General features: G+C 57.6%; 8 protein-coding genes across 9 annotated transcripts in view; 4 read left to right on the top strand and 4 right to left on the bottom strand.

The window, feature by feature from the left end:
• Positions 1-4,255: 4,255 nt before the first annotated feature.
• On the top strand, positions 4,256-8,076 carry DAZAP2 (DAZ associated protein 2). Its single transcript, XM_058861083.1, has 5 exons — positions 4,256-4,394; positions 5,482-5,594; positions 5,863-6,099; positions 7,371-7,492; positions 7,978-8,076. Coding segments are annotated over exons 1-5 (612 nt in total). The 3' UTR covers positions 7,979-8,076.
• A 767-nt stretch (positions 8,077-8,843) lies between these two features.
• Positions 8,844-12,891, bottom strand: SMAGP (small cell adhesion glycoprotein). The gene is made up of 5 exons (XM_058861251.1): positions 12,877-12,891; positions 10,236-10,377; positions 9,782-9,854; positions 9,613-9,687; positions 8,844-9,530 (listed from the first exon to the last, which is right to left on the bottom strand). Exons 3-5 carry the CDS (start codon positions 9,810-9,812, stop codon positions 9,367-9,369), a joined length of 270 nt encoding a protein of 89 aa, XP_058717234.1. The 5' UTR covers positions 9,813-9,854; positions 10,236-10,377; positions 12,877-12,891; the 3' UTR covers positions 8,844-9,366.
• A 431-nt stretch (positions 12,892-13,322) lies between these two features.
• BIN2 (bridging integrator 2) lies at positions 13,323-18,672 on the bottom strand. The gene is made up of 11 exons (XM_058861243.1): positions 18,548-18,672; positions 17,139-17,219; positions 16,989-17,043; positions 16,199-16,293; positions 16,016-16,111; positions 15,832-15,939; positions 15,652-15,737; positions 15,041-15,116; positions 14,709-14,791; positions 13,838-14,444; positions 13,323-13,512 (listed from the first exon to the last, which is right to left on the bottom strand). The coding sequence occupies exons 1-11, from the start codon at positions 18,623-18,625 to the stop codon at positions 13,417-13,419; spliced, it is 1,461 nt and encodes a 486-aa protein (XP_058717226.1). The 5' UTR covers positions 18,626-18,672; the 3' UTR covers positions 13,323-13,416.
• A 1,426-nt stretch (positions 18,673-20,098) lies between these two features.
• On the top strand, positions 20,099-22,004 carry LOC131590780 (chymotrypsin-like elastase family member 1). The gene is made up of 8 exons (XM_058861082.1): positions 20,099-20,141; positions 20,257-20,339; positions 20,434-20,534; positions 20,781-20,906; positions 20,995-21,131; positions 21,385-21,530; positions 21,612-21,761; positions 21,875-22,004. The coding sequence occupies exons 1-8, from the start codon at positions 20,099-20,101 to the stop codon at positions 21,890-21,892; spliced, it is 804 nt and encodes a 267-aa protein (XP_058717065.1). The 3' UTR covers positions 21,893-22,004.
• Positions 22,005-24,677: 2,673 nt separating this feature from the next.
• Positions 24,678-26,567, bottom strand: CELA1 (chymotrypsin like elastase 1). Its single transcript, XM_058861081.1, has 8 exons — positions 26,525-26,567; positions 26,327-26,409; positions 26,132-26,232; positions 25,760-25,885; positions 25,535-25,671; positions 25,152-25,297; positions 24,921-25,070; positions 24,678-24,807 (listed from the first exon to the last, which is right to left on the bottom strand). The coding sequence occupies exons 1-8, from the start codon at positions 26,565-26,567 to the stop codon at positions 24,790-24,792; spliced, it is 804 nt and encodes a 267-aa protein (XP_058717064.1). The 3' UTR covers positions 24,678-24,789.
• A 1,608-nt stretch (positions 26,568-28,175) lies between these two features.
• Positions 28,176-39,716, bottom strand: GALNT6 (polypeptide N-acetylgalactosaminyltransferase 6). Of its 2 annotated transcripts, none has more exons than XM_058861337.1 (11): positions 39,566-39,716; positions 34,618-35,210; positions 33,701-33,873; positions 32,393-32,542; positions 32,074-32,308; positions 30,974-31,091; positions 30,673-30,873; positions 30,112-30,243; positions 28,846-28,947; positions 28,583-28,735; positions 28,176-28,433 (listed from the first exon to the last, which is right to left on the bottom strand). In XM_058861337.1, exons 2-11 carry the CDS (start codon positions 35,103-35,105, stop codon positions 28,320-28,322), a joined length of 1,866 nt encoding a protein of 621 aa, XP_058717320.1. In that variant the 5' UTR covers positions 35,106-35,210; positions 39,566-39,716; the 3' UTR covers positions 28,176-28,319. The 2 variants fall into 2 exon arrangements, with proteins under 2 accessions (XP_058717320.1, XP_058717321.1); XM_058861338.1 differs by lacking the exon at positions 39,566-39,716 and adding an exon at positions 38,081-38,127.
• Positions 38,793-44,166, top strand: LOC131590931 (uncharacterized). Its single transcript, XM_058861339.1, has 4 exons — positions 38,793-39,000; positions 40,485-40,633; positions 41,323-41,786; positions 43,111-44,166. The coding sequence occupies exons 2-4, from the start codon at positions 40,516-40,518 to the stop codon at positions 43,267-43,269; spliced, it is 741 nt and encodes a 246-aa protein (XP_058717322.1). The 5' UTR covers positions 38,793-39,000; positions 40,485-40,515; the 3' UTR covers positions 43,270-44,166.
• Positions 44,167-46,651: 2,485 nt separating this feature from the next.
• The window catches only part of SLC4A8 (solute carrier family 4 member 8), a 19,983-nt gene continuing 1,647 nt past the window's right edge, over positions 46,652-64,987 (top strand). The window contains exons 1-23 of the mRNA XM_058861190.1: positions 46,652-46,792; positions 51,330-51,411; positions 52,126-52,260; positions 52,648-52,783; positions 53,481-53,641; positions 54,124-54,309; positions 55,044-55,132; positions 55,240-55,397; positions 55,734-55,821; positions 56,359-56,505; positions 56,666-56,757; positions 57,092-57,266; positions 57,527-57,660; positions 58,492-58,737; positions 58,828-58,933; positions 59,827-59,988; positions 60,596-60,709; positions 61,170-61,331; positions 61,863-62,114; positions 63,427-63,495; positions 63,992-64,165; positions 64,292-64,429; positions 64,969-64,987. The exon at positions 64,969-64,987 is cut by the window's right edge and continues 79 nt beyond it. Of these exons, the coding sequence (XP_058717173.1) occupies positions 46,748-46,792; positions 51,330-51,411; positions 52,126-52,260; positions 52,648-52,783; positions 53,481-53,641; positions 54,124-54,309; positions 55,044-55,132; positions 55,240-55,397; positions 55,734-55,821; positions 56,359-56,505; positions 56,666-56,757; positions 57,092-57,266; positions 57,527-57,660; positions 58,492-58,737; positions 58,828-58,933; positions 59,827-59,988; positions 60,596-60,709; positions 61,170-61,331; positions 61,863-62,114; positions 63,427-63,495; positions 63,992-64,165; positions 64,292-64,429; positions 64,969-64,987 (3,070 nt within the window). The 5' untranslated portion in view covers positions 46,652-46,747. The remainder of the gene's footprint in view (positions 46,793-51,329; positions 51,412-52,125; positions 52,261-52,647; positions 52,784-53,480; positions 53,642-54,123; positions 54,310-55,043; positions 55,133-55,239; positions 55,398-55,733; positions 55,822-56,358; positions 56,506-56,665; positions 56,758-57,091; positions 57,267-57,526; positions 57,661-58,491; positions 58,738-58,827; positions 58,934-59,826; positions 59,989-60,595; positions 60,710-61,169; positions 61,332-61,862; positions 62,115-63,426; positions 63,496-63,991; positions 64,166-64,291; positions 64,430-64,968) is intronic.

The raw sequence follows: 64,987 nt of genomic DNA, 5'->3' as shown, positions 1-64,987 counted from the left end.
CAGGGGCGCTCCCGGCCGCGACCGCTGGGGGCGCTGCGAGCGCCGCCGCAGAGAGCCCGGGACCCCCGGGACCCCCGGGACAGAGATCCCGGGACCCCCGGGACCCCCGGGACAGAGAGCCTGGGACCCCCGGGACCCCCGGGACAGAGAGCCCGGGACCCCCGGGACCAACGGGACAGAGAGCCCGGGACCCCCGGGACCCCCGGGACAGAGAGCCCGGGACCCCCGGGACAGAGAGCCCGGGACAGAGAGCCCGGGACCCCCGGGACAGAGAGCCCGGGACAGAGAGCCCGGGACCCCCGGGACCCCCGGGACCAACGGGACAGAGAGCCGGGAACCCCCGGGACCCCCGGGACAGAGAGCCCGGGACCCCCGGGACCCCCGGGACAGAGAGCCGGGAACCCCCGGGACCCCCGGGACAGAGAGCCCGGGACCCCCGGGACCCCCGGGGCAGAGAGCCCGGGACCCCCGGGACCCCCGGGACAGAGAGCCCGGGACCCCCGGGACCCCCGGGACAGAGAGCCCGGGACCCCCGGGACCCCCGGGACAGAGAGCCCGGGACCCCCGGGACCAACGGGACAGAGAGCCCGGGACCCCCGGGACCCCCGGGACCGAGAGCCCGGGACCCCCGGGACAGAGAGCCCGGGACCCCCGGGACCCCCGGGACAGAGAGCCCGGGACAGAGAGCCCGGGACCCCCGGAACCCCCAGGACAGAGACCCCGGGATCCCCGGGACCAACGGGACAGAGACCTCGGAACCCCGGGAACCCCCGGACAGAGACCCCGGGACTCCCGGGAACCCAGAGACCCTCCAGAGACCCCATTGGAACAGAGACCCCCGAACACCCCCTGCGGCCAAAGAGACCCCAGAGCCCCTCCGGAAACCCCCCCCGAGATGCCCCAAGGCCAAAAGCCCCCCCGAGCCAGAGACCCCCCACCACAACAGGACACCCCAGAACCCCCCAGAGCCTGAGACACCGGGGACACCCCCAGAACCAGAAACCAGGGACCCCCGAGCTGCAGAAGCCTCCTCAGCCCCGGGACCCCCAAATCAGAGGTTCCCAGCCCAGACCCCCTCAGAACCCAAGACCGGGAAGTGCCAGGAACCCCCAAACCCTGGATCCCCAATCCTGGACCCCCAAAGTCCCGGACCCCAAAGTGCCAGGACCCCCCCCAAACCCCAGATCCCAAATCCAAGACCCCCCTAAAATCCCAGACCGCCAATTCCAGACCCCCCAAAACTGTGACCCCCCAATCCCAGAGCCCCCCAAGCCCCCGAAGTGTCCGGATCCCCCCAAACGAGACAGGACAAAGGGATGGGGGGGAACAGGGCCAAATATTAATGACCCCACAGCCAGACCGACCCCTCCTCATTAATAATCATTAATATTCATTAATATTCTAATTAGCCCAGGTGCACCTGTTATTGGCGGCCGCGGCCCAGTTCTGCCGGGTTCATTTGCATATGCGCTGCCGTGATTATGAATATTTAATACGAATCGTTAAATAACTACAGCTAGTTAAATCCCAGGCTCGTTTGCATACATTTGCATACATTTGCATAGAGCTAATAGATTGCATGCGGGAAAAAACCCAGCTCTGGTGGGGGGGCGGATTTTAATTAACAAAGACTCAGCTGAGGGGGGCCTTGGGGGCCGGGAGGGACGGGGGGCACTGAGGGGGGGCTGGGCGGGAGGGGGGTCCCTAAATGGGTCTGGGGGTCCCTAAACGGGTCTGGGGGAGGAAAATGGGTCTGGGGGTCCCTAAACGGGTCTGGGGGAGGAGAGGGGTCCCTAAATGGGTCTGGGGGTCCCCAAATGGGTCTGAGGGGTCCCTAAGCGGGTCTGGGGAACTGGGGGGGGAGAGGGATCCCTAAATGGGTCTGGGGGTCCCTAAACGGGTCTGGGGGTCCCTAAATGGGTCTGGGGCTCCCGAAGCAGGGTCTGGGGGTCCCTAAATGGGTCTGGGGGTCCCTAAATGGGGTCTGGGGGGCCCTAAGCGGGTCTGGGGGTCCCAAAGCAGGGTCTGGGGACTGGGGGGGAGAGAAGTCTCTAAACGGGGTCTGGGGGTAGAGGGGGTCCCCAAAGAGGGTCCCAAGGCGGGGTCTGGAGGGGAGGGGGGGGTCTCTAAGTGGTTCTGGACTCCCGAAGAGGGGTCGGGGCCAGGCCTGGGGGCACGGGGGTCCCTAAGAGAGGGTCTGGGGGGTCCCTAAGGGAAGGTCTGGGGGGTCCCGAAGGGAAGGTCTCGGGGGTCCCGAAGGGAAGGTCTGGGGGGTCCCGAAGGGAAGGTCTGGGGGGTCCAGAAGGGAAGGTCTCGGGGGTCCCGAAGGGAAGGTCTCGGGGGTCCCGAAGGGAAGGTCTGGGGGGTCCCGAAGGGAAGGTCTGGGGGGGATCCCTAAGGGAAGGTCTGGGGGGATCCCTAAGGGAAGGTCTGGGGGGTCCAGAAGGGAGGGTCTGGGGGGATCCCTAAGGGAAGGTCTCGGGGGTCCAGAAGGGAGGGTCTGGGGGGTCCAGAAGGGAGGGTCTGGGGGGTCCCGAAGGGAGGGTCTGGGGGGTCCCGAAGGGAGGGTCTGGGGGGTCCCTAAGGGAAGGTCTGGGGGGTCCCGAAGGGAAGGTCTGGGGGGTCCAGAAGGGAAGGTCTGGGGGGTCCCTGAGCAGCATCTGGTCCCACTTTAAAGGTAAATATTATTTTATTTTTTTTTCCCCCATTTTTGTGCAATTTGAAGGGAAGGAAAATTTCCCGCTCATGAATTATTCATGACCACATCCCCACCACCGGGAGGGTAATTTGCATATTCATGCCGCAGCTGCTACATTATTCATGAGCGGCTCCCTCGGCTTTGGGGCTGGAGCCGGATGAAAAGAAGGCGGAAAAGGAGAGATTTGAGTCCTGAAAGTGTGGCTGAAATGAAGAGAGAAGGAGCGGGAAAATCACCCCAAAAAATGGGAATTTTGGACTTTCAGGGAGCGTTTTACAACCTAAGGGGGCTCTTTAATGATACAGAGATATATGGATTATTTATATATAGCTTTATATATGTGATATACATTATATATATTTTATGTACTATATATTGTATATTTTATCAGTACTTGTTGAATTTTCCAATATATTATACTATTATGCTATATACTGTGTATTACATAAATATTTCTTGACATATATTCATATTATACTATATATTATCTTATATATTAATGCATAATTATATGATTTTTAATAATATATTAGTATATTAATGGTTTTATTTATTAATCCTTATTAATATTTATTTCTATATTATACGTTACACTACTGTATTAATTTTTAAAATAGTTATTATTTACTATTTTCATGTATTATTGTAGTATGTATGATATATCTCTAAAGGTTTTATAGATATTTTATAAGTACTTTATAAATATTTAACTGTATTTTATATTAAATTCTTATATATTAATGTGCAAATATAGAATTAGCTATTATTTTATTACCAGTATTTTCTATTGTTCTTTATATTTGAGATTTATTTCATTTTTAAACACCATTTTCCACCCCTGCCTCCCCTGCACCTGAACCGGGGGAGTCCCTCGGTCCCACCTGGGCCAAAACCGGGGGGGCTCAGGGGAACCCCCCTCATCCAACCTCCCCTTAGCGACCCCTCCTCACCTCCAAACCCCGCTTAGGGCGACCCCAGACCCCGCTTAATGACCCCCCCCTCCCTCTGAGCCCCGCCAGCTTTCCCTGGGCACCCCGGGACCCCTCCCCCTCCAGCCGCTCCCTTGGGACCCCCAACCCCTGTTTAGGGACCCCCAATCCCTGTTTATGGACCCCCAATCCCTGTTTAGGGACCCCCAATCCCTGTTTAGGGACCCCCAACCCCTGTTTAGGGACCCCCAGCCCCTGTTTAGGGACCCCCAACCCCTGTTTAGGGACCCCCAGCCCCTGTTTAGGGACCCCCAACCCCTGTTTAGGGACCCCCAACCCCTGTTTATGGACCCCCAATCCCTGTTTAGGGACCCCCAATCCCTGTTTAGGGACCCCCAGCCCCTGTTTAGGGACCCCCAACCCCTGTTTATGGACCCCCAATCCCTGTTTAGGGACCCCCAATCCCTGTTTAGGGACCCCCAGCCCCTGTTTAGGGACCCACAGTCCTGTTTAGGAACCCCTCCCTTGGGACCCCCAATCCCTGTTTAGGGACCCCCCCCCCCTCCAGCCCCCCCTCCCCCCGTTTCCCGCGGCCCCTTTAAGAGCGCGCGGCCCCGCCCCTAGCGCGATGACGTCACGGCGTTCGGTTCCTGCCCCGCTTCCTGCCCCGTCCCTCACCCTCCCCCACGGGCCGCCCCCGCCTCCTCCTCCTCCTCCCGCTCCTCCCGCCGTGACAGCGGGAGCCGCCGCCACCATGAACGGCAAAGGCAAGGCCGGGGCGGGGCCCCTCGGTCCCTTTTACCGGGGCCCCCGCCCCCATCAGGGAGCGCCGCCCCGGCCGCGCGCGGCGCCTTTAAGGGCGCGTGAGGGCGCCGGATGGGCGGGGCCGCACGGGCCGAGGGGGGCGGGGCCACGGTTGTCATGGAGACGCGTGCTCAGCCTCGCTTTGGCCCGGGGGGCGGGGCTGAGACCGGGGTGGGGGAGATACCATGGGAGGGGGCGCCGGGGGGGGTCTGAGGACTTGGGGGGAGATACCATGGGAGGGGGCACGGGGGGGGAGTCTGAGGACTTGGGGGGAGATACCATGGGAGGGGGCACGGGGGGGGAGTCTGAGGACTTGGGGGGAGATACCATGGGAGGGAGGGGGTGACACCGTTGTGGGGACGCTGAGGCCGGGCTGGTGCCATGGAGGGGACGCGGGAGGGGCAGAGATGAGGGGGGAACGGGGGCAGTGATGATGGGGGTACAGGGGCAGTGATGATGAGGGGGGTACAGGGGCAGTGATGATGAGGGGGGTACAGGGGCAGTGATGATGAGGGGGGTACAGGGGCAGTGATGATGGGGGGTACAAGGGCAGTGATGATGGGGTACAAGGGCAGTGATGATGGGGGTACAGGGGCAGTGATGATGGGGTACAGGGGCAGTGATGAGGGGAACGGGGCCGTGATGATGGGGGGTACAAGGGCAGTGATGAGGGGAGGGGTGATCAGGGGCAGTGATGAGGGGGGGGTACAGGGGCAGTGATGATGGGGGGAACGGGGCAGAGATGATGAGGGGGGTACAGGGGCAGTGATGATGAGGGGGGTACAGGGGCAGTGATGATGAGGGGGGTACAGGGGCAGTGATGATGAGGGGGGTACAGGGGCAGTGATGATGGGGGATTGGGGCAGTGATGAGGGGGGTACAGGGGCAGTGATGAGGGGGGAACGGGGCAGTGATGAGGGGGGATTGGGGGATTGATGCCCTGAGGGGGGCACGGGAGTTGTGCCTTTTCCCGGCAGGGCAGTTTTGGGCTCAATCCCAAACCCCCAGACTCCTCGATCCTGGCTCTCCTGACTCGTTTCTCTCTCCCAGGGCCGTTTCCAGGCCAGCCCTCATTCCCCGGCCCGGCCCCCCCCGGGTACCCCCAAACTCTGCCCCTGCTGCAGCCGCCCCCCTACCTTGACCCTGCAGCTGCGTACCCCGAGGTAGGTGGGACACCTGTCCAGGGGGGCATTTACCCCTGGGACCCCTCCTGTCCATAGCCCAGGGAGAGCCCTGGAGCTCACCTGCTTCCCTTGGACAGGGACCCCTCCTTCTCATAGCCCAGGTGACCCCAAACCCCCCATTAAAGCCCAGGGATGAATTCCAGGTGATTCCCTGCTCCTGCAGGTGGCTGAGTCCCCCTGGGTGCTGGATGCACACCTGGATGTGGGATAACACCTGTCTGACTTTGCTGACTTGCTGTTTTTCCAGCTCTACCGTCTCAGCTTCGTCCCCGTGGGCGCTGCCGGCGTCCCCCCCATGTCCCCAGCGTACCCAGGTGCGTCCCTGTACCTGCCCCTGGCCCCGCCGCTGCCCGTGGGGGCTCTGGGCACCCCCGTGGCCTATTTCCCACTGGGACAGGTGTATCCACCGGGATCCACGGTGCTGCTGGAAGGGGGGTTTGACACCGGAGCCAGGCTGGGGACAGGTGGCACCAGCAGCATCCCGGTGAGTGCAGGTGGAGCCACGGAACAGGGGGATTTGGGTGGGGAGGGGCCAGAAGATCACCTGGCCCAGGCCCAGGTGAGTCCCAGCCCGCCTGGCCTTGGGCACTTCCAGGTGGGATCGGGGATTGCGGGTGGCTCTGGTTCACAGCCAGGCTGGGCGTGGCTGGTACTGCCCAAATCTGGGCTGGGGAGGGCAGGGCAAGGGGGGCCTTGGCCACTTGACCTCACCTGTCCCCACACCTGGGCCTGGCGTTTCCTGGGAGCTGGGGGAGGGTCCTGGTCCCTGCTTCCCCAGACTCTCTTGGCTCCCCTTCCCTGGAACCTGAGAGGTTCCTGCTTTCCTGGACCCCAGGTGGCAGCACAGGTGACAGGTGTCCCCTACCTGGCCCAGGTGCCGCAGGCCTCGGAGGTGGGTCAGGGCTGAGAACCCAACGTGTCCCCAGACACTGCTGTGTCCCCAGAGCCCACGGGGGCTTTGTGCCCACCCCAGGTGTGACACCAAGCTTGGCTGTCCTCTCCTGTGGCAGTGACCTTGTCTCCCTCCTGTCACGACACTGACCCTGGCTGTCCCCTGTCATGACAGTGACCTCGGCTGTCCCCATGTTGTGACAGTGACCTCGGCTGTCCCCTGTCGTGACAGTGACCTCGGCTGTCCCCATGTTGTGACAGTGACCTCGGCTGTCCCCGTGTCGTGACAGTGACCTCGGCTCTCCCCTGTCGTGACGGTGACCTCAGCTGTCCCCATGTCGTGACGGTGACCTTGGCTGTCCCCATGTCATGACAGTGACCTCGGCTGTCCCCTGTCGTGACAGTGACCTCGGCTGTCCCCTGTCGTGACAGTGACCTCGGCTGTCCCCGTGTCGTGACAGTGACCTTGGCTGTCCCCGTGTCCTGACAGTGACCTCGGCTGTCCCCATGTCGTGACAGTGACCTCGGCTCTCCCCTGTCGTGACAGTGACCTCGGCTGTCCCCATGTCGTGACAGTGACCTTGGCTGTCCTCATGTCGTGACAGTGACCTCGGCTGTCCCCATGTCGTGACAGTGACCTCAGCTGTCCCCATGTCGTGACAGTGACCTTGGCTGTCCCCATGTCATGACAGTGACCTTGGCTGTCCCCTGTCGTGACAGTGACCTCGGCTGTCCCCTGTTGTGACAGTGACCTTGGCTGTCCCCTGTTGTGACAGTGACCTCGGCTGTCCCCATGTCATGACAGTGACCTCGGCTGTCCCCATGTCGTGACAGTGACCTGTCCCCTCTGTTTGTGTCTTGCAGCCGCCGCCTGCCGGATGCCCCCCGGGTGCCCCCGCGGTGCCCGTCCCGCCCGGAGCCGCTGTCCTGCTGCCCCCGCGCAAGGGGGGCTTCCTGGGGGGGGCTGGGGGCGGCTTCAGCCTCTGGTGAGGGGGGGCCGGGTTTGGGGGGCCCCCCCGCCCATCAGCACCTCCCCCCAGGTACCTGCACCGGGCCTGGGGAGCCCCAAAGGCCGGGGAGGGTCCCCTCCCTGCAGGTGACACGAGTGGGTGACAGGGGAGGGGTTTGGTGAATTGGGGGATCCCAGGGGGTTCATTCACAAATAGGGGTGAGCTCAGCCCCGCCTCTTCCTCATTTACATGCAGATCTAATTAATTAATGGCCTAATTACACCCTGGGGAGCAGTTCCCCTTCCGACACCCTCATCCCTCTGCTGGACCCATCTGGGTCTCCCTTCTTTTTGGGAAAGGTGGATTTTGGGTAGAAAACAGACAAAATCTCCTCTCCAGAGACAAAATAAATTCCCTTCTCAGAGGCAAAAATCTCCTTCCCCACTAATGGGAAGGACCTGAGCCCTTCCCTGCCTCACTCCAGAGGTGCCCCCTCACCCTCTCCCACCTTTCTCTTCCAGAAACATCTGTTCTGTCCTGGGATTTTTTTAACCCACTCTGAGTAATCTTGGATTGTTTGCACTTCAGCTCTAATTAAAGCCATGACCGGTGCCAGGGCCCTGCTGCAGCTCCCGTGGGATTCTCCTGTTCCAGCTAGAACCAGGTTTAACAGATGCTTAATTAGCAAATGCTTGATTTTAACTCAAACCTGGTGTTTTTGCACCCAAATTCCTTAAATCCGAGAGGCTGGTTGCCATCTGTCCCGGGTGTGTGGGAACTGTCAGTGAGCACACAAATCCCTCGGATCATCGGCTCGGTTTGGGGGGTTATCAATGAGTTTATCAATGAGGTGTTTATTGGTGGCTTTATGAATGAGTTTTATGAATGGGATGTTTGTAGGTGGATTTTTATGAATGGGGTGCTCGGAAATGAGTTGTGAATGGGTTTATCGATGTGTTTATCAGTGACTCATGCCTGCATTGATAACCAAACTCCACAAGCTTTCGAGGAACGTTTCAGGGATCCTCAATCGGGTGTTTTTCTTCTTTTTGGTTGTTATTTGATGAAGAAAGAGCTCAGATTCAACTCTATTTTATCGTAATATTTCATTTTAATCTGAATCCGTGTCCAGTGTGTGTGTGTGACCATCCCTGACTGTTCCCCAGCTCGGCTCTCGGACTCTGTGCTGCACTGAACTTGTGGAGTTTTTATACTAAAAACCAAAAATAAAATAAAGATTATTTTGAAAATTTAAATGAAGTAACAAATTTCTGTTTGGCCTCTGAGAACCTCTTTGGCTGCTGCTAGCTGGGGGTTTCCTCACTTCTTTCCTTTTCCCTGCTGGGCTGGGAACTTCCTCTTTCAGGGTTATTATTTTTGGGGGGGTATTTGGGGTTTTTCCTGCCCTCAGGCACCCACATATTCCTTCCATGGTTAGCTTCATAAATTAAGGAAAAAAAAAAAAGCAACAAACCAAGCAAAATCAGCCGGTAGATCCTCAACTTTAGGCAGAACCCCAGGTCCAGGGAATTTAGGTAGATCACAAACTCCAGGAGAATCAGGCAGATCCCAGCTCCAGGATATTTAGGCAGAACCTCAATCTCAGGGACTTTAGGCAGGTTTCAAATTTAGATGGATCCTCAAATCCAGGGAATTTAGGCAGAACCCCAGTGCCAGGAAATTCGGGTAGAGCCCCAACTCCAGGGAATTCAGGCAGATTCCCAACTTAAGATCTCCCAGCTCCAAGAAATTCCCCAAATCCGGGATATTTAGGTGGATCCCCAACTCCAGAAAACTCGGGCAGATCCCCGATGCCAGGGAATTCCGGTAGCATCCTAACTCCTGAAAAAATTTATGTAGACCCCCAGCTCCAGGGAATTTCGGGACATATGCGGATCCCAGGTGCGTCCTTAGATGAAATATTCCTCCTTCTCCTTGGCCGGAGCCTCCTCCCTCGGGGCCGCGTCCGGCTCCGGCTGCTCGTAGGTGCGGTAGGAGCCCTGGTTCCGGTACAGGTAAATCCCGATCACCACCAGCACCGTCAGCAAGGTGAGGAACACCAGGGTGATCACCACTGCGGGGCAAGCACAGGGCACCAGGGCTCAGCCCGGAGCGACCGCAGCGGCCCCGGGCCGGAGCAGCAGCCGCGGCCTCACCTGCGATGACGGCGGTGTCGGCGCCCTCATGGCCAGGGGGGGTGGGAGCCTTCCTCAGGTAGGGGGTGGTCAGGTCTTCCTCGGGACAGGGGAGAGATGGAGGTCAGGGAGGGGCTGAGCCAGGTGGAAAACGTGGGAAGAGCTCGGAAAAGCGGCTCCAGGTGCTCACCTGAGCTCAGGTGGGGCTGATCCCCCTCCATCGCATCGGCTCCTTCCAGGTGAAGGTTTGGGGTCCTTCAGAGCTGCCAAAAATAGCGATAAAAGCGGTGAGTTCCCACTCAAAGCCCCATCACCTGTGCTCAGGTGGGGCTGAGATCCCTCCTTCCAGTGGCTCCTTCCAGGTGAGGCTCTGGATTCCTTCGGAACTGCCAAAAACAGGGATAAAAGTGGTGATTTCCCACAAATCTCCCCGAAAAGCTCCGCGCGAGGGGGGTGGTGCCGCACCAGTAACGCACTGGTACCACTGGAGCTGGGGTCGGAGCCGGGGCAGGGAAGAACCAGCCCCCGACTGGATTCGCTCCTAAATTTTGAGAGCTTCAAAGTGCCTGAAAGTCCTTGAAAATGCCCTAAATCCTGAGCTGGAGGTCGATGCCGCAGCCGGGACGTGGAACTGCCGGACCCACCTTGGCTGTGCCCGGTGGGGACCCCCGGGACCCTCCCGAGTGTCCCGGCCGTGGCTCCGGGGCTCGGGGCCGGTGGCTCCGGCGCTCGGGGATTCCGTGACTCAGCGCGGCCGGGAGAGAATCAGATCTCATTTGTTTGGGGCTTTTAAAAAAAGAGGAAATCGAGCGGCGGGAGCGCGGCCGCGGGGCAGGAGCGGGGCGTGGCTGGGAATCGGGAATTGGGGCCGGGGGGGAAATCCTTGGAATTGGGGCTGGGAATCGGGGCCGGGGGGGAAATCCCGGGAATTGGGGCCGGGAATCGGGGCCGGGGGGGCAATCCCGGGTATTGGGGCCGGGGGGGCAATCCCGGGTATTGGGGCCGGGGGGGAAGTCCCGGGAATTGGGGCCGGGAATCGGGGCCGGGGGGGAAATCCCGGGAATTGGGGCCGGGGGGGCAATCCCGGGTATTGGGGCCGGGAATCGGGGCCGGGGGGGCAATCCCGGGTATTGGGGCCGGGGGGGAAATCCCGGGAATTGGGGCCGGGAATCGGGGCCGGGGGGGAAATCCCGGGAATTGGGGCCGGGAATTCGGGAATTGGAACCGGGAACTGGGGAAGCGAACGTTCCCCTCCCCGCAGCGGGACAGGGAGGGGCGGGGACCCCGAGCAGGCAATGCCCGGCTCGGACTGGCAGGAGCCACTCATTAAATTCAGTTTTACTTAAAATCTGCTCTGCTTTAATCCAGTTTTAATTTAAACCCAGCTTTGCTTTAAACCTGGTTTTGCTGTAAGACCAGTTCTGCTTTAAAACTAGTCCCATATTAAACCCTGCTTTGTTTTAATAGTTTCATTTTAAGCTCTGTTTTGTTTGAAACCAAGCTCTGCATTAATCCCAACTTTGTTTTAAACCCGATTTTGCCTTAAATCCAGCTTTGCTTTAAACCCAGCTTTGCATTAAACCCGATTTTATTTCCAGCACAATTTTGCTTTAAGCCTAGTTTTAATTTAGTCCAGCTTTATGTTAAACCCAGCTTTTCTTTAAACTTGGTTTTGCTTTAAACCCAACTTCACTTTAAGTCCAGCTTTTCATTAAACACAGCTTTGAATTAAACCTGATTTTGCCTTAAGAACGGCTTTCCTTCAAACACAGTTTGCTTTAAACAGTTTTGCATTAAATGAGTTTTGCATAAATTAAAGAGTTGCTTTAATCCCAGCTTTGTTTGAAACTTGGTTTTGCTTTAAACCCAATTTTGAATTAAACAAAGTTTTTCTTTAAACAGTTTTGCTTTAAATCTAGTTTTGTTTTAACCCAGCCCTTCGTTAAACCCAGCGTTGCTGTGAAGCTCTCCCGGCTCTGGGCCTTTCCCAAAGGCAGCCATGACCTTCCCATGGAGCAGCTGCTGCTCCCGGGCAGCTTCAGAGCGAAAACTGCGTCTGATTTCCCCAAAAGAGACTGGGATTTAATAGAAAAAGAGGAAAAGGTGCTGCTGGGTGGAACGGGAGCTGGTCCGAGCCTTAGGGAGGGTTTCTTGGCAAGGATCCGGCATTAGCAGTGGGAAACATGAACCAGTTCTGTGCCCCAGCACCCAAAAAATGGAATCCTGCGACCCACAGCACCTGAGAAATTGAATCCTGGGACTCACCAAAGGTTTAAAGCGAGTTTGATCTGAGGGAAAAGTTTGATTTCCATCAAACCATGCGTGGTCATGGAAGTGGAGCTCCTTGTGCTCTCTCCTGGGGCAGGGATGCTCCCTGTGGATCCCCCTCAGTGCTCCCTCCTCGGGATCGTGGGAAGGAACTGGCGCTTCCCAACACAGAAACCCGCGGGGTTTTTGGCAGTGCCAGGCTGGGATCCAGCCCGGAAGAGGGGGGCTGGCAGCAGGAGTGAATCATTCCCAGCAAACTGCATCCCGACGGATTTCCATGTGTTTTTAAAGCAGGGTTGTGAAAAACCCTCATCTTCCTCATTCCTGCGCTCCGGCCCAGTGGCTCCAGAGCTGTTCCCAAGGGAAACTCTGCCCTGCACCGCTGCTCCCGTCCTGAAAACTCCTCCAAGGAGCGCTGGGGATGCAGCCCCCCCATCCTGATCCCCATTCCCGGTGCCTGGAGGATGGGAGGAGAATCCCCACAGGGATTTTTTAGGGGTGCTTGGCGGTGCCTTCACAGCCCCCCCATTCCCATCCCACTTCCATTCCCACTCCCAGCGGATGGAGGATGGGATCATCCCCACAGGTTTCGTTTGGGGGTGCTCAGCAGCCCCTTCCCAGCCCCCCCTCCCCGCCCCAGCGGGTGGAGGGCGGGGATTTGCTGCTCACCCTCGTTTCTTCTCAGTCACCTTGGGATGATCCCCTGGGATCAGCACTTTGCTCCCCCTGTTTCTCCCTCAGCTTTCCTGCCGGATTTCCTGGTTTCAGCCTCTCCCTAAGGCAGGATCCGGCCTTTTCCCTCCCCTTCCACCCCAAATCCAGCTGGAAAATGCCCGGCCGAGCCCCGACATTCCGGCTTCACCCCAGACCAGCCGCACACCCTGTCCCTCATTGCAGGGCTCTGGTGCCTCCGTATCCAAATCCCTGTGTCTGGTGTAGGAATCCCCTGAAACCCCCCAGGGAATGGGAATTTCGGGGGGCATCGCAGGATCCAGGTCACACTCCTGCAGCTCTTACCTGCCGGCACCATGTGCGGCTCCAGGTGAAGGCGCTGCCCAGGTGAAGGCGTTGCCCTTTTCATTCCTCACTTTTCCAGTTCGGCCGGAATGAGGATCAACCCCCAGGATTCCTCCCCCGTTAACCCCTCTCTGGCTACGGGGCCAATCCATCACCCCCGAGATTGGGAATGGGGCTTTGTGTGGGAATGGGGGAATTCTGCATCACGGGAGGGGAAAACTGAGGTAGCTTGTTTTTTTTTCGGCATGACAGTGCATTTTCCGGGAGCTGGTGGAACAGGCTCGATGCCTTTTCCCTGAGTCACGGATGTTGGAGCGGGGGGGGGGGGGGGGGGGAGAGTGACAGTCCCTAACTCCCCCCACCCCCCAACTCCTCAGCCACCCCAAATCCGCCGGTGGGGTTCCCCCCGGACCCCATCCGCAATCCCAGATGGAGATTGGGGATTTTGCCACCTTTTCCATCTTTATTTCGTACGGGATGGGGGCTGGGAAATGCATTCTGGGGAATGACTTTGGGAAAGACGCCGTATTTCCCGTGGGATCACAGGGCGCTGAGGGACTCGGGGGGATCCTGGGGGGAATCCGCAGCATCTGAAGGGTCCTGGCTCGTGTCGTGCTCCGGTGTCCCGGAACAGCCCTGGGAGAGAGGCATGGGGGTGACACCGGCACCTCGTGATCCCGTTCAGTCCCATCCAAAAGGGACCGAGCCCCCCGCCCTTTGCACCCGCCTGGGTTGGGGACCCAGAGGGGTCCGGCGTTCCCGGGCCCGGCCTCGTGGGGAGGGGCAGGTCCAGCCCCACCTGCAGCAGGGGGTGTCCCACGGGCTGGGTTTGTCCCTCGGCTCGGTCTCGTGTCCCCACATCCCACCCGGGTGCCTCCCCCCATTCAGGGATCCCCCTGTGCGTGTTCCCCTCTCCCACCCCTGGCGTCTCCCAGAACTTTCCCAGCCGAGTTTTGCGCACCTCTGCCTCGACATCCGTCACCTCCGCGCTGTCCTCGGTGTCACCGCGCTGTCCCCGGTCCCCGCCGAGCTGACACGGCTCCCGGGGACTCTCCGGTGCCACGGCCGTGGGTCCGAGCACATGGCAGGGCAGAGCTGCGCTGGGGGCCCGCGGCTCCCCGGGACCTGCCCGATCCTCAGCGCCGTCCCCGGCCGTGCCCGTGGCTTTTCCCGGCTCTGGCGACGAGGTGCCGGTGGCCTGGGCAATGGCCTCGGATAAAATCAGTGACGCCAGGGAGGTGGCGATGCCCTCGGGCCCCCCCCGCCCCCCGCTGTCACCCCCCGGCTGCGATGTCTCCTGAGCAGGGGACACAGAATCGGGCTCGGAGATGGGCTCCGGGCTCTCCTCGCTGGACACCGAGGCCGTGTCCAGGGAGCCCCCGCTGGCGGGCGAAGCCGGGGGGGGCCCGGGGGAAACAGCCCCCGGGTCTCCGTTGGTCTCGGTGGCAGCGCTGTCCCCGCCGGGGGACGCCGGTGTCACCTCCGCGTCCAGCACGGGCGCCTTGTCCGGGCAGGGGAACACGGCCGGGGGGCTCACGGGCGCGGAGATGACCAGAGAGCGGCGGTTGCTGGGGGAGGACAGAGGGGTTCAGCTTGGCGTGTCCCCAGGCATCCTTGGGGTGTCACTGTCCCAGCTCGCAGGTGATGCTTCCCCATCCAGCAGGACCCTGATTAATTCCCCAGGCCCACCAAAAAGCACCTTCAGCCCTTCTTTCGCAGATGTCCACCCACCCCAGGACTCTGGAACTGGAGCCTCCATTACATTTGTGGGGAATTGGGGGGCGGATTGTCCCCTTAACCTCGGCTGTCCCCTCATCTCCCCGAGGTGTTACCTGGGAACACCTTTGATGATGAACACCTTGCTCGAGTGCTGCTTCTCCAGTTTGCTCATCACCTCATACAGGTCCCGGTTGAGCTGGGCAGGGGGGACACAGAAACACTTCAGGGGGTCCCCAGGTGCTCCCCATCACCCGGGGGCTCAGCAGGGCCCCCAACACCTGGGGACACCCCGAACACCCTCGGGCTGCTCTGAACTAATTAAGTGAAGAGCAGGGACTCTGCAGGGGAACAGCAGCGGCATCGCCACCTGGGGACATCTGGGGACACCTGAGGGCACCTCCTGCTGCCGGGGGGAGGGGGAGGTGTTTTGGGGTGCCCTCCCCACCTTGCTCATCTCCTTGTAGAAGACATCACGGAGGTTGGAGATGTTCTGGAAGACGGTGATGTAACAGGCGATGCGGCTGCGGGGGACAGGGGAGGGATCTGGGGCTACACGCGATGTCTCACAGAGGGGACACCGGAGGGGTCTGGGGGTGCTCAGCCATGTCCCACCCACCCCACCTGCTGAGTCCCCAACTCCGTGGACCCCGCTGGAAGGGGAATGGCCCCCTCAGGGCCACCCCATGGGTGCTGTTGAGTTGCCACCTCCCACTGCCACAGGGCCCTGTGGCCGATGTCCCCCCAAACCCCCGATGTGTCCCCAGGGTGGGCTTTGAGGAGAGACCCACGCAAGTTCTCCCCTGCCATGGGGGGACCTCACCCACCCGCTGGCACTCACGCCCAGCCCGTGTCCCCCGGCCCCACAATGTCCCCCAACCCCCTGGTCCATGATGTCCCCAAGCCCTCCCAATGTCCCCCAGCCCCAGGACATCCCCAGCCTGACACCCCCCAGAGTGACCTCCAGTCCCACGATATCCCCAAATCCCTGCAGTGTCCCCCCAGCCCCTGAATGTCCCCGAGGCCCTGCGGTGTCCCCAGCCCGTGACAGCGCCGTACCTGCCATACAGGACTGGCAGCTCCTCCCTCAGGTCCCTGTTCAGGTCCTCAAACACTGCCTGGGCTTTATTGAACTCGTCCTCAGCCTGCGGGGAGGGACACGGGGGGGCCGTGGCTTTGTTCCCATGGCCGGGGGTCCCCACGTGGCCGCTGTGCCGGGGTCTCCCGGGGAGTCCCAACCTTGGCAATTTTGGCCTCGTCCTTTTTCTTGGCGCTTTGCAGAGCCTCCAGGTGATGCCGGGCACTGTCGTAGTCCACGAGCTTTCGGCCCCGCTTGGCGATGCGCTCCTGGGGGGGACAGGTGAGCCAGGACCCCCCGTGTTCCCCCCGGTCCCCAGCCCCACCCGACCGCACAGTGAAACACCTTAAAGTCCCCGAACTGAGCCAGGTAATTCTCCATCAGCCGCAGGGCTTGGTCAGCCAACTTCGCCTCGTAGTCATCCCACAGGAGGTCATTGCTCTGGGGGGGACAAGGACAGGGGTGACACCCGGGACCCTCCAACCCCCCCGGGCTTCAAGGGGACCCTTGGGGACACCCAGGGCTCACGTCAGCGATAGCTCGGAGCTCCTCGTGCCCGTCCCACTCGTGGCTGTAAATCTCCTGCAGCGTCTCGGCCACTTTGCGGGAGCTCTCGTGCATCACTGTGGGGCACAGGTACCCTCATTATCCCCTCCCATTTATCATTATTCATTTATTCACTGTTGTCTGTTGTTGTTTATTAGCCCAGGTGTGTTATTTTAAATTATTTACTGTCTCTATTATCCTGTATATAGTATATATATCCAATAGATAACATATCTATTATCTGTTTTTCTATTTAATATCCCATATATAATATATATCCCATATATATTTATTATCTATTATCCCACATTCAGTATTTTTATTATTTTATCTTTAATATATTTTTTATATATATTATTTTTATCTCTTCATTATCTCTCTATTATTTTTATCCCCTTATTATCCCATATTTATTTAAAACATAATGAGATATTATACATTATATATATATGATATATATGAGATAATATACATTACATGTCATATATGTAATATATATTATATATATCTCGTATATATCTATTATCCCACAAAGAGTATTTCTATTATCTATTTTGTCTTTATTATCCATTTGTAGCTTACAATCTACTTATTCTCAATATTTATTTTTATTTATTCTTTCTTTTGATTTAATACTGATTTTTTTATTACTAATCTATTTATTATAAGCACGATTTATTTCCTCTGCTATTCCTCATTTATTATCCTGGCTCTGCCCCGAGTCCCTCCCTGTTCCCGAGTTTCCCTGGGATGTTCCGTGTCAGTTCCGCACCTTTCACGGCTCCCACGAACCCCTTGAGGTCCTTGTAGAGTTTGTGCCCTTCGTTCTGCAAAGCACAGCGGTGAGGGGGGGTCAGGGCTGTCCCCGGGACCCCCAGGGCTGGCTCGGGGTGTCCCCAATGTCCCCACTGCCCCCCGTCACCTGCTGCAGCTGGAAGTTGTAGGCGCTCTGCTCGAACTGCTCGTCTTTGGTTTCCACCGTTTTGCCCAATTTTTGCAGAACCTGTGATGGAGAGAGAGAGGGGAAGAGCCCCTCCCACACCCCGAGGTCACCCCGAGGTCACCGGGGCCCCCCCAAAACCCCCCTGAGGGGCTGCCGAGGATCCAGCAGGGCAGGATTTATGTGGAAATACAAAATTTCACTGCATCCCCCAGTGCTTTTATTATTTTCAGGAGAATGATGAATTTTTGGGTGCTAGCCCACCTCCCACCCTAAACACTGTGGGTGCAGTTCTGTGCACCCCAAAACACCCCGAGCCCTGACTGTGCACAGGGAACACCAGGAAGAGGATGAGGAAGGTCTGAGGCTGAAGGAGAGCAGAGAGAGGCTGGGCCAGGTTGGGGAGATTTGGGATGTCCAGGCTGAGCCTCCTGGGCTGGGTTCGGACTGAGGCAGTCCAGGAAGAGATTGAGCTCCCCTGGGAAGAGGCTGGGGCCAGGCAAGAAGGAGTTTTGGGGTGCCCAGAAAGAGGGTGACCCTCTGGAAAATGACTGAAGCCAGATGGGGGGAAATTCAGGGTGTCCAGGAAGAGGCTGGGGCCAGGCAGGAGGGACTTTTGGGGTCTCCACAAAGAGCTTGGCCCCCCACAGGAAGAGGCCAGGGCTGGGAACAGGGAGCTTTAGAGTGTCCAGGAAGAGGCTGGGGCTGGGTCAGAGGGAGATTTGGGATATCCAGGAAGAGGCTGGGCCTGGCTGGGAGGGAGATTTGCTGTGTGCAGGAAGCAGCTGGAGCCTGGCCTGGATGATTGAGCCGTGGGAAGACCAAAATTAGCACCAAGCACTGGCCAGGAAACCCTGGAGTGTGAGGGTTTGAAGGGGGTCTTTGTGTTACCCCCCAAAAGAGGAGTCACGGCTGCTTTTTTGGGGAGAGGAAAGGAAAGAGCCCCCCCAAAATGCCCCAAAGCAGCTGCGAATTGCCCTGCTCGTGCTGCTTCCGCAGCCCTTCCCCCTCGCTTCCTGTGGGGCCGGTGCCGACCTCACCAACATTCCTGGGACCACTGGCCTCGCTGGGTCCTGCTGGGGACCCTCAGTGCCAGCCAGCCCAGGGACCCTGTGCCACCACCCCTTCAGCCCCCCATAACCTCTGCGAGGTGTTTTGGGTGGAAAAACCCCCACCATTGGAGAAGCCAAAGTATCTTAGGAGCTTTGAGGATGCCATCCTCAAAGGCCTTGGAGCAACAATGACACCAACACAGAAACCCCCAAATTCCCACCCCATGAGCACCCAAAGGTGCTGAGCTGTGCCGTTTGGGCCACCCCGGGAGCACTGTGGTGGAAAGAAGGACAAATCCAATCAAAGCTGGGATTTGGGAGCGGGTGGCACCTCCGTACCTTCTCCTGGGCGCGGCTGAAGCGCTTCTGGACCTGCCTGGCGAAGAGCCCGGCGCTGCCGCTCCTGCCCTCGGCCATGGCCCCGGCCCCGCCCGCGGAGCTGCCGTTGGAGGGTTTTGATGGAGGAAGTTGGAGGCGAGGCCAGGCAGCATCCGCTGCGCACCCCGGATCCCCCAGAACCCCCAGAACCTCCCCGGCACCCGGAACAGGGCCGGGCCACAGGGCTGGGGGAACATGGGGGATCCAGCGCTGGGAGGGACCCACAGGGATCATCAAGGCAGCTCCTGGGCCTGCACAGGACAATCCCAAACGTCCACTGATGACAATATCCCAATGTTCAAGACTTGTCAAAAAGGCCCCTGACCTCTCGGATCACAGAGTAACTGGAGGTGGAAGGGACTCGCAAGGATGATAAAAATCACCGGTTCTGCAAAGGACAACTGCAAAGAGTCCCAAAATCCAGGAGTGTTGTCCAAGTGCTCTCTGATGTCCAAACTCATGGAATATCATGGGTATCCTGAGTTGGAAGGGACCCACTGGAAAAAAGAATTCTGGAATATCTGAACATCAGAATTCTGGAAAGTTGGATAGGATACAAGTAGTGTGTCCAGCTCTTGGCACTGCACAGGACAATCCCAAAAATCTCATTAATCTGCAAATCCCACTGTTGTAGCCCTGAAATAAGTTGACAGCTCTTAGTGCCACAACTGGGGGATCAGTTTTGGATTGAGGTGTCCCCGTGTAGGGCGGAGCCGTTGCTGCTGTCCCTCACCCCGTGCCCTTGGTGCTGACAGAACGAGCATGGCGTTATTTGGAGATTGTGTTCCTGTCAAGTCTCATGTTTTCCTTGGAGATAAGGGCAGAACTGCAGCAGGTGCTTTTTATTGCCTTCAATTTTGTTGCCCTGGGTGACCCCATGACCCCCGTGGGCCCAAAAGCTGTTTGCCAGTGCCTGTGCCTCGAGAGCCGGGGTTCCCCCCAAAAACAGCCTCAGGGTGGAGTTCAGGGGGTAAAAAAGGGACAGAGCTTTGGCCAGAACTCCAGGCTTTGTTTCAAACCATGCTGCTGCTGCTTCATTTTGCCCCAAGCTCAGGTCCCGGGGAGGCCGAGCCCCGGCCCTGCTCCAGCGCTGCCTGTGCTGGGGGCTTGGGCAGGGGGTGAAGGTCGTGCCCTGTTTGTGCCTCGATTTCCCCATCCCAGCGCCCACGCGGCTCCGTTCAGGTGCTGGATCGAGCTCTTGGAGCCACCCCCAAATCAAGGCCACGGAGAGCTGCAGCCAAGGCCTTCTCGAGACTCGTGCCACCGCTCTGGAACTCGGGAACAGGAGGTGCCGGCGCAGCAGGGCAGCGTCTCCCTGCGATCCGGAGCCGAGGGACGCTCGGGGTGTCCCTGGGCTGCCCCGGCCTCGGCGCTGTGTGTGCTCGGGCAGAGGGGCCAAGGCCGCTGGCCGGGGCCGCAGCACCTGCTTCCCTTCCCGCGCCTCCTCCCGCGGCCCCGTTAAAGCTCCCGCGGGGCAGCGCCTCGGTCCCACCGCGGACACCGCGCTCCAGGATGATGCTGCAGCTCGTGCTCCTCGCCGCGCTCGCCCTGTGCGGTGAGTCCCGCCCGGAGCCTTCGGCCTCGGCGCCTCCTCAAACAGGCCCCGAGCCACCCCCAACCCCCCGCTGGGGACTCACTGTCCCTCTGTCCCTCTGTCCCTCTGTCCCCAGGGCGCTGCTCCGAGCTGGACGCCGAGAACATGCAGCGGGTGGTCGGAGGGACCGAGGCGCGCTCGCACGCCTGGCCCTACCAGGTGGGTCCTGCCGCCGTCCCACGGCCGCTGCCGGGGCTCCCCTGGCTCCGGGAGCCTGCGCTGAGCCCCGCGCCGTGTCTCGCCCCCTCCCCAGATCTCCCTCCAGTATTACTCCGGGGGCGGCTGGCACCACACCTGCGGGGGCTCCCTCATCCAGAGGAACTGGGTGATGACCGCCGCCCACTGCGTGAACAAGTGAGCAGGGCGGGGACCCCTCCTTCCTCTCGGCGAAGCTCCTTTCCCCCAGATGCCTTCCCAAGGAGAAATTCTGCCTGCCCCAAGCCCCAGAGCAGCCGTCCTTGGGGGGCTTTTGGGGCTCCTCTGGCAGGGGCTCCATGGGGCTTCTGTGGGAGCATCGTCTCCCTGCTCTGACCCTCCCGGCTCCACGCTCCGAATGCCCGCGATTCGGGGCTGATGGAGCTTTTCGCACCTTGCCGGCAGTAACATGAACTACCGCATTGTGGCCGGCGAGCACAACCTCAACAGGAACGAGGGCAGCGAGCAGATCTTCAGCGTCAGCAAGATCATCGTGCACCCCTACTGGAACCCCAACAACGTGGCCGGAGGGTAACGGCGGCGGGAGGGAGAGCTGGGGGGAGCCCGGCCGGGATTTGGGGGAGGGCTCCTTGTAACATCCTCGCCCTCCCCGCGGCAGCTACGACATCGCCCTGTTCCGCCTGAGCGGCTACGCCACCCTGAACAACGCCGTGCAGCTGGCCGTGCTGCCCCGGGAGGGCACCATCCTGCCCGACGGCTACCCCTGCTACATCACGGGCTGGGGCCTGACCCGCAGTGAGTGACGGGCTCCCCCCGCCCCAAAGTGCCCCGAGGCCGGGCTCCGCCGGCAGCCGCGGGAGGAGCTCTCGGAGCCCTTGGAGGCTTCGCTCGGGGCTCTCTGCGGGTGCCCAGCGCCGGGCCGGGGCCGTGCCGAGCTTTGGGGGGACGGGCGGACGGGCGGACGGACGGACGGGCGGACGGGCGGACGGGGCCAGAGGGACTCGGCGCGGGGCCGGGCTCTGCTTTGACCGGCGCCGGGTCCGTGCAGGCAACGGGCAGCTGTCCAGCGTCCTGCTCCAGGCCTACCTGCCCGTCGTGGACTACCAGACCTGCTCCAGCCCGTCCTACTGGGGCTCCACCGTCAAGAACACCATGGTGTGCGCCGGCGGGGACGGCGTGCGCTCCGGCTGCCAGGTCCGGCCGCGGCCCCCGCGCTGCCCCCGCCACCCCCGGCGCCCCCCGCAGCCCCGGCTCACGCCGCTCCTCGCTCCGCAGGGCGATTCCGGCGGTCCCCTGCACTGCGCCGTCAACGGGCAGTACCAGGTGCACGGCGTCACCAGCTTCGTGTCCAGCCAGGGCTGCAACGTCCTCCGCAAACCCACCGTGTTCACCCGCGTCTCCGCCTACATCTCCTGGATCAACAGCGTAAGGCGGCCGGGCCGGGCCGGGCCGGGCCGGGGCTCGGCCCCAGCGCTCTCGGGGCACCGCTGCACTGGCCCCGGCCCCGGCCCTTCAGCCCGGCCCTTTCTCCCTTCCAGGTGATCGCGCAGAACTGAGCGGAGCGGGACAAGCGCTCGCTGCCCCTCGCCCATGGACATCCCCTGACTCCCCCCGGCCGCGCTCCGGGCTTCTCGCACCCGGGCCGGCCCCAATAAAATCTCTCCTCCCGTCTCCGTGCCTCCGTGCTGCCTTGTCCCGCGCCCGCCGATCCTTCCTCCTCCGGCCCGACATCCTCCTCCCCTCCCAGCTCCCGCACCGGCCCTTCCCCGTGTCCTCCTCACTCCTCCTCACTCCTCGCGGAAGAGCCCTGGCGAGCAGGAGCCGGCTCCGAGCTGGAGGGGCAGCCCGAACATCTGTGGGATGCTGGAAAAGGGGCAACGCTGCAAATCCCCTTCTTGGGCAGCAAGGCACATCCTTGGCAATACAGGGGAGGGGCGGTGGGGAAGCACAGAGAGGATTTGGGGCGATCCCATCAGGACTTTCCCTGCCATTTGCTCCATTTCTCTTCCCAAACTGACCTCCTTGGCTGTGAGACATGTGGGACTCGGGGACTGCCACCTCCTTGTCCCTCAGCTGCATCCTGGGCCTGTGCCACAGCCTCCCAGCCTAGGGACAAACCACCAGCACCAACGTGCCCCAAACACCCAGGTTTACACCCAAAATAGACACTGCTGGATGGATCCAGTGCCCGCTGGGGCTTTCTCTCCCCCCTCGGTCGTGTCCTGCTGAACAAAACACCCGAGCACAGCAAGGTGGCTCTCCCAGCCCCGCGGTGGCAACGGGAGCGGGGGCTGTGCCAGACACTGCTCAAGGCCCTCGAGGGCTGTGTCCAGTTCTGCCCCTCCCAAGAAGGAAAACACGGAGGGGCTGGACCGTGTCCAGAGAAGGGAACAGAGCTGGAGCAGCTGAGGGAGCTGGGGAGGCTCAGCCTGGAGAGAAGGAGGCTCGGGGGGGACCTTCTGGCTCTGCACAACTCCCTGACAGGAGGGGACAGCCGCGGGGGTGGGGAGGGGTGCGGGGGGAGGTCGTGCTCTGCTCCCAGGGAACAGGGACAGGAGGAGAGGGAAGAGTCTCAGGCTGTGCCAGGGCAGGGTCAGGTTGGACATCAGGAGATCGTCACAATCCCCTCCCTTGACCAGCCACAATGCCAGGCCTGGTGCCCTCGTTAAGGAATCTTCCCAGTCTGACCATTCCCAAGGTTCTCTGGCCATCACACTCCCATCTCAAGAGACTTTTGCAGCAGGGACCGGAGCCCCTTAGAGTAGAGCCCCTCACAGTAGAGGCTCCAGTGATCCAACGAGCCCCCCTGGACTCCCCACACACCCCTCCTACAATCAGACCCTGTTTCCTCAGCGGTTCCAGCCCTGGTTTCCCACAGCAGTCCCAGATGTTCTGTTCCACAGAGCCATCAATTCCCAATGCAGTGACAGGTACAGCCCAAGCTGCCGCCTTTGAGGAGGAGCCCCAACAAGGGAACCCCTCAGGTTGATCCCCTCACAGTCCAAGAGTGCAAGTTTCATTCTTCCACCCAAATCTTTGGCTCCTGCCATCTCTCCCAGTGTCCCCCATGTGGCTGTGCCGCTGCTCTCCAAAGGGTCAGCAAAGGGTGATCAGTTCATGGCCTCTTGTACCCCCCTGAACTCAACCTTCATCTCTGCCACAAACTGAGCTACTGCACCAGCTGCACTCCTTGACACACCAAGCACAGAATCCCAGGACTCCTGTGGTGGGAAAAGCCCTCCCAGACCATCGAGTCCGAGCTGTGCACAATCCCCGCCTTGTCACCAGCCCAGAGCACTGAGTGCCACATCCAGTCCTTCCTTGGACACCTTCATGGAAAGGGACTCCACCATGTCCCTGGGCAGCCCCTTCCATGCCTGACCACCCTTCCCATGGGAAAATCCCTCCTTACCTGACCCTCCCCTGGCACAGCCTGAGACTCTTCCCTCTCCTCCTGTCCCTGTTCCCTGGGAGCAGAGCACGACCTCCCCCCGCACCTCTCCCCACCCCCGCGGCTGTCCCCTCCTGTCAGGGAGTTGTGCAGAGCCAGAAGGTCCCCCCCGAGCCTCCTTCTCTCCAGGCTGAGCCTCCCCAGCTCCCTCAGCTGCTCCAGCTCTGTTCCCTTCTCTGGACACGGTCCAGCCCCTCCGTGTTTTCCTTCTTGGGAGGGGCAGAACTGGACACAGCCCTCGAGGGCCTTGAGCAGTGTCTGGCACAGCCCCCGCTCCCGTTGCCACCGCGGGGCTGGGAGAGCCACCTTGCTGTGCTCGGGTGTTTTGTTCAGCAGGACACGACCGAGGGGGGAGAGAAAGCCCCAGCGGGCACTGGATCCATCCAGCAGTGTCTATTTTGGGTGTAAACCTGGGTGTTTGGGGCACGTTGGTGCTGGTGGTTTGTCCCTAGGCTGGGAGGCTGTGGCACAGGCCCAGGATGCAGCTGAGGGACAAGGAGGTGGCAGTCCCCGAGTCCCACATGTCTCACAGCCAAGGAGGTCAGTTTGGGAAGAGAAATGGAGCAAATGGCAGGGAAAGTCCTGATGGGATCGCCCCAAATCCTCTCTGTGCTTCCCCACCGCCCCTCCCCTGTATTGCCAAGGATGTGCCTTGCTGCCCAAGAAGGGGATTTGCAGCGTTGCCCCTTTTCCAGCATCCCACAGATGTTCGGGCTGCCCCGCCAGCTCGGAGCCGGCTCCTGCTCGCCAGGGCTCTTCCGCGAGGAGTGAGGAGGAGTGAGGAGGACACGGGGAAGGGCCGGTGCGGGAGCTGGGAGGGGAGGAGGATGTCGGGCCGGAGGAGGAAGGATCGGCGGGCGCGGGACAAGGCAGCACGGAGGCACGGAGACGGGAGGAGAGATTTTATTGGGGCCGGCCCGGGTGCGAGAAGCCCGGAGCGCGGCCGGGGGGAGTCAGGGGATGTCCATGGGCGAGGGGCAGCGAGCGCTTGTCCCGCTCCGCTCAGTTCTGCGCGATCACCTGGAAGGGAGAAAGGGCCGGGCTGAAGGGCCGGGGCCGGGGCCAGTGCAGCGGTGCCCCGAGAGCGCTGGGGCCGAGCCCCGGCCCGGCCCGGCCCGGCCCGGCCGCCTTACGCTGTTGATCCAGGAGATGTAGGCGGAGACGCGGGTGAACACGGTGGGTTTGCGGAGGACGTTGCAGCCCTGGCTGGACACGAAGCTGGTGACGCCGTGCACCTGGTACTGCCCGTTGACGGCGCAGTGCAGGGGACCGCCGGAATCGCCCTGCGGAGCGAGGAGCGGCGTGAGCCGGGGCTGCGGGGGGCGCCGGGGGTGGCGGGGGCAGCGCGGGGGCCGCGGCCGGACCTGGCAGCCGGAGCGCACGCCGTCCCCGCCGGCGCACACCATGGTGTTCTTGACGGTGGAGCCCCAGTAGGACGGGCTGGAGCAGGTCTGGTAGTCCACGACGGGCAGGTAGGCCTGGAGCAGGACGCTGGACAGCTGCCCGTTGCCTGCACGGACCCGGCGCCGGTCAAAGCAGAGCCCGGCCCCGCGCCGAGCCCCTCTGGCCCCGTCCGCCCGTCCGCCCGTCCGCCCGTCCCCCCAAAGCTCGGCACGGCCCCGGCCCGGCGCTGGGCACCCGCAGAGAGCCCCGAGCGAAGCCTCCAAGGGCTCCGAGAGCTCCTCCCGCGGCTGCCGGCGGAGCCCGGCCTCGGGGCACTTTGGGGCGGGGGGAGCCCGTCACTCACTGCGGGTCAGGCCCCAGCCCGTGATGTAGCAGGGGTAGCCGTCGGGCAGGATGGTGCCCTCCCGGGGCAGCACGGCCAGCTGCACGGCGTTGTTCAGGGTGGCGTAGCCGCTCAGGCGGAACAGGGCGATGTCGTAGCTGCCGCGGGGAGGGCGAGGATGTTACAAGGAGCCCTCCCCCAAATCCCGGCCGGGCTCCCCCCAGCTCTCCCTCCCGCCGCCGTTACCCTCCGGCCACGTTGTTGGGGTTCCAGTAGGGGTGCACGATGATCTTGCTGACGCTGAAGATCTGCTCGCTGCCCTCGTTCCTGTTGAGGTTGTGCTCGCCGGCCACAATGCGGTAGTTCATGTTACTGCCGGCAAGGTGCGAAAAGCTCCATCAGCCCCGAATCGCGGGCATTCGGAGCGTGGAGCCGGGAGGGTCAGAGCAGGGAGACGATGCTCCCACAGAAGCCCCATGGAGCCCCTGCCAGAGGAGCCCCAAAAGCCCCCCAAGGACGGCTGCTCTGGGGCTTGGGGCAGGCAGAATTTCTCCTTGGGAAGGCATCTGGGGGAAAGGAGCTTCGCCGAGAGGAAGGAGGGGTCCCCGCCCTGCTCACTTGTTCACGCAGTGGGCGGCGGTCATCACCCAGTTCCTCTGGATGAGGGAGCCCCCGCAGGTGTGGTGCCAGCCGCCCCCGGAGTAATACTGGAGGGAGATCTGGGGAGGGGGCGAGACACGGCGCGGGGCTCAGCGCAGGCTCCCGGAGCCAGGGGAGCCCCGGCAGCGGCCGTGGGACGGCGGCAGGACCCACCTGGTAGGGCCAGGCGTGCGAGCGCGCCTCGGTCCCTCCGACCACCCGCTGCATGTTCTCGGCGTCCAGCTCGGAGCAGCGCCCTGGGGACAGAGGGACAGAGGGACAGAGGGACAGTGAGTCCCCAGCGGGGGGTTGGGGGTGGCTCGGGGCCTGTTTGAGGAGGCGCCGAGGCCGAAGGCTCCGGGCGGGACTCACCGCACAGGGCGAGCGCGGCGAGGAGCACGAGCTGCAGCATCATCCTGGAGCGCGGTGTCCGCGGTGGGGCCGAGGCGCTGCCCCGCGGGAGCTTTAACGGGGCCGCGGGAGGAGGCGCGGGAAGGGAAGCAGGTGCTGCGGCCCCGGCCAGCGGCCTTGGCCCCTCTGCCCGAGCACACACAGCGCCGAGGCCGGGGCAGCCCAGGGACACCCCGAGCGTCCCTCGGCTCCGGATCGCAGGGAGACGCTGCCCTGCTGCGCCGGCACCTCCTGTTCCCGAGTTCCAGAGCGGTGGCACGAGTCTCGAGAAGGCCTTGGCTGCAGCTCTCCGTGGCCTTGATTTGGGGGGTGGCTCCAAGAGCTCGATCCAACACCTGAACGGAGCCGCGTGGGCGCTGGGATGGGGAAATCGAGGCACAAACAGGGCACGACCTTCACCCCCTGCCCAAGCCCCCAGCACAGGCAGCGCTGGAGCAGGGCCGGGGCTCGGCCTCCCCGGGACCTGAGCTTGGGGCAAAATGAAGCAGCAGCAGCATGGTTTGAAACAAAGCCTGGAGTTTTGGCCAAAGCTGTGTCCCTTTTTTACCCCCTGAACTCCACCCTGAGGCTGTTTTTGGGGGGAACCCCGGCTCTCGAGGCACAGGCACTGGCAAACAGCTTTTGGGCCCACGGGGGTCATGGGGTCACCCAGGGCAACAAAATTGAAGGCAATAAAAAGCACCTGCTGCAGTTCTGCCCTTATCTCCAAGGAAAACATGAGACTTGACAGGAACACAATCTCCAAATAACGCCATGCTCGTTCTGTCAGCACCAAGGGCACGGGGTGAGGGACAGCAGCAACAGCTCCGCCCTACACAGGGACACCTCAATCCAAAACTGATCCCCCAGTTGTAGCACTAAGAGCTGTCAACTCATTTTGCTCTAAATAGGGAGTTTCTAGAACAAGAAGAGGGAGGGATATCAAGTGAGAGGCGTGTGGGAATGCAGAAGGGTCAAAGACAGGATTTGTGTAAAATAAATCATCTCTTTATTTGTGGTTCTGTGTCTAGGACAGGTTGTTCCTGTCCAGGAGGATTCCACCCCCCCTCCCCCCCCCCCCCCCCCCCCCCCAGATAAATGAAATGGCAACAAAAGTGGCAGCTACAGGTGTTGGGATAGACAAAATATCCAGAACAGAATAGATGTGGTACCCAGGACCTTCTTCAGAAGAATTCTGTGGTGCCACCAAGGGAAAACTCCTCCTGCTCAGCACAAGCAGAATCGCACCAAGGAATCATCATCTTTTAATAATAACAATAAAAACAAAAAAAAAAAATCTAACTTCCTTCCCCCCTCCAAATCCAACGCGATTCCTAAGGCACAGATCCCAACTTCTCCCATTGCCCGCCAGGGGCCACCGCAAGCCACGATCGCCTCTGGACGGGAGGAGCCCCGCGGTCACCATCTTCCTCCTCGCCGGGTTTTCCCGCCCGGATTCCACATCTGGGGAGGCGCATCCACATTTTTAATGCCCGATATGAACTGAAAAGTCTCTGGCTGGAGCCGGGAGGGGGAGGACGAGCAGCGGCTTCCGAGGAGAATCCGCAGGAGCGTCCTCGCCACGACCGCGGCGTTTCGGGGTCCGTGGGGTGCCCCCGGCAGCGCCCGGCTCCCAAAGGTACGGGATTCAGTTCAAGGCAACCACGAAATGCAGCATATTTAAGGCTTTCACTTCTTAAATTAAAGCGAAGAAGGAAGTTTTTTGGATCCTGGTTTCCTGAGCGTGGCCGGGGCCGGCCGGGGGCTCGCCTCCCTTTTAGGTAAAGGACCAGAGCTGGTGCGGGTCCGTGAGGTCGCAGGGAGCCAGGGCCGGGTGCTTCCCCCGGGCCGTCAGACACATCCCCGAGGCCAAGTTCTTGATCAGCCGGTTCTGCCGAGAAACAACCCCGGAGATCAATGAGAGAGCGCGGGGTGAGCACGGCCCGCGGCCGAGGGGAAACAGCCCCGGAGGAGCAGCACCGTGACGGGCACGATGCCGCCGTGCCCGGGGTGATTCCCGGGGTGGAGGGGTCTCCTCACCTGCGCCAGGTCCCACTCCTCGCTGGGGGGCACCCGGCCGGGCTTCCCTCGGAACTGGCACTCGCCCAGCTCGGCAGCAGCCGCAGCCCCCCGCAGGCACAGCTCCTTGCCGATGTTGTGGCGCAGCTCCCGCTGGCTCGTGTACTCAAAGTACTGCGGGAAAAGCCGAGCGGGGCCATCACTGCTGCACCCCGGGAGCTGCCCCCGGGGGAAAACCGGGGCGAGCAGAGGGGGAAATGATGGGGGACCTCTGGGGAGCCCACCTGGTTTCCCCCCAGCCCATGGCAGGGGTACATGATGAGAGGTTTCCCACCGTGGTTGTTCTCCCCAACGTCCAGGCAGCTCTTGGTGCCTTCGTTTTTTATCTGGGGTGTGGAGGGAAGAGAAGTGTTTGGGAGAAAAAGAGGTGGTGGTAGGAAAAAGAGCGGGGAGAAAAATGAGGGAGAGAAAAGAGGGGGAAAAAAGGGATGGGGAGAAAAGGGCAGGGAAAGGCAATGGGAATGGGGATGAGGTGGGGACAAGAGGGGGGAAAAAGGCCGGGACGGGGAAAAAGGGGCAGGAGTGAGGAAAACGGTGGGGAGAGAGGAGGAAAGAAGGGCTCAGAGGAGCCGGGCTAGGACCCGCCTCGGGTTTGGCTCTGCAGAGCTCTGGGTTATCGCTGCGCAAACACGATCCCGGCACGCAGCGCCGGGTCCGGGTCCCGTGTCCTTTCCAGGACATGAGAAACGCCCGAGCCATCGCCTCCGGCACGTGGAGCAGAGGGGAAGCCGCCCGGGCTGAGGTTTCAGGAAATAAAGGTGAATTAAAAGCTGGATGGGAGCCAGCACCTGGCCCAGCTGACACTGGGCTGTCACCTGGCCCTGCCGGCTGCTGTCACCTCGCCCTGGCTGAGGAGGGGCAGACTCAGGATCCAACACCCAGCTTGGGAGAAAAGGCTTTTCTGACAACTCCATCCTCAGAGATGGAGCTGGAGCCCCTCATGCTGCCTGTCCTCAGTTCCTCGGGGATGCGGCCAGAGCTCCGTGTCCCGCTGTCCCCAGCTCCCCCAGGGACAGAGTCAGCCCTCCACATCCTGCCTGTCTCTGCTTCCCTGTGCATGGGTGGCTGGAGATGGAGTCCTGCATATCCCCAGATTCCTCCAGGGTGGAGCTGGAGCTCCACATCCTCCCCCCACCTCTGTTCTTCCAGCTCTCCCTGTGCCAGGATGGTGTTTGGGGCTCAAGAAGTTTTCAGGTCTTCCCCCGAGTTTAACCCAAATCCACATCCCCGTGGGTTCCCCACTCTGAAACTCACCCCAAATCAGCTCTGCTGGATTCCAGCTTAGCCAGAGCCCAAACCAGCCCTGCCAGCCAGTGACAGATGAGGTGACAGACAGACACAGTGGGCAGTGACAGACGTGGCAGCACCAACCCCCTCTCCCTCTCGGATTAATGCAGAACCCCCAAACCCAACCTTTGGGCACTTCCCCTCTTCTCTATTCCCAGCCCAGGACCGAGCCCCCTGGGTACTCCGGCCATCCTGGCACTCACTGCTCCGTAGAACGTGGGGGTCAGGTCGGGCACAAACATCTCAGGGTAGACATTCTGCAGGTACCAGGTGAAGTTCCTGCAGTGCAGCCTCTCCCGCAGCCTGCGCCGCTCTGTGATGTCACCAAATGTCTTCTATCGACAACGTCACAGGAGAGAATGAAACTCACTTCAGAAAACAGTAGAGAAAATCCCCCAAAATCCCTTTATCCCTTTCTGAGCTGGGGCTCAGAGCTGGGAGTCACCCCAGCTTTGTCATCATTCCTCATGGTGTGACCAGCACCAAGATAAGTGGGAGGTGTCACCTGGCAGGTACCCACAGACTCCACCAACAGCTTGGAGGTATTTTGGCACAAAATTTTGGTGTGAAAAAAAAGAAATATTCATAAACTCCAATGTTTTCCTACTAGGAAACATTCTGGCCAGAGGGGGAAAGAAGAAGAAAAGGCTTTTGGCTACTTCTGTCCACCTGTGCGTGGTTTCCCACCCCACCCCGCTCAGGTGGAGCTCCCAGCAGGACCAGCCCTCCCAGTAGAAGCAGCAGCCTCCCAGCATGTCCAGTACCTCTCTGGCCATCTGGGAGGCTTGCTGGTTGCGGCGGTAGAAGATCTCCTTGTAGTCGTCCATCCAGACCTCAGCCAGGCGCACCTGGTTCCGGGAGATCACCTGGGTGCCCTTGGGGAACGTGTGGGGGCTCTTGGAGCGGAACACGTGGCCCACGACGGAGCAGGGGATGATCTCGACCTGTCCCCCGCACTGCCACACCTGCGGGGAAGCCACACCTGAGGTGGGGGGTCCAGCCCCAGGGCCCCCCAGCAGGGAGCTCCCTGGAGGTGCCCTTTGAAGGTGACCCCCCCGTCCTTACCCTGAAGGACATTTCCACGTTCTCACCCCCCCAAATCTCCATCTGGTCATCGTAGGAGCCAATGTGCTCGAAGTAGGACCTGGAGATGGCGAAGAGGCCACCTGCAAAGGTCGGGGACCTGCGGGGGACAAAGAAGGGGTAAAAAACAAATAAAAGAGCAGAAATCTGAGTTTTTGAGACATCACAGCCCCAAAATCAGAATCCCCCTCCATCCAACCGTGGTGGCTTTGGTGGACGGTATGGGCCTGGCTGCTGGGAGGGGACAGAGGTGACCGTGTGACATGGAGGGGCCTCGCTGCTGGCTGGATTCAAAGTGAAAAGAAGATATTGTTACCAAAAACCTGTCACCAAAAAGAGGGGGCGGTCAGAGCTCAGTGCCCCAGTCCCTCCTCCCATTTCCCTAATCTTTTCCATCTGAGGCTGGAACAGAACCTTGCTTTTATTCAGGAAAAATAATAAACCCCAAGGATTTGCTGAGCTGCTGGAGACGAGGCACCGGCGGGAGCCAAGTGCCCGGCTGGAGGTGAAAGGGGCCTTTATTGGGACGGGAGCGTCTCCCAGGTGACCCGTGCACAAAGCCAGCCCCGCGGCCGGGGTGGGGACGGGGCCAGGCGGGGTGTCCGGTGTCTCCCAACGGGAGCACCTGGCTTATCCTCGGGCACCAGCAGAGAGGTGGGAAAACTCCTCAGGCTCTCTCCGCATGTAAAACAGAGGTGGGGGGGAAATCAGGATTTTGGCGTATCCTGATCCACAGGTGACTTGTTCTGTGCGGGGGCACTCGGGTATCCGAGAGGAAGAAGGTACAGACAGCAATTAAATCCTTAATGGGCGACTCTGCTGGTGCGAAAGGCGGATGGAGCAAATTCCAATGTCAGTTGTGGCCCCGCGCTCCCCAAGCCCCGGTGAGATTTGTCCTCCACCATCCCCACAGCTCTGACCATGCCCAGGCACAAACTCCCTGAGATCCCCCACACCTCCCTGAGAACTCTGCTGGGAAGGGGCAGCACCACCCGCCCTGAGGCACCAAAACCAAGGAAAACACCCATTTGTTGGAAAAAAGAGCAAACCCAGCTGGATAAAGAGTTCTGTGCTGGGCTCACTTGATGGGGAAGGTCTCATCCTTCCTGCGCTGCCTCTCCCGTGCGGGAACGACCTCCCAGCCGAAAGTCAGGCTCCAGTCGAAGTTGCCCCGGCTGTGCTGCTTCCCATTCTGGACGGGCTTGGAGAACTCGAAGGTGTTGAGGTCGATGGTGGCAATGTCGGGGCTCACAACGGCCGTGGGCTCCTCGGCGATGCGGGACAGGAGCGGCTCCAGCCATCCATGGAAACACTCGCCTGGGACACGGGGCAGGGTTGGAACAGGGACAGCGCCACTCACAGCACCCGGGGGCACACGGGTGGCACAGGGTGGGCACTCACAGTGGGCATCCAGGAAGGTCAGCACCTCCCCGCTCGCCACGCTGGCCCCCAGCAGCCGCGCCGTGATGAGTCCCTTGCGTTCCTGCTGCCGCACCACGCGCACGATCTGCAGCTGCTCCACGTAGCGATCCAGCTCCTCCTTCAGGTACTCTGAGGGTGGGAAGAGCATCTGGGTCCATCAGAGAGGCAGGTGCCAGTCCCTGGTGCCTCCCATCCCATCCCATCCCATCCCATCCCATCCCATCCCATCCCATCCCATCCCATCCCATCCCATCCCATCCCATCCCATCCCATCCCATCCCATCCCATCCCATCCCATCCCATCCCATCCCATCCCATTTCCCATCCCATTTCCCATCCCATTTCCCATCCCATTTCCCATCCCATTTCCCATCCCATCCGCTGCTGCTCAGACCCTGCAGTTTTTGGTTCAGGGATGCCTGAGCCTTTGCCCCAAACCAAAGTGTATTTTTGGCTAAAGAAGAAGAGTTTTATGAGGGTCTAAGCCCCCTCTGTCTTATCCCTCTCTGGAGAGGGACTGGGGGACTGACAGGGGGGAGGTCACATTCTGCACTTGAAGGGTCACCAGGACCAAGTTGTGACTGAGGGAAGGGACAGAGGACACAGGGTCACCACCAGAGGATCCCAGGATTTCTTGGCAGGTGCAGCCAAGCCAGGAGCTGGAAATGGCCAAGTGAGAGCTGGGACCCCCAGAAAATCATCCTGGGAAGGGAACCTGAGTCCAACCCACGTCCAGCCACAGTGGGAGTCGAGTTCTGGGGGCAAGGAAGCCCTGGGGCACCCTGAGGTTCCTGCTCCTCGGAAGCCCGTGGGTGGAAAGAGAGAATTTATCTGGGACAAGGGCAGAGTCCATTCCTCCCAGTGCCCTGACACTGAACCCTGCGTTAATTATCTCTGGGTACTAATTAATGAGGGTTGCAGCTGGCTGAGGGTAGAGGTTTGTGGGGCACCTGGTTTGTCCCCAGGGCTGGGTTAACAGCAGTGCTGGGGAAGGGAAAATCCCAGGGGTGCTCTGGGGTGAGTGTGAAATCCTGGGATGCTGAAAGCTTCAGTCACTTCTCCAAGTGGCTCAGAGCTGCCACTTCCAGGCTTGGAATCCCTTGCATCCTGCCAGGGCTCCCGTGTCCTTCTGATCCCACATCCTGCCATGGATTCTGCCTCCTGCTGGCCACCAAATTCCCCCATTGCTCCCTCACAGCTCCCTGTGGCTGCTGTGTCCCTCTGACCCACATCCCACCATGGTCCCTGCGTCCCTCTGACCCCTGTGTCCCCATGGCCCCCACCCACCATCCGTGCTGGCATCGTCCACCAGGATGACCTCTCGGAGCAGCCGAGCCGGGGATGAGTGCAGGACGCTGTAGACTGTCCGGAGCAGGGTGGACCAGGCCTCGTTGTGGAACACAATGACCACGCTGGTGGTGGGGAGGGGAGGGCAGCGCTTGAACTTCTGGTCAATGCACCTGGGGGACAGAATGGGGGGGATGAAGGGGGAAGCACGACTGGAGTGACCCCCTGATATCCCCTCCTCCCCAAACCCCACAGCGGGGGAGCAGCTCTGGCCCCTCTGGACTCATCCCAGCTTTGATTCCCATTGATTTTGGTTGAGTGAGTCCTGTTCCCGGCCTCCGTGTCCCCCCTTTGTCACTGCTACACCTGCTAAGCACGGATAATCGCCTGCCAGCGCGGGAGGCTGGATTCCTCCATCCCTTTCAAGGCTTTTTCCATCCCAAATTCCCCCCATGTCTCCCCCATCCCACCCCCCCTTGGGGCAGGGCTGGGGGGGCCCTGCTTTAATCCGGCAGCCCCTGGCCGAGGGCAGGTGGGGAAATCTCTGGAGTTTCCCCGAATCCCTCCCCCCAACCCCAGCGGGGTCCGAGGCTGTTCCACTTGGCTAAGAAAAGAAAAAGTCTGACCGCTGGAGCCGCTGGAATAAAGGAGGGAGAGGAGGGAAAGGCGGGGAGGTGACGGAGCCACCGAGCAGGTACAGGGAGACACAAAGAGCCTGTTGCCACCAAACCCGCCCCCAAGGGGCCAAAATTAGGGAGAAATAATAATAAATAGATTCTTTTCTTTTTCAGCTCTGTCTCCATTCAATCCCCTGCCGGTGCTGGGTGACATCCCGGCCCCAATCTGCTTTAATTTCCTCTGCAATTTAAGGGAGTGAGCGGCCAGGTTTAAGGGCTGGGTGGGTTTTGGGCTCTCACTCGGGGGGGCGGGTGTCGGGGCCCAGCGCCCGCTGCAGGGAGATGCGGTCGCTGGCGAAGGCGTTGAAGCAATGCTTCTCATAGCCCCGCTCCTTCTCCTTCGTCTCCTCGGGAGTCCAGCGATCCTTCTTGAAGGCTTTTCCGTCGGCCCCGGGGCTGGCGGGGTCCTGCGGGGGTCTCTCCATGAGCGGCCGCAGCTCGGCCGCGGTGTAGGAGCCGGGCAGGCAGGAGCGGGCGCTGGGCAGCGGCTCCGGGGGCGGCTCCGGGGCTCCGATCTGCAGCCGCGGCATCGAGTCCCGCAGGTCCCGCACCGCCCCCAGCATCAGGTCCAGCACCTGGTCCTTGCCCTGCACGATGTTCCGCAGCCACGGCTCCTCGCCCGGCTCCTTGCTCCCCACGTCCTTTTGGAGGATGAAGAGGAACAGGACGAAGACGGCGCCAGCCAAGGCCACCTTCAAGGGGCTGTAGCGGCGGCGGAACAGCCTCATTTTGGGGTTTTGGGGGGTTTTTGGAGAGTTCACCGGGCTGGGCTGGGGGATTCAGGAGTGTGGGGGCTCGGGGTGCATCACGATGTCCTACTCTGCTCCAGTGACCTGGGGGAAGGAGAAACGCCTGCAGTTAATTCCCTGGAGCTGGATGTGCCCCGAGTGCATCCCCTCGATATCAAAATAGAAATATTGTACTGAAGATATAATATATAATATATAATATATAATATGTAATATATAATATATAATATATAATATATAATATGGAATATATACTGTATTTAAAATATAATTAAAATTATATTGTACCTAAACCAGAATATATAAATACAATCAAATAATGGAATAGTTTTGTTAAGGACCTTAAAGGTCATCCAGTCCAAACCCCTGCCATGGGCAGGGAACCTCCCACTAGACCAGGTTAATAACAAATAATAACATAATAATACAATAGAAATATAATACCTTAATGTATCGACATTGTATAGTAACATGAGTAACGTATCAACATTGCAATGCAATGTTAGTAATATAATAATACTAATATAATTATGTTGTAATATATAAGTACTAACATTAGTAAGACTAATATAGCAGTATAATACTAGCAATAGATAAAGTTTGGCACTAGTGACACTTGTAAAATTCATTCCCACCCAGCCCTTCCAGCCCCTAAATGCTTCCCAAAATTAAAAGACCACAAAAAGTGTGGGTTAATAAATGCCGGAGGATGTGCCACCCCCCACCACAGCACACGGGATCCCCCAAAAGTTTCTTCTGGGCCAGATCCGGAGGCTGCAGCCTCCCCCTGCCACTGCCCGAAGTTAAAATAGAGCCAAAAATTTGTCAAAATATTTTTGGCCGCCGGGTAAAAGCCCTTTCCTGGGCATTTTCCTGCCTGCGAAGGGAAACTCGAGCAGACCATGGGGTGCTCCCGGCTCGGCTGAGTTGGAGCAGCAGGTTCTGTGTCCGGTGCCGTGTCCGGTGCCGCGGCCACCGGAGCTCGGTGCCAGCTCCCGAATTTGCCCCGGGATCCGTCGGAGGCTCTGAGCTTCCCACCACCCCCAAACTTCCCGCAGCTCCTCTTTGTGAGCCGCGGCCGCCGGAGCATGGACGAGCCCGGCGGGATCCATTCACCGCCATCTCCTCCTCCTCCACTTCGTCGTTCCCCCCCTTCCCTTGATTCCTTTTTCCCCCTTTTCATTCCCTTGGAAATGGGGCGGGGAAGGGCACCTGCCACAACTTCAAGGGCGAGGAAGTTTGTGCTGGGGAGGAGGAGGGTCCCCGTGGTCCCCGCTTTGAGCGCCGCGGGATCAAAGCTGGACCACGCTTCACTGCCAAGGGCGCCCGGCCCCATCCAGCACCAAAAAGAGCAGAATCGGGGAAAAACCATCAATCCCCTCCTGACATTCCCTGGGAATTCCTGCCCCAAGATGCCCCCGAGCACCGAGGTTTTCATTGCACGGCCTTGCTGGAGGGGGAGGGAAAAGCAACGGATTTTGGGGGAAAAAAACCCGTTTCCATCAATCCCTCAACCCTCTGAGCTTCCTTCCTGCCACGTTGTTAACGAAGCTCGTTAGGTGTCGGTGTTAATTAGCCCCAGAGGGACACTGAGGTGTGCGGGGGGGCACAGGTTGTGCACAGCAGGAGCTGCCGCTCCCGGGGGGCTCCAACCCCAAACCCCTCCCCAGTCCCTTCCCCAAAAGGGCCAAAAAGCCAAATACAAATAAAAACTTCCCCCCCCCCGAAAGACTGGACTGGATTTGGGATAAAGGTCCAGCGAGAGCTCCTGGTGCACCTGAGCTCTCCGCTACCTGCCCTGCAAACTCCCGGGGGGATTCTGCTCCATCCCATCCTGCCCATCCCGAAAATCCCGGCTTGCGACAGGGCCGGCCCTGCACCCAGGAAAAACAACATCAAAATGATCCAGTGGAGCCTAGTGGCGTCAGAGAAGGGGGAAAAGGGGTTCGGTAGGAATTCGGGGAGAATCCCCCGTGGTGTGGGAGGGAGGGATGGTGGGAAGAGGCAGAAACAGAGATGTACTCGTGGAGGAAATAAAGGAAAATAAATAAAATACAGGTGAATTGACACGGACACTGCCGAAGGCGAGGTGGCCACCGGCTCCACGTGGCAGCGATGACATCGGGAGGGGCAGGGGCTGGGAAAAGACAAGAGCGGGAAGTGGGGGGAAAGCGGGGAAAGCGGGATTGCTCCCGGTGGGATTCAGTTCCAGTGGGAGGAACTGGAAGTGCTGGGGAGTGTAAAGGGTGGGAGATCACGGGAAGCAGGATCCTGTCGCGCTGCCCCCGTCCAGGCGCTGCCCTCATCCCCAGGGATGAGCCCAGGGGGTCCTGGAGCCGCTCCCGGCGGTGCAGAACGGGAGCGCCCGGACATGGGGAGTGTGTGAGGTTCTCTGCCCTGCCGGGGACCCTGGGGACGACGGGGGCCGGGTGCTTCCACTGCCCTGGAGCCGCTGGGCTCCATTCGGACCCCCGCCCCGAGGGGGCTCTATCCCAGGACCCCCTGAACCCCCTTCCACGGAGGGGCCGCTGCACCGGGACCCCCCGAGCTCCCCACCCCCAGGAGGGCTCCTCACCGAGCCCACCCTGCTCCCCCTTCCCCCGACCGAGGGCTCCCCACCCTCACCTCCCGTCTCCCCTGTCGTGGAGGGGGGATCCACACCAGGACCTCTAGACCCCCTTCCCATGGTCGGGGCTCCTCACCGGGATCACCGGGACCCCCGGACCCCTGCTCTGAGGCAAGAACTTCACAGCGGGATCCCAGCCCCCCTTACCGCACAGGGGGGCACCGCACCACGACCCCCGGAACCACCGAACCCCCTTCCCTGGGGCGGGGGCTGCGCACCGGGACCCCGGGACCCCCTTCCCTCGGCAAGAGCTCGGCACCGGGACCCCCAGACCCCCTTACAGCTGAGGGGGGCTCAGCAGCGGGACCCCCGTCCCCTCCCCTCTCACCGGCTCCAAAGCGGCTGCGGGGCCGCAGGTGCGTCCGGCTGGGGCGGGGCCACCTGCGCTCCCGTTCCCCGCCCCCCGGTGCAGGTGCACGGGGCGGGGCCGCCGCGGTCCTAAAGCCACCTGGCCCGGCCAAAACGCCGGGTCCTAGAGGTACCTGCCAGGGGAAGCACCGCGCCCTGGAGCCGCTCGGCCGTGCCGGGGACAGCGCCTGACCCTGGTGTCACCCGCTGGGCCCGCGCCTGAGATGGAGGTGCTGTGCTGGGGACCAGTAAGGGACCGGCACTGGGGACACTGGAAACCTCAGGGACCTGTTGAGGTCCCAGGCTGTGAGCCCAGGTGTGCCGGGACCGGCGCTGGGGACACGGAGCCGCACGGGTCGGACCCCACGTGTGATGGGGACCAGTAAAGGAGCGGCACTGGGCGTGATGGGAGAAGCAGGATGGCTGCGGGAAAAGCCCCGGAGGGACGGGCCCGAGCGGGCTCCATCACCCAGCAGAGGAGTTTCCTTTGGCTCTGGCGCTGCGAGCAGGATTTAGGAGATTTGAGCTGAAGCAGAGCGAGGATTAATCAGGATTATTGAGATATTAGCTGCAATATTAACTGGCTTACAGGGGATGAGGTCCCTGGGGCACAAACACCCGTCAGCCCCAAATTAAAACTCTAATGAGCTGGAATAAGGTGTGAGGGTAAACTGAGGCACAGATTAGAGCCAACCCTCGGCCTCCACGAGCCCCCCGGGGCTTTTCCGAGTTCACTTCGGAGCCGTCGCTCTCGCCCGTTTCGTTTCCTCCTTCGGAGGTTTCGCTTTTCTCTCAAAACCCGAAGGGGAAATTCCCTCCCCCGAATTTGCTGGCGCTCGACTTTCAGGCGGCCGCCACTCTCAGCTCGTCACCGCGGCCGCCAGCACGGTCCCCAGCACGGTAAATCACTTTTGGGGGAAATAGAAGGATTTTGGGGTCCACTCCGGGCTGGGTGGTGGGGATGGGATTTTGGGTGCTCTGAACCGGCCCAGGCCCCCCCGCGCCGGGTTCTGCTCCTCGGAGCCGCTCTGCCAACCCCGAAAATGAGTTTTGTGTTCCCAAATTGCTGCTTTTAATTGCAGTTTGGGAGAGGCTTTTTTTGGGACATAAAAAAATCTCCTGCAGCTTCTTCCTGGTGGCAGCAGTCTGAGGGAAATGAGAAGGAGTCGAGACCCGAAAAACCCCAGCAGGGATGGAATAAAATCCATTACAAAATCTTTCCAGGTTGTTAGGGAGTGACGGCTCCGTGTCGCACTCCAATTAATAATTAATTGGCGTCTTTATAGACAACGCAGGCAAAACAAAACTTGAATTAGAGGTGGAGCTGGCTGCCTTGGGGAGGCGGAAAAATGTTTACTTTTGAATTTTTAAGGAGTAGAGGAACCCAAAAAGCCAAAATCAGGGTGAAGTTTCCTCTCAGTGTGGGGCGAGCACTGCAGTTCCCTGAGCTGGGAGCAAACCTTACCATTGCCTCTGAGGTTTTCCTTGCTCCAGGTGCATTTCCTTCAGGATTTCTGCTCTTCTTCCCTCCCCGGGAATCCACAGCGTCGGAGGCAGCTCCATCCAACCTTCCAGCCAAACCCCTAATCTGAGTTAGAGTTTAAATTTAACGCCGAGCTGAAACTTGCAGCGCTGAGCTGAGCAAACCTGGAGGAGCTGACAGGAAGCCAGGATGATTTGCATGAAGATCTCACCAACCCTCCACATCCCCTTTGCAGATTGTTTGCAGATTTGTGCCCAGCTTTGGGTTTATTTATTATCTTTTCTCCCGGTAATAATTGGTGCAAGATGGGAAAACTGGCAAGTTTAATCTATAATACAGCTGTTAAAGAGGGGAGAAATGTGGGGAACACAATTTTCCTCCATAATGCCAATATTTGGTTAATTGATGCTGGGTGGTGCTTCCTGGGGTATTTTTGGGAGGAGAAGAGGCTGAGCAGCTCAAAAAAAGGGAATTGTGTCCCCACCCGTGGACATCATTCCTTGGATGGGTTTGTAGTTGGGAGTTTTTTGCTCTCGTGCCCAAAGAATTCCATTATTTGGTACTGAGTTGGAAATACAACTTTTTCCAGGTAGATTTTTTTTTTACTAAATGGGATTTTCAGGTTGTTTGGAGCTCGTGGAAGCTGTGGGGGAGAGGTGGAAAAACCCAGCTTGGCTCCTCTTAGGAAGAACCTCTTCCCTTTTTTTTTTGGTCTATATTATGAGAACTGTTAATGCTTCTCTCTGTGCAGTCCCTGCAGCAGCTGGGATCTGGAGGTACCTGCAGCACCTGATCCTCCCCATCCCACAGCTCGGGATGACCCTGGCAGCTCCTCCCTGCCCGTGGATAACACCAGTCATCAGTGGATGATTATTAATGTGATAATTATTACTATTAGCAGGTGGCCGTTCCCTCTGCTGTCCCCTGGAGTGATGGAGATGGAGGAGGTGTTCCTGCAGCTCTGGGGGGAGGTGGCCAGGCTGCAGGAGCTGTGCTCGGAGCAGGGGAGGCTCCTCCAGAGGCTGAGGGCCAGGAAGGGACCAGTCCTCGGTGAGTGGGGCCTGTGGGGTCCCCAGACTGCACATTTGGGTCATTCCCACCTTTGTCCCGGTGCCCTCAGGAAGTTCCTCTGGTGAGGTGAAGGAGCTTCCAGCAGGAAGGTGCCCTGAGCCCATCGTGGCTTTTGGGTGTCGCTGCTCGGGGACACTCCCGGTCCTGGGACCATCACCTGGAGAGGGTGGGGGAGGATCTACATCCCAGAAAACACCCAGAAACCCTCTGGTTCTCCAAGGATTCCCCCTCTCCATACTCTCCTCTCCCCCCCAAACACTCACATCGCTCCCACGGGGTCTGGCACCATTTTCCCAACCATAAAATGGGAATTTTGTGGACAGGAGGGTTTGGACAAAGCTGTGCTGGGAAACTGCAGCTTCCCTGCCCTGGGGCTTCCTCCTTTCCAGCTGTGTCCTTCCAGGACTTAAACCAAAGCCTTTCCTGGGATGAACCTGGAGTTTGGGGACACAGGGATGTCCCAGTGTCCTGAGGAAGCTGATGCTCCTCCAACCCTCAGCCCTCCCTCGTTATCCTCAGTGTCCTTTCTCTGTTGGCCCAGGCTCCAGAGGAGATGGCTGAGCTCTGCCAGCCCAGGGGTTTTCCAACAGGAAAATGGAGCAATGGAAAGGGGAAAAAACCCCTTCAGATTCCCAGGAATGACCCCTCTGCCTCGCTCTCTCCCAAAGACATCCCGGTGTCGCTGCCTATCCAGTGCACGGAGGACGTGGTGCCAGGGGATGGGCAAAGGTCACCTGAGAGCTGCCAAAACCACCCAGGGGCTCTGACATCCTCCACATCCCCCCTGGAGGGCTCTGCTTGTCCCATGGAACATCCCCAGGCCACCAACAGGCTCCCCCCAGGCCCTGGGAATGGCGTCGGAACCGGAGGAGCCGCAGCTTTTGGCAGCAGCGAGGGGGAGAAGGGAGATGTGCCCACCTGGATGAGAACCTGGATCCTCCCTGTCCCCTGGGAAGGAAGAAGAGCCCCCTGCAGCCTTCGGGAGCTGGAGACACTAAATCCAGGGGCTGGGGGCTCCTTCCCAAATCTTCTGGATCTCTACAGAGCCCCAGAAGTGCTTGAGAGGGAAGATGCTCCCAGGGACGTGGTTCTCCCTGGGGAGGCTCTGGTGGAGATCCGAGGGCCTGTGAAGGTAATTTGGGAGGCTGGCAGGGAATTTGGTCCATGCTGGAGTCATGGCACCAGGGACGCTTCACCCTCCTCTCCATCAGCCCTGGACACATGGGAAGTGTGGCAGAGTGGGGTTATTTTCTTAAAAATCTCTGGGCACTCAATTTTCTGGTTCCCAGGGGAATTGGGTACAGGGAAGCTCCTGAGGTCCATCTGTCCAGCAGGACATCGCTCCCGTGATCCTCACAGAGGCTTTGGGCATCCCTTGGAGGAGTTAGGTCAGTTAGGTTAGTTAGTCAGTTCATTAATTAGTTAGGTCAGTTAGTTAGGTTAGTTAGTTAGTTAGTTCATTAATTAGTTAGGTAGGTCAGTTAGGTTAGTTAGTTCATTAATTAGTTAGTTAGGTCAGTTAGTTAGGTTAGTTCATTAATTAGTTAGGTAGGTCAGTTGGTTAGGTTAGTTAGTTCATTAATTGGTTAGTTAGGTCAGTTAGTTAGGTTAGTTAGTTCATTAATTAGTTAGTTAGGTTAATTAGTTTAGTTAGTTCATTAATTAGTTAGGTAGGTCAGTTGGTTAGGTTAGTTAGTTAGTTCATTAATTAGTTAGTTAGGTCAGTTAGGTTAGTTAGTTAGTTCATTAACTAGTTAGTTAGGTCAGTTGGTTAGAGGGAAACCTCTAAGCCTCCTTTGAATCTTCCAGTTAAGCAGCTCTGAAGTATTTCCTTCATTCTCTCACATCTCCACACCCCAGGACACATTCCCAAATTATTCCAAATGATTCCTGTCATTCTGAAAGGATTTCTGAAGACCTCCCTGAGCTCTCCTGGTGAACCTTCACTCCAATCCTGGCCTTCCCACCCAGGATCCCTGGGATTCCAAACCCCTTTTCTTTCATTCCTTTTCCTAAATGAAGCCCTTAAAAATCCTTTCATGGCTTCATGGGCTGGGTGTTCCCGGGGGTAATTCCTGATCTTGGGCTGTATTTGGGAGGGAGTTTTGAAAGGAGAAGGGGGAAGTGGGGCTGTGTCTGTCTGGGGAGGCCCCAAAGGGCCCGATGAGCACTCCAGTGACAATGGCACAGGGACAGGTGACAAAAGTGCTCCAGTTTGCTGCTCAAAGCCAATTTTCCTCCTGGTTTGACTTGTGGAAAGTGCTGGGGGAGACTCGGGAGCCACATGGAAATCCAGGGGGATTTATGGAGGATGGGCTGAGGGGCAGCTTGAGCTCCCCCAAGCTCCAGCCCAGTCCTTTTTGGGCACAAAAAGGTGGAGTCAGGTTTGGGTTGGGGGCTGGCCCAGGGCACTCCTGGGGGGTCTCTCTGTCCCAAAATCCCTCTTCTCTTGCCAGACGTGCTGGACTCCAGGCTGGGCGCTGGAGGAGGAGATGCTCAGGCCCAGCCCCACCTGTGAGGCTGCTCCAGCCTGTGACCTGTGCCGGGAGATTTTCCCCTCGGATGCAGCCGGACACGTGGAATATTTGAACCATGTCTTGGCCCATCTGGAGTAGGACGTGTCTTCCCAATGGGAAATCCATGGATTTGCACCACAGGACAGACTCTGGACATTCCCAAGCTGGACTTGATGGCCTTGGAGAGCTTTTCCAGCCCTGGGATTCTGTGGCTGATTCCGGGATCCTCCTGCTGGCTTGGACTGGGAGCAGCTGCCACGTTCCCCATCCTTCTCCATGTGGAATGAACTCCCAGATTTGGATTATCCTGGCTGTGTTTTGGGTTACTGATTTCTGTGGATATTGAAGCCAATCCTATCCTGGGGTCTGGAGCTGCAACTCCTGGGGAAAGGGAATTTCTCAAAATTTGCCTTAGAGTGGAAATGAATCTTCCATAAATAGTCAGGGATGTTTGGGAAGACACATTGGCTTTCTCTGGGAGTTTGGAAGGTTGGGTGGGAGAATCTCAAGGTTTTTGGGGCCACTAAGTATTATTTTAATTCATTAACAGTAATTTGAGAGTTTTATGGCACTTCCATCAGTGCTATCCAATGTGTTTCCCAAAGGATTTCACTGCAGCAGTGGGGAAATTGAGGCACAAATCACGGATCATCTTCAAATCCCTTTTTTCTTCTGGAAAAATCTCATCTCAGGCTTTTCAATTTTGTAAGTTTCTCCTAAAGTGGATTTGGCATCTCCTGTTTGAGAAAACTTGTGTTGAAATGGAGAGCCAGGTTCTCCTCTAATTCCAGGGATTGGGAAGAATTGGGATCTCCAGCTCCAACATTCTCCTCTTTGGCAGCACAGAAAAGTCAGGAGTGAATTTTCTTCCCCAAAGCAGAACCACATTAATGGATTTACCCATGACAAACCCGCACGTCCCCAGCGCCCCTGGAACCATTTTCCAAGACAAATCCCACAACTTCTTTCTCTGGATCCGCAGCTTTGACCTTGGATTCTCCATCCATGTGGATATTGGAGCTGCTTCCAGCCCTGGGTAGAACTGGGGCCTTTATTTCACTGAAAATGGATTTTCTCAAGGTTTTCTTGTGATTTTCTCCAGGTTTTCTCCACATCACAATGAAATTTCCCACCACCCTCTCCTTTTCGTCCTGTGGCTCCTCAAATTAATTTGGATTATTTGAAAGGGTTTTATGCTCCTCTTAGAGGAGAAACCCTCAGTTCCCAGGTGAATCCCTGGAAGCTGCAGACCCAAAGCTGGAGCAAGGACCCCGTCAGATTATTCCCATTAATGGCAGGAGCTGCCTGGAGGGAGGAATCCAGCTGGGCTCTCCTTGCCTGAGAAACTGAATTCCCAAAGCAGCAGGGCAAATGATTTTTGTCAAGAGTCAAAACCCTGCTGTGGGGCTGGTGTGACTCTGCAAAGCCCAAAATGCCATGGAAAATCCCCCTGGGAGCGCTTGGGATGAGCCACGAGAGAACTTGTGCTGATCCTCGATCCCTGGGGAGGCGCAGCAGTGGAAGCTGCACAGACCTGGCCTCTCTCGAGGACCTTTTTAGCTCTGGGGGTAATTAATCCCCCCCTCCCAGATGGTCCCCAGGGACACGGAGCTTCCTTTTGGGATCCAGCCCTTTCCAGGGCAGGAACGTGGCTCTGGCTCTGAAATAACTTTAATTGCAGGGTGCTGCTGGGGCCCGTGGGTGGGCTGTGGTTCTTTGGGCCAGGTTGGGCTCCAGGTGGGTGGGAGTCGTTTTGGGAAAGGCAGGAGCCGGGTGAGGGCAGGTTCCCGTCAGGAGAAGTTGGAAAATCGGGATTGGGTGAAGTCTGTGCCAGGAGAACTCAGGGATAAGGGTGTCCCACTCTTGTTTTCCAAGTAGGGATGGAGCTGGCGATGATGCTCCTGGGGAAACCACGGCAGAAAAAATACAGCTGGAAACGGGATTTTGGGTGGAAAATACTCATTTTTGAGGGTTTCTAATTCGGGGTCTGGGCTGTAGGAGGGGGAAGGGGTTGCCCAGGTGCTGGGGGTGTCCTGACATCAAGCTCTGTGCACTAATCTGTGTCCAAACACCCCCAAATTCCAATATCCAACTCCTCTGGGGCCACATTTTCAGAGGAGATAAAAGAAATGAGGGTGGGGGAGGGTAGGATTTCATCCCTCTAATGGGAGAGTGAGAAAAAAGGGAAATTTCCTGCCTAGGTACAGCATTTCTCACAGGAAAAACTCTCTGACTGCTGTGGTTGTCACAAATCTCCTGGGAGCTGCCATCTGAAATGAGAGACTGGAGGATAATTTCTCCCCCCATCTTCAGCAGGAGTCCATCTGTGCCACCAGTGAGGATGGGAAGTCATTAATGCCTCTGTTAATTAATAACTGACCCTTGATTTTCATCCCTCATTAAGGGAAGGGAAGTGTTCTGTGGTCCTGTTGTGCTTGGACACGGGCTTGAGGAGGCAGAGACTGCAAAATGGGATAAAAAAATGTGCATTTCCAAGCAATTCAGTGACTTCCAAGTGTCGATTTTGGAAGAGCTGTGGGTGACAGCTCAAAGCCTCCCAAATTTCTAAGCCTTTCCTGCTGGGACAAGGGGATTTTTGGGGAGCAAAGGGCTGGGGGGAAAAAGGGGGTGGGAGATGGTGGAGGAGGCCAGGAGGGAACTTGGGGGGGGGCTGAGGGGGAGGTTGTGGGGCTTGGGGGATCCTCGAGAGGATGAGAGTGAGTTGGGGGGGTCAGGATGGTGCTGGGGAGGAACAGGATGGGTCTGGAGGGGTCAGGATGGTGCTGGGGAGGAACAGGATGGGTCTGGAGGGGTCAGGATGATCCTGGGGGTCAGGATCATGTTGAAGGTGATTCTGGGGACGGGTTGTGGAGGGGAGTGGGGGGCGCTGCTGGAGGAAGCTCGAGAGAGGTTGGGGGGTCTGAGGGGATTTGGGGGTAACACTGGAGAGCATCTGAGGGGGCGGCTCGAGGGGCTCAAGTGCTGAAGCAGAGTCGGGGTTTTGTTGGGGGGGATCAGGATGATGCTGGGGGGGACCGGGGGTGGGTGGTGGGGCTGGAGAGGGGACACTGAAATGCTGGTGGGGACAGAGGCGATGCTGGGGGCCACGGGCTGAGAGGGGAATTGGGGTGATGCTGGGGGGGTCAGGACTGGGGGTGTTTCTGCAGGGCACCTGGGAGGGAGAAATTCTGGAGGGAGGGGGCACTGAAACGCTGAAGGGAATGGGGGGAAATCGGGGGATGCTGGGGTCAGCTGAGGGCAGGCGCCGGAGGGAAGGTGGGGTTGATGCTGGGGGGCAGCAGGGGGATCCTGGGGACGATTTGGAAGGCGGAGGGGGTCAGTGCGATGCTGGAGGGAATCGGGGTGGGTGGTGCCGAAGCGCGGCCGCAGGAAACCCACCGGGCATCGCCCCCCGGCCCTGCCTCCTCCCCCCGCCCTCCTCCTCCTCCTCCTCCCGCCGGCCCTGGGCGGGGTTTGGCCCCGGCGCCGGGCGATGCTGGAGCCGGTGTGAGCGGCACCGGGGCTGCAGCCGGCGGCGGCCCCCACCCCGGGGGGGTGCCCGGCCCCCGGGCCAGCCATGCCCGCCGGCAGCAACGAGCCCGATGGGATCCTCAGTTACCAGGTGGGGGGCGGCGGGGGGGACGCCCGGTCCCGCCGGTGCGGCCGGAGGATGCTCCGTGGCTGCTTCACTGCGGCATTTCCGACCGAGGGGGGGACGGGGAGGGGAGGAATCTGCGAGGGGGGGCCCAAGGGGCGAGGGAAGGGGGGTGAAGGGCATCGGCGAGGGGGGAGGTGTCCGTGAATTGGGGTGCAGGGGGAGCCGGGACGAAGGGAGGGGGAGTCCGGCCTCTGAAAAGGGGGAGAGGCGGGGGGCACAAAGGGGGAGAGAGAGGGGCTCAAGGTGGGCGCAGGAGGGAGGGGAGGAGGGGGGAAGGGCACCTGCGTGGTGCCTGCTGGGGTGTCCCCACTGGGCCCCCCCGTCTCCTCCTCTGCATCTGGATGTGCCTCTCCTCCCCCCGATCGGCCCTTTGGAGAGGGGACAAAGGCCACTGTCCCCGCAGAGCCCCACGTCACCCAGTCCCCACCACCTGTCCCTGTCACCCCATCCCTGTCACCCTGTCCCTGTCACCCCGTCCCTGTCACCCCATCCCGGCCCCGCAGTCCGGGGGGCTCTGGGGTTGCGCCCCCAGCCCGTGCCCGGTGCGGGAGGGGGGCAGGAGGCAGCTGGGTTGTCCCTCCCTTTCAGCGTCTCCTTGTCCCTGTCCCCCCCTGGCCCGCACCCTCGGGACCGGCCGGAGCTGCTCTGGGTGACCATGACAGGTGGGGAATTAATTAATGAGAGGCTGGGAATGAATTAATCTGCTCGGAAATTACAGAATAATCGGAGTTTCTGTCCCCCCTGCGCTGGTGACTGTCGTGTCCTGGTAATCTTGGCCGTGACCAGCGTGTCCCTCCCCAGCCCCATTTTGGGGGTCCTGTCCCCTCCCCCATTTCCAGCTGTCCCAGTCCCAGCTCAGATCCTGGCCCAGGAGCCAGAGGGGTCCCTGGGAGTGACAGGGTCACTCCAGGGATGGTGGCTTTGTCCAGCAGAATGGAGATGGAGAGGGGTGGGGGGGGTCTCTGCTCTGCCACCTCGGCAGCCCCCAGGTACCCCCTGTTGCCCTCATCCCATAAGAACAGTGGGTCAGTTATTAATTAATTATTAATTGCACCTTGGTCAAGGTGAGTGACATCAGTCCTCCCAGGGCTGCTGGTGGCCGCTCCTGGTGTGCCCTGGGCTGGGGACCAAGAGGGCTCAAGGCTGGTCCTGAGCCTCTGCTTCGAGCTTTGCCTCATCCTGAATTACCCCAAAATGTCCCCAGAGCAGGAGTTTTTCTTTCCTAACCTGAGTTGCAGGGAGTCAGGGAAACTGAGGCAGAACCCCCAAAAATCCCTCCGGAGGACACAGAATCTCAACAAAGTATGAATTTGGAGAGGGGATCAGGACACATTGAGCTCGTGACCTGGAGGGGGATTGAAATGGGATTTCCTCCTTTGCTCCAGCCATTCCTGATCTCATTCCTAGTAGCAACAATTCCTTTCAGTCTCCCCAAAAAACAACTTCCAGGCAGCCAAATTGATTTTTTTCCATAGAAGACTGCAAACTGAAACAACTCTGGCTGCTCTGAAACTCCAGGGTGAGCAATGCCAAGCTCTACATCCCCTTTCCAGCCCAGTTTGGATGAGCTGCTGGTTCCCAGGCTGTTGGCAGTGGAGGAGGATGGAGAGGGAAGGCTGGTACCCATGCAGGGTAATAATACATATATATAATAATATATCCAATAATCCAGGCTATTATCCTGGGATAACTCGTGCTTTGGAGCCATCCCTCCTTCCTGCTCCACCCCATCCCAAACCCATGGCTCCACAGCCACAGAGTCCTTAAATCCCCTGAATTTCCTCAGGGGAACAGCCTCTCCCAGTCCATCTGAGTGTCCTGACTGGAACCGGGACAGTTTGAAGCGGGTCTGTTTCCTTTGATGGCACCTCCGAGTGATTTTGGGGACACTGGTGTGTCCAGGGAAGGGCAATGGGATATTGGAGCATCCATGGACCCACAGCTGCCCACCTGCCCCTCCTAAAGCTCCTGGAGCTTCAATCCTGGCTAATAACCCATCAGTGGGGCTCTGAGCTTGGATCCCAGCGGGATTCTCCCTGCTCAGCCCTCGGTGTCACCTTCCCCGGCCGGGTCATTTTACAGCCGGGTCACCTTTCCGGGCAGGTGACCTTTGAGGCAGGAGGGAGCTCATTAAAGCAAACGAGTCTGGAGGATGGAGACGCCGGATTAGCTCAGCTCGGGAAGTCAGGCAGAGCTGGAGAGCGAGGAGAGGATAAATGGGGATTTTCCGGAGCCACTGTCCTGTGATAGCACCGGCTCCGGCCCCTGAGGATCCCCCAAGGGCTGGGGCTTGTGCCAAAGCGAGACCTGCCTGGAATTACCTGATTTTCTGCAGGAAATCTGGATGGAAATCAGCCCTGCTTATGATGTTTCTTTTCCTGACAGTTTGTACCTCCCTCATTCTTTGGGAATTTGGGCTGAAATCCACCCAAATGCTGATTGTCCTTCCCCTGGCAGGATGTGCTGTGTTCACCCCATTCTGCAGAGTTTTCCATACAACAGAGCTGGGTTCTCCCCTCTACTGAGTTTCCCAAGTGGGCAGAGTTTTGGGGAGTGTGGCTGTAAATAATCCCTGGTTGGCACCATGGATTCTGATTCCTTCCCTTTTTGTCTCTGGAGCTGAGGGACACAAGGTGCCACCTTGTCCTGACCCCTGATCCATCTGGAGGCTCAGTTGTTCCCCAGAACTGGGGAGTGACATGAGGATGAACGGGAATGGAATGTCCTGAATGGGAGGGGACCCACAAGGTTATGGCAGTGACAAAGTGACCCAATCTGGGAGAATCCCAGGGAGCACGGCTGGGGCTCTGCTGGGGGCTGTGCATTCCCTCAGTGGAGGGAAAACTCCCCCAAATCTTCCTGGAGTTTCCCCAGAGTGCAGGAGGGGAGGTTTGACAAAATGCTTTTTGGGAGGGAAAGAGACTGCCTGTGTTACCCACGGGAGGTTTGAATCTGCCCCTCCCAAATCCCTGCATTTACTCCCACTGCCACAGGTGTGCTCAAATTTGCCATTTTATCAAAATTCCCATTTTTAATTGTGATTTATTGAGCCCTTTCACTCCGTGTCTTTTCCAAGGTTGGAGTTTAGTCCCTTTTGGCAGCTCTGGGGGGAGCAGGGTGCTCGGAAGGGCAGGAGGGTGGTGATGGATGTCATTGGAGCGAGGACGGAAAAGCCACTGGCGCAGGAAAATCTGGCTGCTGGGCAACGTGGGCAAGCCCAGGAGTGGGAGGGGTGGGAGCCCCAGTGAACTCTGGAATTGGTGCTCAGAGACCAGCAACTCATTCCCAACAGGAATGTTTGTTCCTCTTTCTCATCAAACTCACCAGTGACCACAACCCAAAGGTTTTCCACCCGTTGGTTAAAGCAGGAATTTGGGGGAGCAGATTCTCTGTTAGTTTCTCCAGCTGAAATCATAACCCATTATTTGTTCTTCCTTTTCCAATAACCTCATGGCATCGTTACCAATACAATGGCAGCCTCTGCCCAATGGCGTTGGAAATTTTCCTTACAAATTCCAGCTGTGGTTGCTCTGAGCTGGTTCCCAGGGCATGGGGGAGCTCTTGCTCCTGGAATTTCATCCAGCAGCCCCACCAGTTCCCCCACTTCCCTCTGGATTTTGCTACTTTTCCACCTTCAGTTTCAGGAATCAAATTCTGGGTGTGATTTTTGTTGTTTGAGTCATTTTTGGTCACCGCAGTGGCACCAATGCAAGGATGAATCTCATCCACTCAATCATCCCAAACCTTCCCTTTGAGCCTTTCAATGAGGAATAATTGGGAAACTGATAGAAAATATGGGTGTTTGGGCATTGCAGTGTGTTTGTTTGCACAGATGATGGGATTTTGGTTTTCTTGGATTGCTGGGGGACGGGGGGCAAGGAAGGGGAAGGTGAGCAGTGGTGATCTTTCCTTTAGTATTTGAGACAGAAAAGAATCATGGAATGTTTGGGTTGGAAAACCATCGGGCCATCCTGCTCCACCCCTCTGCCCTGGACAGGGAGACTTCCCACTAGCAGAGGTTGCTCAGAAATCTCAATTAAAAGATGGAAAATGCTGTTTTCCATGGAAAACTTACACCAAGGGGAGCCTGAGCCTCTGCAGGACCTTGAGGGCTCTTGGAGGTCATTGGTGGCCACCCAGGGAGTCCTGCAGGAACCACCCTGAGACCAAAAGTGGCTCTTTCTCCCCAGCTTGGAAATCCCTGTGTACTTTTTTATTTTTCAAAAAGGAATCACAAAAACCAAGCAGGCAGTTGGGTATTTTTAGGTCTGAAATGCCCAAATTTGGGTTTGAAGCCCCTCTCCCCCCTAGTAACCCTTCCAGACTCCCATTGTGTACAACATGGATGGGTTTATTTGGGAAAGGGAAAAGAACCTCCCACAAGTCCTTGTTTTTTGGGCTGTGCCTGGAGGAGAAGCCGTGATCCTCATGGAATGGTGGATGGACAGGGAGGTTGGAGGGAGCTCCACAAACCCAAATTTTCCCTTCTTTTCCTCATTAGAGGCATGATGAGGAGGCCGTGATTGACCAGGGCAGGACAAGCAACGTGGTCAACATCCACTATGAGAAGGAGGAGCTGGAAGGTGAGATCCTGCTGGGATCCTGGTGGAGGGGCCACCAGGCCCTGGGAAAAAGTCCCTGCAACATCTCTTGCCTGAGCAGCAAAACCTGTCATGGTTCTTGATTAAACAAGAAATTATTGATTTATTTTTTAATGCGACGGCTTTTAAAGCCCTCGTGGAGGCCCCGGTGTGAATTGTGTCCATGGGGCTGGATAATTCCCATCTGCTTTTCCCACAGCAGCTGATCCCAGCTTGGAGAGAGCAGGAGAATCATTTGATGTGGTGCAGATTCTCTGTTTTCCTCCTGGAGTTTATCATCATGGGACTCCTTTGATCTTTCCTTGTCACCTTGTGCCATAAAAGATTTGAAAACTATAATTATTGTATTATCTCCTGCTCAATGAGCAAATCTGAGGGTTGGTGATGGTGTTGTTGTCCAGCCCAAACTAGAATTTGAGAAGGGTTTCGGTGCTTTTAGGTCACATTAAGTGACCCCCAAATCATCCCTTGGTGTGAAGCTTGAATAAAATGGGCTTGGAAAAAAGAACAAGTCTGGGAAGGTCAGGGATCCACTGAAATTCCCATTAAGGGAAGTCGCTGTGGGATTTTTGGGGTGTCCTGTGACGATCCTTGCAGGATCTTCTCACTGAAGAGCTTCCATGACTCTGTGGTTTCCTCCTGGGGTGGCTGCACTGCACGAGCCACCAGCCATTCCCAACATCCCTGTTTTCCCAGGCCACCGCACCCTGTACGTGGGCGTTCGGATGCCGCTGGTGCGCCAGAGCCACCGGCACCACCGCGCCCACAGCCAGAAACACCGGAAACGGGAGCGGGAGAAGGACGCAGTCCCCGTGGAGCAGGGATACCACTGTAAGTCCTGCTGGGGTGGCCACCACGGGACTTTCCAACCAGGTCCCTGGGGGTACTTTGTGTGGCTGTTTTACCAAGGAAAAGTGGCTTTTTTTTTAGCAAGATTCCCCTTTTCCCAAACTCTTCTCTGGTTTTGGAGTTAAGTCCATAACGGGATCCTGGGGTACAAGTGGAGGTGTGGGGAAGGAAAGCAGCCCATCCGGATGGAGTGTGGGATGGAGGCTCCACCTTCTCTGTGGCTCTGTGAGAGCCTGGAGAGAGCCATGGGAGAGGGCCCAGCCCAGAATTTATGGCTGGACTGGTCCCAGTGTGATGCCACTGGAATGTGAGCATGCCAGGATGGATCCAGGCTCAGTAACGGGATGGGGAATTTCCTCCTGTCCCCAGACACCCCATCCCAGCGGGTCCAGTTCATCCTGGGCACGGAGGAGGATGAGCAGCACGTTCCCCACGACTTGTTTACGGAGCTGGATGAGATCTGTGTGAAGGAGGGGGAAGATGCCGAGTGGAAGGAGACAGCCAGGTAAATCCCTGGGATTTGGGAATGGCAGGAAGCTGTGTCAGGAGGGATTTAGGTTGGATACTGGAAAAAGGTTCTTCCCCTACTGGAACAGTTCTCCAGGGAATGGTCACAGCCCCAAGGCTGCCAGAGCTCCAGAAGTGTTTGGACAAAGCTCTCTGGGACAGGGTGGGATTTTGGGGTGTCTGGGCAGGCTAGGGATTGGACTTGATCCTTGTGGCTCCCTTCCCACTCAGGAGATTCCATGGTTCTAGAGGTCAGGGAATGCTTGGACATTGGGATTTGGGGATTAGTGGGATTTTCAGAGTTATCCTGGGCCAGAAGTTGGACTTGATGGTCCTTGTGGGTCCTTGCAATTCCAGAGTTTCCATGATCCTGTGATCCTCATAGGGCCCTTCCATCTCTGGATATTCCATGATTCCATGATTCCAGAGGTCAGGGTCAACACTCTCAGTGGGATTTGTGGGGTGTCCTGCACAGGGCCAGAGGTTGCACTCTGTGATCCTTGTGGGTCCCTTCCAGCTGAGGCTATCCCATGATCCCTGCTGCCAGCTGTGGTGGCAGAGGAGTCCCTGTTCTCTGGGATATGGAACTTTCCCAGATGCAGGAACCTCTCTCCTCCAGCCACCCCATGGTTTTATCTGAGGGGTTGCAGGCCTTGAGCTGTTTTTTTCTGGCTGATCCCACCCCAAATCCACAGGTGGCTGAAGTTTGAGGAGGATGTGGAGGATGGGGGCGAGCGCTGGAGCAAACCCTACGTGGCCACGCTGTCCCTGCACAGCCTCTTCGAGCTGCGCAGCTGCATCATCAACGGGACGGTGCTGCTGGATGTGCGCGCCACCAGCGTCGAGGACATCGCCGGTACCGCGGGGACCTCGCTCCCGGGAAATCCCAGCCCAGGGATTGGGGTTTCCAGCTGTCCCCATGGCGTTTCCAGGATGCCAGTAGGGTTTGGGCGTGCAGCTCTTGCTGGCAATGGGTGGTCCATTAGAAAGTGATTTTTGGGTTAGAGAGCAACTGGACAAAGTTCTGCAGTAAAAGGGAGAATATTCTGTAGTAAAAGGGAGAATATTCTGCAGCAAAAAAGAGAATATTCTGCAGAAAAGGGAGAATATTCTGCAGTAAAAGGGAGAATATTCTGCACATTTTAAAGTATTTCAGGACCTGGCTCTTCAGCTCTCCCTAAGAGCTGACCCTTGTTCAATAATGACTCGTTCCAAGCCATTTCCTCACATTACATTGATTTCATTTTCCCTTCACACCCTGGGGTTCAGGGCTTTAAAGGCAGAGTGGCTCTGGCAGGGCAGGTTCATGCTCTGACCTCATGTTCCTGTCCCACCCAGACCTGATCCTGGCCCAGCAGGAGCTGTCGCCGGAGTTTGACGAGCGCACGAGGGCCAAGGTTCGGGAGGTGCTGCTGAAGAAGCACCACCACCAGAACGAGAGGAAAAGGAACAACCTCCTGCCCATTGTGCGTTCCTTCGCTGATGTCAGCAAGAAACAGGACCTGCACCTGCTTGAGAAGCCAGGTGAGGTTCTGTGAGGTTTGGAGCCAGGTGAGGTTCTGTGAGGTTTGGAGCCAGGTGAGGTTCTGCAGGGCTTGGAGCCAAGTGAGGTTCTGTGGGGTTTGGAACCAGGTGAGGTTCTGTGAGGTTTGGAGCCAGGTGAGGTTTTGTGGGGCTGGGAATCAGGTGAGGTTCTGTGGGGTTTGGAACCAGGTGAGGTTCTGTGGGGTTTGGAACCAGGTGAGGTTCTGTGGGGTTTGGAGCCAGGTGAGGGTCCTTCAGGGCTTGGAGCCGAATGAGGTTTCTGTCAGGTTTTAGCACCAGCTGGAGGTTTCTGCCAGGCTTTACCACAAGGTGAAGGTTTCTCCTTCTTTTCTTTTGGCACCAGGTGAGGGTTCCTGCCAGGTTTTAGCACCAGGTGAGGGTTTCTGGAGGAGATTGTCACCAGGTGAAGGTTTCTGTCAGATTTGGCACCAGCTGAAGGTTTCTATTAGGATTTGGCACCAAGTGAAGTTTTCTGCAGAAATTTGCATTTGGTGAAGTTTTCTCCCAGGGCTTTAGTACCAGGTGAGGTCTCCTGCCTGTCTTTAGGTGGAAGGCTCTCCAGGGATCTGACACCAGGCGAGGGTTTCTCCAGGCTTTGGCACCAGATGGGGGTTTCTGGATGACTTTGTAGCCATTAGACTTGTTCAGGCAAATAACAAATATCCCAACTCCTCCTGTGCTCCCTTTCTGAGTGTCTTTTTCTTCCCTCCCAGCCCAAACTCTCACCCCTCACCCTTCTCCCACCACTGCAGAAGCTAAAAACGGGGTGACCCCTGAGACCAGTGGCATGGACCTGAGCAAGGTGAGACCCCTGCACCTCTCCCACACCTCCAAGGGGGTGAGAGGGACCCTGGAGGCCCTGAAGGCTTTTTTTGGGGGGATTCTCTGAGAATGGCTGGTCCTGCCCAGGCGGAGCTGCACTTCATGAAGAAGATTCCCAGCGGAGCGGAGGCGTCCAACGTGCTGGTGGGAGAGCTGGATTTCCTCCACCAGCCCCTTGTGGCCTTTGTCCGCCTGACCCCAGCCGTGCTCCTGTCGGGAATGACGGAAGTTCCCATCCCAACAAGGTCTGAAGGAGAAGCACGAAGTTTTTATTTAAAAAAAACCCCAAACCCACCTGAAATTGCCCCATGATTTGGGGCCTAAGGGAACAAGTGGGTGCTGCATGTTTCTCCCATGCTGCCCCTCACCTTCCTCCCTTCCCTGCTTGGTCTTTGAAACTTACAGTCCAATTTTAATGAAATTTGCCCCAAAATGAGATTTGTGATTGGTCTTGGTGAATAATTCAGCCCATGGAGGAGGCAGGGAACCAATCTGTTCCCCTCTGTGGTCCCAGGGATTTCCCTGGGTGCTCCTGGAGTGAAGCCACATTCCCCTCTCTCAGTTTGATTTTCCTTGCCCAGGTTCCTGTTTGTTCTGCTGGGGCCGGGAGGAAAAGCCCATCAGTACCACGAGATTGGCAGGTCCATGGCCACCACCATGACGGATGAGGTGTGATGAGATAAGGGGGATCTCAGGGTCACTTTTGGGGTTCTTCACCATTCCCTCTCCCTGGTGCAGTGAGCAAGATTTGCTGTCCTGGTCCTTCATCTGCACCCCAAACCAGGCAGATTTACATCACCCCAAATTCTGGGGGCTGAAATCCCCTCTGGGTGCATCCCACACCCCATCCTTCCCTACGGGCTACACAGGGTATTGTCCCCAGTGGTGGCATCGCCCAGCCAGAAGAATTTATCCCCTTTAAGCCAATGCCTCCAGTTTGTCCATGGGGGGTAGGGCTGAAATCCCACTCGGGATTCGTCTTGCACCTCGTCCTTCCCACATCCAGGGCTGGCACCACCTCAGTGGTGGCATTGCCAGGGTGACCTTGTGGAGGAGATGATTATAAGCACCACAATGCCCAGATTTTTCCTGCTGGGGGAGCATTTCCAGCTGGGGAAGATGATCCTGCTGTAGCCAAAGGGGAGCTGCCCTGGTGAGGACACCTGGGGTGGGTTGTGCTCTCACCTGGGGGTCTCTTCTGGGCAGGTTTTCCACGATGTTGCCTACAAAGCCAAGGACCGGGCTGACCTTGTGGCTGGCATCGACGAGTTCCTGGATCAGGTCACGGTGCTGCCGCCAGGAGAGTGGGACCCATCCATCCGAATCGAACCCCCCAAAAACGTCCCCTCTCAGGTGGGTGCTGCAAGGGGGACGGGCAACACCACAACCCAAATTCTGCTGAACTTGGAATTCCCAGTTTGGCACAGCCACACCCAGGCCAGGAGCAAAATAAACTGGTGGTTGATAATATACCTGAAAAATACCTGGTTTGAGCTCAATTCCATGTTGACAGGAAAAGAGGAAGATGCCGGGAGCTCTGGATGAGAGTTCTTCCCACAGCAAGCCGGAGAAACATAGCGGTCCTGAACTGGAGCGGACTGGGAGGTGGGAGCTCTCCTGGTTTGGGGCCTTCTGTTTTTCCCCAAAAATCTGAGCAGGCATCTTCCCTTCCAGAAGCTTTTGGGGTCACCTGGCTCAGTGAGAGGGCTCCATGTTGCCACTTTGGTCCCCTGGGCTGGGCAGGTGGACACCTGGCAGTGAGGAGGTGGTGGGAAGGTGGGGACACCTGGGCAGCTGGGCCCAGCCCCAGCACCAGCACACTCGGGTTTCCTGGGTTTGGGGCAGGACCAGGTCTGGAAACACCTCCAGGTGAAGGCGTTTTCACAAAGGAAACCAAACATCCCCTCCAGGAGAACAGCCCGGTTTTCCCTCCCTGCAGGCTCTTTGGAGGTCTGGTCCTGGACGTGAAGCGCAAGGCCCCGTGGTTCTGGAGTGACTTCAGGGACGGTCTGAGCCTGCAGTGCCTGGCGTCCTTCCTGTTCCTTTACTGTGCCTGCATGTCCCCCGTCATCACCTTCGGGGGATTGCTGGGGGAGGCCACCCACGGCCACATTGTGAGCTCCTCTCTCTGTTGGAAGCACAGGGAGGGGAAACGCCCCAAACTGACCCTCCTGCACTGGGGAAGTGTCCCTGCCCATGGGGAGTGGTTGGAGCCCAAACCGGTCCCTGACAACCCAACCCGCTGGTCCCTTCTGACCCAACCCACTCCATGATCTTTGAAATCTCTTGGCTGCTGTGAACTTCCTTTGGGTTTTCTGGGGGGTTTTTATCCCTAATGATTTATTTACTCCCTGCTCCTTCTCCTCCCTGTCAGAGTGCTATGGAGTCACTGCTGGGAGCATCCATGACGGGTGTGGTTTATTCTCTCTTTGCTGGCCAACCCCTCACCATCCTCGGCAGCACTGGACCCGTCCTGGTCTTCGAGAAGATTCTCTACAAATTCTGCAAGTAAGATGTTTGTCTTCTATTTTCTGGGGAAAATATTTCTTTTCTATTTTTGGCCAGGGAGAAGATGTTTTTCTTCTCATTTTCTCAGTGAGAGTTGTCAGATTTAAGTTGTTTGCTGGGTCACAGAGGTCTTGTGCTGCTGCTGTCACACATGAAGGATGAGAACCCTTGGGCTTGGGGTCATTTTGGGATTTTGGGGTTAAAATGAAGCAGTGGAAGAGTGAGGAACCAGAGGCTTTGGATGGGTGCCCACGGAAGGTGAGACAAATTGCTCTAGTCTGGGAATGAGGGAGGGTTTGTTTTCCACTGAGTACAAAACTTTTAAACCTGTTTTTTGCTGGAAGAGGAGATAGATTTTCCCCAAATATCCATGTAGTTTTCAGTTGGAATATTTTGAGTTTTGGGGATTTTATTGAACAAGTAGGAGCTTTTCCTGGGAAATAGCTCTTTTCTATGACAGTCCTTTCATCTTGGTGACTTTGGTGTGAGATGAACCCTCCTCACTTGGAATTAAATTTCTCATTCAGCCCCAAGCTGACTGTCGGTGGCTGGGGCAAACCCAGCTTGTTTTGGTGTTGGGGTTCTGGGGGATGTGGGAGAACCTTCCACAACCTCAGTCAGCCTTCAAGTTGTTAAGATTAATTAAAATTAATTAATGCTAATTAAACACTTGGCTTCTCCACCCACACCCTGCAACCTCAAGAACATGGAAGCCTCAATTACCACTTGCAACCTCCACACGCTCCTACATTGCTCCTAATTTTCTCTGGAGAAAGGCTTGGCTCTGAGGCCTGTCCTGGCCTTTCCCCAGGAGTTTTTGTGGTTTTCCAGGGAATACACACTCTCCTATCTGTCCCTGCGGACGTGCATCGGGCTCTGGACTGCGTTCTTCTGCGTGGTGCTGGTGGCCACGGATGCCAGCTGCCTGGTGTGCTACATCACCCGCTTCACTGAGGAGGCCTTTGCCTCCCTCATCTGCATCATCTTCATCTACGAGGCCCTGGAGAAGCTGAGCCACCTGCGGGAGACCTTCCCTGTGCACATGCACAGCAAGCTTGACCTCCTCACCATCTATTAGTGGGTGTTCTCCTCCTCCCCCCTCGGCAGGTGCATCCGGGCTAGTCCCGGCACTATTCCCTCAGCCCTGTCCCGGTTTCCCTCCTCCAGCTGTAAGTGCAAGCCCCCGGCTCATCCCAGCAATGAAACCCTCCAGTTCTGGCAGAGCAATGGGATCAACGTGTCGAGAATCACCTGGGGAAACCTCACGGTGACCGTAAGTGCCCTGGGCCACCAGTTCCTCAGGAAGGCCAGGGGAGGCCAGGGGCTTTCACAGGTGCCAAAGCCACCATCTTCAGGTGACTTTGGCCTTCAAAGTGCTCTGAGAAGTCCCTGCTTAAACCTCTCTTACTTCTAACCTGCTTGCTCCTGGGAAGGAGAGTCCACCTTGCCCAACCCACCTGGTCCAGCTCACTTCATCCCCAGTCTCAGGGATAAGAACTGTCCCCCTCAGCTGTGCTGTGGTCAGGGTTAGGGAGTTCTTTGGTCAAGGTTAAGGGAATGCTTTGATTCTTGGATCGTTTGGAGGGCTGAAATTCCTGCCTGGAGGCAGTGATGAGCTCCCTCAATTGGTTCCTAATGACTCCAGACCCTGCTGTCTGTAGGGTCTCACATAAATTTCTGTGTCTGAGCAGACCCACAGGGATGGTCCCTGGAAGCAGAGCCCAGGGGTGGGATGGGAACATTTTGGGACATGTCCAGCCCCTTTTGGCCTTGTCCTCAGAACCTGACTGCAAAGGGATGATTTGTCTCTTTTTCCATCCCGTGGTTGTCCCAGCCCTTCTCCCCTCTTTATCCACGATTTCCAGCTTTTCCTTCCCCTCTGGTGTTTTCCTCAGCCACGGTGGAGTGGAGGATGTGTCGTGGGTCCGTGGTGTCCCACCACATCCCACCTCTGCTCCTTCTGTCTAATTCCAGCTCCGTGTGTCACTTGTTCAGCTGCTGCTGTCCGTTAAATATATTGACATATTTATCATATACTGATATATTTATACCGATAACTTCTATGGCAGCTGCAGGGTCATGGATCTTGCACCAAGACCCTCAAAGCACCACCCCCCCTCCCAAAATCCCAGTTTTCCTCCGTGTCCTGATGCTCTGTTTCTCCAGGAATGTCGCTCTTTGCATGGGGAGTTCCAAGGACCTGCCTGTGGACACAACGGTCCCTACACGCCCAATGTCCTCTTCTGGTGCTGCATCCTCTTCTTCTCCACCTTTGTCCTGTCGAGTTTGTTGAAGAAGTTTAAAACCAGCCGTTACTTCCCAACCAGAGTAGGTAGAAGGTGGTGGCTCCTGACAGACTCCATGCTCCTTTTCCAAAATACCAATCCTGGAGCACTGAAGGATTTGCCACCACTCAGTCAGGCTGGGAAATGCTGACCTTGGATATCCCTCCCTTGTTCCCATGAGTGCAGAGAGGTTGTAGCATTCCCCACCTGCCTCACAACCTGTTCCAGAGTGGTGATGTTGGGCTCAGGCAGGGGAAATTAGCTCTTCCAAAGTTATTTATTTCTTTTCCTCTTCTGAGCATCATTTGATGGAGATCATTCAAATGAGGAGTTGCCATGGAAAAACAGGAACGAATGATGCCTCAGTGCCTTATTCCCATTTTACCTGAAAATGTGGCACCTTTCCCCATTTTTAGTATTTTTGTTAATGTCTGAATTAAAAATTGAATTTTCCCCCTAATAAAGCTCTTTCTACTGTCCCACACCAGATGCCCAGATCTCCAACACAGCAGCAATATCCACCCAAAGGATTTGGCTGCATGTCCTCAGAGTGGTGGGATTTTAGGGATTAACCAGTCCAAATACTGTGGGTGTCCCCAGGTTTCCCCTCTCGTGTCCTGGCCCCTCTCAGCCCCGGTTTCTCACCCCAGGTCCGATCCACAGTGAGTGACTTCGCTGTGTTCCTCACCATTGTCATCATGGTGCTCATTGACCTCGGGATTGGGATTCCATCCCCCAAGCTCCACGTCCCCCACATGTTCAAGGTAATGGGGTTGGGGATTGGTGGAGAAGGCTTCTGGCACTTCAGGTGCCACCAGGTGATGTCTGGGCAGGTCAGGGCCAGGCTGAAGGAGGTGCTGGTGGTGGAACCATCTCCTCTTTGACATCCAGGAGCATCACTCCCCCCTGTAAATCAGGGGACCACCTTAAAACCAGACACTGAACAGCAGAACCATCTCCAGCAGGACAGTGCTGGGCTGGAGGAGGTGCTGGTGGTGTGAGTGTCTCTTCTGCCACGTCCGATGCATCGATTCCTTCCTGTCTTTTGGGAAGAGCCCCAAAAACGGGAGAGGGGACTCTGGGACAGAGGACACTGGCACAGCAGAGCCCCCTGGGAGAGGGTGACATGAAGCCAGGGCTGGGAAATGCTTGGACACAGGGATGGAGGGGAATGGAGGCCAGGGAAGGGTTTGGGCTGGGAGCTGATCCCGCCATGTGTTGCAGCCCACCAGGGATGACCGTGGGTGGCTCATCAACCCCATCGGGCCCAACCCGTGGTGGACAGTGTTGGCTGCGCTTATCCCGGCCCTGCTCTGCACCATCCTCATCTTCATGGACCAGCAGATCACGGCTGTCATCGTCAACAGGAAGGAGCACAGGCTCAAGGTGAGGAGCTGCAGGGGGTCACCCCATCCCCACCCCACTCGGGCTGCGGGGCTGGGACAAGCTCCTGTCCCAAATGCTTTGGGAAGGTTTGGGTAACACCAGGCTGTGTGCCAGAGTTCTGCACACAGGGAAGGAATGACAGCTTTTGGAAGCAGCAAATGAATCTTGTAGTGATGTAGAAGGGTGGGATTTTTTCAAAGGTCAGTGGCAGCTGGGGAAGGGATCTCAGTGAGCTCCAGGGGATCACTCAGAGCCACGTCCTACCTGCAAATGGTGGGAATTCCTTTATGAATGAAAAAATAATCAATTTTAAAATTATTTCTGAGAAGCAGAGATGGTGCAAACCCTCCAGGCCCACTTTTTCTGATCCTGCCAGATTTTCATGCAAGATGTGAAATCCATGTTTGATTCCAGTTCTTATTTCAAACCTCATTTAAATTTCCCAGAAGTGGACTTGTGCTTGAGCAGGGTTTGAGCCCCACCCATGACGTTGTCCTTGTCCCTGAGGAATGTTCCATTTTTGCTCCCCAGAAAGGCTGTGGGTACCACCTGGACCTGTTCATGGTGGCCGTGATGCTCGGGGTGTGCTCGGTGATGGGGCTGCCCTGGTTCGTGGCCGCCACCGTCCTGTCCATCACCCACGTGAACAGCCTCAAAGTGGAGTCCGACTGCTCCGCGCCGGGAGAGCAGCCCAAGTTCTTGGGGATCCGGGAGCAGAGAGTCACCGGCCTGATGATCTTCGTGCTCATGGGCTGCTCTGTCTTCTTCACCTCTGTGCTCAAGGTAAGAGTGAGATAGAAAACACCTGGTGACTATGGGAGTTTGGGAGGGGATGCAAAGTTAGGCCTCTCTCCCCAGGGATGTGATGCCAAAGCCAGGATGGGAACCAGCCTTGGTGACTTCCAGCCCTTCAGACCCAGTTTGGGGTGCTCAAGCCAAGCAAACAAGACAAATGCTTTGATTCCCAGGTGTCCTCCAGACCCTCTGTAGTGAGAGGGATCCTGGCTGGATCCCACCAAAGCTGCTCTATCCCTGCCCTTTCCAGCTGGATTGGAGAGAAAACAGAGCAAAGGTTCATGGCTTGAGATAAGGACAGGGACAGATCCCTCACCAATCATGATCATGGGAAAACAGGCTGGAATTAGGCATATCAATTGAATTTATTACTGGCAAAATCACAGTAGTCCTTCCTGCCTTCCCGCCGTGCAGGGAGACGGGAATGGGGGTTTTACTCAGGTCATCCCACGTTGTTCCAGCTGCTACTCAGGGAGAGGAGCCAGAGCCCTTCCCCTGCTGCACTGTCGGTCCCTCCCAAGGGAGACAGTTCTAAAGGGATTTCTCCAACCCAGGGGAGACAGCTTTCCACAAACTGCTCCATCCTGGGTCACTCTTCCAGGGGTCAGTCCTTGCTGTGGCCTTGGCCAGCTGCAGGTCCATCCTGGAGCCAGCTGGAGTTGGCTCTGCCAGACATGGAAGAAAGTTCCAGCAGCTTCTCATTCAGGCCATCCCTGCTCCCCAGACATGGCCACACAAACCCAACACACCCACCCCCATTTTGGGTTAGAATTCAGCTTTTTCAGACAAGCAGGACTTTACTGGCTGGAATTTGCTCCTCCAAGAACCTCGTAAGAGCCATTCCCAGGAACTGAACCCTCAGAGTTCCCCCCACAGGCTTCCCTGCCTGTTCTTCCCACCAAACAATCCCATCTCCAAGCTCAAAGCAGACCCATTCCCATCTCCAAGCTCAAAGCAGACCCATTCCCATCTCCAGGCTCAAAAGAGATGTTGCTTCCATGCATTCCCACAAGAGTTTTCCGAGATAATTTTTTCCCCCCACAGGAGGTCTCAGATAGATGAAATGTGGTCCGAGGGGATCAAATCCCCTCTTTGTCTCCAGCCTCTCTGAAAAAGAGGATTATTCTGATGAAATGTTACTCAAAAGCTCAGCCTGACACAGAGAACAAAATCTGTGCTGCATAAAATCTAGCATGGGAAAGCTGGGAATCTTCATGCAGTGCCTGAGAAAGGAGTGTGAAAGAGATGGAAATAATGCAGATGAAATGTAAAGCCAGTAATTATTGCATTTTGTTCCCAGTTTATCCCGATGCCAGTGCTTTACGGGGTCTTTCTCTACATGGGGGTCTCGTCACTCCGAGGAATCCAGGTACAGCTGCTCCGAGGAATTTCCTCTCTCTGAAGACCTTGGGATGAGTAAAAATGTCTCTGAGAGCAGGAAATTGAAATGTTTTGTGTCAGGGACTGATGGGTGGAGGCTCAGGAAGTTTTTAGGGCTGCTAGGAACCAGGTCAGCGCTGGAAGAGCCCAGTTCAGCACTGGGAGGACCCAGTTCAGTGCTCCCTATTTCAGGACAGCTCGGTGTTTGGTGACGGGAAATTGGGGGAATTCAATGTGCAGGAAAGGAAATCCTCACTGGGGGATTCCCTGGGCCAAGAGATGCTGAAAGACAAAACCCTGGAATAAGTTGGAATTTGGTGGGCAGAGCAGGCGGTTTTTGGATGGAGCAAAGGGAAAACAGGTGCTGCTCCCAGGAGGAACAGAATGGGATCCTGGATTTCTCCTTGTTCCTAAACTCTCCACATCTCAGCAGCTCCAGGAGCTTTGGCAGTGCCCAGGTGACACCGTCTCCCCTTTCCCTGCAGTTCTTTGACCGCCTGAAGCTGTTCTGGATGCCGGCCAAGCACCAGCCGGATTTCATCTACCTGCGCCACGTGCCCCTGCGCAAGGTGCACCTCTTCACCCTCATCCAGCTGCTCTGCCTCGTCCTGCTCTGGGTCATCAAAGCTTCCCGTGCTGCCATCATCTTCCCCATGATGGTGAGAGATGCTATTCCCGGTGTTCCCAGTATTCCCGGTGCCCGTTGGTGCTCCCGGGGCTCGCAGCCCTGCAGGGATGGGAAGCACCATCTCTGGCCTCACCCATCTTCCCTTTTCTTCCTGAAGGTTTTGGCTCTCGTTTTTGTCCGGAAAGTGATGGATTTCTGCTTCTCCAAGCGGGAGCTCAGCTTCCTGGATGACCTCATGCCAGAAAGCAAGAAGAAGAAGTTGGATGATGCCAAAAATGAAGCCAAAGAAGAGGAGGTAATGCCAGGAGCTGGGAATCTGCTCTGGGCTGTGAGCTTCCCTGTTCCTGTCACAGCTCATCCTTAAATCATGGAACTATGGGATCATGGAATGGCTTGGGTGAGAACGGACATTAAAGCCCATCCAGTGCCACCCCTGCTTGGGCAGGGACATCTCCTACTATCCCAGGGTGCTCTAAGCTCATCCAACCTGGCCTTGGACACTTCCAGGGGAACATAAGAACTGAATCAAACAGATCTCATAGCCTGGATCCCACATTCTGAACTTTTTTCCCTAAATTCTCAGAGTTTCATACTTGAACATAGACACTGTTAGAATTTTTAAATGAGCCTTATAAATAAAAATAATTACGATATTTCTGTGAGGCTTTGCTCCCAGCAGTGTCACTAACCCCAAACACACCCACAGGGGAAGGTCTTTACCTGCTGCTAAAGGTGCCAGGGGTCAGAGGAGAGGGCAGCATGCCAGGTTTTTACTGGAATTTCATTTATCCCCTCTTGGATCAAGAAGAGAGAACTTGACTCCTCTCTTTTCAGGAGTCCCAGAAAATGATGG

The sequence above is a fragment of the Poecile atricapillus genome, chromosome 35 (assembly GCF_030490865.1).
Source record: "Poecile atricapillus isolate bPoeAtr1 chromosome 35, bPoeAtr1.hap1, whole genome shotgun sequence".
Lineage (NCBI taxonomy): Eukaryota > Metazoa > Chordata > Aves > Passeriformes > Paridae > Poecile > Poecile atricapillus.
This window is presented reverse-complemented; position numbering and strand designations above follow the sequence as displayed.

Coding starts and splice junctions, on each gene's coding strand:
- DAZAP2 (XM_058861083.1), top strand. CDS start 4,256: ATGACGTCACGGCGTTCGGTTCCTGCCCCGCTTCCTGCCCCGTCCCTC. Junction 5,595..5,862: donor CTGCAGCTGCGTACCCCGAG/GTAGGTGGGACA, acceptor CTGTTTTTCCAG/CTCTACCGTCTCAGCTTCGT. Junction 6,100..7,370: donor GTGGCACCAGCAGCATCCCG/GTGAGTGCAGGT, acceptor TGTGTCTTGCAG/CCGCCGCCTGCCGGATGCCC.
- GALNT6 (XM_058861337.1), bottom strand. CDS start 35,105: ATGAGGCTGTTCCGCCGCCGCTACAGCCCCTTGAAGGTGGCCTTGGCT. Junction 31,092..32,073: donor GATGAGACCTTCCCCATCAA/GTGAGCCCAGCA, acceptor TGTCCCCCGCAG/GTCCCCGACCTTTGCAGGTG. Junction 30,244..30,672: donor CCTCCCAGATGGCCAGAGAG/GTACTGGACATG, acceptor CGTTGTCGATAG/AAGACATTTGGTGACATCAC.
- LOC131590931 (XM_058861339.1), top strand. CDS start 40,516: ATGGAGATGGAGGAGGTGTTCCTGCAGCTCTGGGGGGAGGTGGCCAGG. Junction 40,634..41,322: donor CAGGAAGGGACCAGTCCTCG/GTGAGTGGGGCC, acceptor TCTCTCCCAAAG/ACATCCCGGTGTCGCTGCCT. Junction 41,787..43,110: donor AGATCCGAGGGCCTGTGAAG/GTAATTTGGGAG, acceptor TTCTCTTGCCAG/ACGTGCTGGACTCCAGGCTG.
- CELA1 (XM_058861081.1), bottom strand. CDS start 26,567: ATGATGCTGCAGCTCGTGCTCCTCGCCGCGCTCGCCCTGTGCG. Junction 25,672..25,759: donor CCCAACAACGTGGCCGGAGG/GTAACGGCGGCG, acceptor TCCCCGCGGCAG/CTACGACATCGCCCTGTTCC. Junction 25,298..25,534: donor GGGCTGGGGCCTGACCCGCA/GTGAGTGACGGG, acceptor GGGTCCGTGCAG/GCAACGGGCAGCTGTCCAGC.
- SMAGP (XM_058861251.1), bottom strand. CDS start 9,812: ATGGAGGGGGATCAGCCCCACCTGAGCTCAG. Junction 9,688..9,781: donor TCAGCCCCACCTGAGCTCAG/GTGAGCACCTGG, acceptor GTCCCGAGGAAG/ACCTGACCACCCCCTACCTG. Junction 9,531..9,612: donor CGACACCGCCGTCATCGCAG/GTGAGGCCGCGG, acceptor CTTGCCCCGCAG/TGGTGATCACCCTGGTGTTC.
- LOC131590780 (XM_058861082.1), top strand. CDS start 20,099: ATGATGCTGCAGCTCGTGCTCCTCGCCGCGCTCGCCCTGTGCG. Junction 20,535..20,780: donor GCCGCCCACTGCGTGAACAA/GTGAGCAGGGCG, acceptor CCTTGCCGGCAG/TAACATGAACTACCGCATTG. Junction 21,531..21,611: donor GCGTGCGCTCCGGCTGCCAG/GTCCGGCCGCGG, acceptor CTCGCTCCGCAG/GGCGATTCCGGCGGTCCCCT.
- BIN2 (XM_058861243.1), bottom strand. CDS start 18,625: ATGGCCGAGGGCAGGAGCGGCAGCGCCGGGCTCTTCGCCAGGCAGGTC. Junction 15,117..15,651: donor CTGCCAGTCCTGTATGGCAG/GTACGGCGCTGT, acceptor TGTCCCCCGCAG/CCGCATCGCCTGTTACATCA. Junction 14,445..14,708: donor ATCATCAAAGGTGTTCCCAG/GTAACACCTCGG, acceptor GTCCTCCCCCAG/CAACCGCCGCTCTCTGGTCA.